Source organism: Ischnura elegans, chromosome 4 (genome assembly GCF_921293095.1).
Source record: "Ischnura elegans chromosome 4, ioIscEleg1.1, whole genome shotgun sequence".
Taxonomy (NCBI): domain Eukaryota; kingdom Metazoa; phylum Arthropoda; class Insecta; order Odonata; family Coenagrionidae; genus Ischnura; species Ischnura elegans.
Window position 1 is genome coordinate 11,641,504 of NC_060249.1, and position 72,089 is coordinate 11,713,592.

General features: G+C 37.9%; 2 protein-coding genes across 2 annotated transcripts; both read right to left on the bottom strand.

Moving 5' to 3' along the window:
• Nucleotides 1-5,749: 5,749 nt before the first annotated feature.
• LOC124158288 lies at nucleotides 5,750-6,829 on the bottom strand. Its single transcript, XM_046533472.1, has 4 exons — nucleotides 6,687-6,829; nucleotides 6,449-6,572; nucleotides 6,204-6,307; nucleotides 5,750-6,014 (listed from the first exon to the last, which is right to left on the bottom strand). Exons 1-4 carry the CDS (start codon nucleotides 6,788-6,790, stop codon nucleotides 5,915-5,917), a joined length of 432 nt encoding a protein of 143 aa, XP_046389428.1. The 5' UTR covers nucleotides 6,791-6,829; the 3' UTR covers nucleotides 5,750-5,914.
• Nucleotides 6,830-21,699: 14,870 nt separating this feature from the next.
• LOC124158289 (extracellular tyrosine-protein kinase PKDCC-like) lies at nucleotides 21,700-44,158 on the bottom strand. Its single transcript, XM_046533473.1, has 4 exons — nucleotides 43,284-44,158; nucleotides 23,783-23,896; nucleotides 22,536-23,091; nucleotides 21,700-21,827 (listed from the first exon to the last, which is right to left on the bottom strand). The coding sequence occupies exons 1-3, from the start codon at nucleotides 43,854-43,856 to the stop codon at nucleotides 22,564-22,566; spliced, it is 1,215 nt and encodes a 404-aa protein (XP_046389429.1). The 5' UTR covers nucleotides 43,857-44,158; the 3' UTR covers nucleotides 21,700-21,827; nucleotides 22,536-22,563.
• Between the last annotated feature and the right edge of the window lie 27,931 nt (nucleotides 44,159-72,089).

The window sequence follows — 72,089 nt, forward strand, 5'->3', positions numbered from 1 at the left end:
AGCTGGTGTGGCCAAAGCAAGTGGCGATGAGGGGAGGGAAAGTTTCTCGACACGTGACTTTGCCTCTGCCAATCAGCAAACAGTAGGCGTGGCCTCAGTGAGTCGCTCTCAGACGTCCGCCGAGTGAACATCGTGAATCTGCTCGTGCAGCAGTGTTGCCATACCTTACGCGTCCTCCTTGTATGTGACTAAGTATGACTTCCACCGACGCGTCGGTGCCTCATTCAGCGCGGTAGCTGACAATGTCATGGGCTTCTGTGAAAGGATTATCCCCAATGCCCTCCGAATGAGTAGGTATATTGTCTCGGCGCCGGGGCCAAAATACCTGTTGCCAAGTATGACTCACACATTTTCAGTGACAAAGTAGGGCGGCTACGTACATTTGGCAACGTTGTGTTCGCTCCTCCTCTCTCTCGGTATTATCTCTCTCTCTCTCGGTACTACCAATCAATCCCCAGTCAGCGAAGTCATCCGAGAGTGTTAGGGCTCTCACGGATGCTCACCCGCAGGCATAAAGTGAATAGAATATAGCCACTCGTTTCGTCGCATTCAATGATTAAGTTGAGGGATTGGAATCATTTAAGTCAACGTTATTTTATTTTCCATTCCAGACTTCGATTCGATCATTCCGCGTCCGCTTTTTCCGATTACCCTTCCGTCGTTTCATTTTCCTTGACGACCACCCGCGAGCCGAATTTTCGTCCATCACTTTTTCCACCCAATCATTTCCACGTGGCATTTTCCCGATGCTTTTTGTGGCTTATCGACCGGGTGACGGTGCACCCTTTTCTGCCCTTTATGGCAGACCCATGCCAAATCACCCGTTTCAACGGTCAATATGCCTCATAAGTTACCGCAGTTTGGATCTTCTTAAAATAACCCCTCCATCACGCATCAAATTTTTGTCGAATTAGCTGGCGCATCAATCCATGTCCGCCCACCATATGGCCACATCCTACCATTCTGAGAAAAAAATGGAATTTTCGTAAATATATTTTTTCACCACACACAATACCTTCATTAATAAAATTAGCAGTCTACCGTCATATTGATTTCATTTATTCTGAAATAGCGTAAGGTTGAAGATAACCCAAACTCCTTTTTTCTGTCGAATTGGCACGAATATTTTGTTGAAGCTAACAATAGCTTTATCTGCTTATTTGTTTATTTTTGAAGCTGTTAGAAATAATCCCATTAACGAAAAGACACGTGTGCGAATCGGAAAATCAATATGTACGCCTGCGCTGTGCATTAGATACAGGTATAATAATAATAGCAAACAGGGAATGGCATTTTGTACATAATTTTAACTTCGCGTCATCCAAAAATATGTGCGAAAAATCCACAGAGAAAAAACCATTCGCCTTGACCGAGATCCCCCAATTTCCGGTCGAGTGCTTTAGCCAGTTAAGCTACCGATACCCTATGGATATTTGTGGACACAGAAAGTATGAGGGTTCTGGGCGAACCCTTCGAGGGTACAACGCACCGAGGCCGGGAACCAAGCCAGTGGCTTATACGCCCGATCACCCGGGGAGGAGGAGGAGGGAAGGAAGGGAAAAGGAAAGAGGCGCCGCCGCGATAGGAGCCCGACGACGCCTCTGGTATAGGATAGGAGCGGAAGGGACGGGACGAGGGAACGACACCTCAACGCTATAGAAGCGAAGAGGGCCCAACTAATTTGTGGACACTACCGGACAAGGTGTTGCTAGACTGCTGGGCATATGATGGCACAAGCAGTCCAAATCTTGCGCACAGCGCCACAGCCGGAGAGCGATGCCCGTTCCTAAGGCCGCTCTACACGGCGAATGATTTCATTCGCATGATCATTCGGCATGATTATGCGCATGATCATTTACTATGTATGATGGAACAATTCGCGAATGAACCTTAATGCGCATGATCATTCAGTGAAAATTAGAACATGTTCTATTTTGCTCGCAAGATCCTGTGAATGATTTCGTGATCATTCAGCATGATCATTCGCATGGTCATTCACCGTGTATAGCGGCCTTTAGAACACACAGAGGTGTTCGCTCTTGATAACAATAGAACTCAATGTATTTATTAGAATTATTATATATTTAGAATTATCTCTGAATTTTTCGTACAATTTGTACGTTGCGGGTGACTCCCGTAAAAGTCATCACCGTGGCTAGTCCCGGTATACTTAAAACTATCCAAAAATATGCTTTCACTGAATTTTCATCCTTTCTATCAAAGTCACTCGTACTGAAGAACATCAGATTATGACCTCGTTACCACCCAGTGTAGCAATAAGGATACGGGACATTCTGGAGAAACAAATTGATGTATCCCCAAAATATTTCACCGGATTAGTAAAGAAGACGATAGGAGCAACGTGCCTAAATATCTTCACAATCAAATGCAGAAAGTTTTCTGGGCGGCAATTGGTTAACATAAATGGATTGCGAGCTGTTAGGTTATTTGATATTCATATTTTCAATGTAATATTTTGCATATTTTGAACCGCATCCCACTCAGGACGCCGACGGAAAAATAATTAATGAACGCCAGTAATTGATTATAAATAAATGACTAAGTTGTACCATCACCTTATTCTTGCATCGATGATTTAGGAATGGTAAACAAACGTTTGCAAATCAATTATTGAGTTGCAATATCATAGATTAGTGTTGTAAAGGAGCATAATTTTCAGAAATATATTTTTCTCCACACACAATACATTTATTAATAAAATCAGCAGTCAACCTTCATATTGATTGTATTCCTTCTGAGATAGCGTAAAATGAAAGGGAAAAGAATCAAAGATTGTTAAATGTAGCCAAAACAAAATTCCATCCAAGGTTATTTCATATTAGCTTGGTACCTATCAGACTGATATTGTCGTGTGTTATAACGATCATACTTTATTTTTAAGCATGACATAATCGGAATCGGCATCGGAATAATTCATGCCTTAACATTTAATAGCAAATAAAAGAAGGGATAAAGAAGAAAGTTTTGATTTATTTCGGACATTGGAAAGTCTTCCCTGTGATTCACGGCCGAAGCCCTTAAATATTGTTCATGATTGGAGTTTTACAAGGGACGGGGCAATCAAATGCTTTTTCATGTTTATTTCACTACCTGACCCATAAAATATTTTGTAGAATGTAGGTTATTTTTTATAGTATGTCATTTCGATGTAGATTTACGAGAGTGGATTTTAGGGCAGGACCACATACTGTTGCTGCGGATCGTGTTTTTGATGATGGATTACTTCGAGTGCCTCTGCGTTTTGCGTTTTTTTTTTTAAGATTTAGTTTTTCGAGATAATTGCAGAACGTATCACGCATTATGTCTCACGGTACTACAAACTACAATTTTTAGCATTAACTTGGAACAAAGGCCTATATTAGCGCCTTATTCTTATAAATAGACGTAGGTAGTCCAAAGAAAAGTGCAGGTATTCCATAAGTTCAAGTACTTAAGAGACAACGGAAAATCAAGGCATGGGAGATTAATAATTAAATTCAGGGTGCCATAATATATACTGACACAGACAGGCAACTTAAAATCGAATACGGCGATCAGCATGCCAAGTACCCTAATGCCAGTATTCAATACAAAACCCCAGGAAAATTGGCCCAAGCTTAAAACGTTGGCAAACTTTTATTGGCCAATTTGTTGTTTACGTCAGTGTAAAATAGCAATAAAATGACATTCCCTTTTCTAGGTAAGAGGAAAATCTTATGCCTCTTTCACGTGCACAAGACTATAATCGAAAGGGCGGTGAATGCGTGGGATGGAGCTCTTAAACGGCAATCCGTCCCCTGGGAGACGTAAAAGAGTTAGCAGAAATCGACCTTCTCCCCTACGTAATTAGCTCCAAGCGGCACGTGCATCGACTTTGAAAACGTAGATTTTAAGATCGCCTTTTCCTACACCATGGCCATGGAAACCTTGTTATATCTATCAAAGAATAATTTTTTATATATTTTTTTCTGCTTCCTCCTCTACACATGACCGAAATATCAAGAAGTTTTGAAGGAGCCTTACTTTCTAAAACAACGATGCTATTCTATCGACAGGGAATAATTAAATACATTCAGGAAGCGATATTTACCGGAAAGGGAGAGCGGCGCTACTCCTCGATAATAGATTTTCGAGACAACTATGTCTCGAAAACAGTTTTTAGTTTAGAACATAGTTTCTATCATGTATGATACATGGCACGATGTGGTGAGTACCTACGTGGATTTAATCATCTGTTTTATCTTCTTCTCCTTGATAGCATTCAATATTTTGACACATTAATTTTCCTCAGTTTTCAGGATAGATAATAATAGGTCGTCGAAGTTGTCTAACTACTTTCTCAACCCCAATGAATTGGTGCAAGCCGATTTGTTGCCACATTCCAAAATTTAATCATGCGTTTTATTTGATTGAATTGTGACTTTCAAGAGTGACTCGATGAATATCCCACCGTGCTATTGATGTTTTACACCAACGGAATAGTATCAATTGCAGCCTTATTGAGTTTTCTCCATATATAAATGATCTCCTTAGTAGTATAATTGTCATCGGCTAGTTATTGTTCCTATGGAAACAAATCAAAGTCAAGATACGTGCACTAGACAGGAATAAAATCATGGGGAACACATATCAGTAAATTTTTAAAATACCATTAAAACAACAACAATGAAATGGTTATTCGAAGCATACGCTGTCATGCATTCAAAGTCAATAACGTTTTTTGAGTTCTTCAAAACGCATGACTTTTCACTCAAACCGATTTCGCGTAACGGTGCAATGAAATAGGGTAGCATAGGATTTTTCTAATTCAAAGGCATTGTCCGTTGGGTGAAGAAGATGGTGCTATTGTATAGTAAAAATGGAACATTTAACATCTGCACGTGTCAAACTCTCCATACTTTCTGAGTCTTTCGCGATATAGGTCGAATACTGATTTCATTACTGAGGCTCAAGATTCCCTTCTATATCAGTCAAAATGTCGCCAACACTTTTCCATCTATTAGAATTCACTTAGCCGATTATTTTCGAAGCACACCACCGGCTGGGAACCACTGTTCCACACGATTTTTTTTACAATATTGATAATTTTGTATATTTTTTCTCACTTTCACTCTAAATTTTGCGCATCATTTATTTTTTCACTTCACTACGCTTAGAAAAATAGCTTTAGCCTCTGCTCGGTTCGAGCACAACCTTACGACTGACGATTGTATATATTTCTTTGTTGTTCGTGGCGAGACGGGAAAGGGGGGGGCGTAAAATATAACTATTTCTTAGTAATTGAAAACGAAAAGTTTGCGTAGTAAGTGTTTCATACATGAGTTGTAACATTCCAAGAAATTCATGCAGACAGGTATCCACTCAACGTATCTGTGCCTGCCTATTACCTTAGCATATGGCTAATGATTGGGGTCCTCTGTAGTTATTGCGCATTCCACGAAGCCGTCTGAAAAACCTCTTAGCTGTGTGACGCGCATGTGGGCTTGTGAATGAAATTTTGATTACTGACTGAACGGTTAACACGGTTCCTTTTTCTGAGTCACTATTAGGTCCTAGAAAAATAGCCTCCTTTTCTGCAAAATAGCATAATGAAGAAAAGTAATATTTAGTACAATTATGATAATACATATCGGTATTTAGATGAAAAACTCTCTTTAACCTTGCATACTAATTTAATATGCATTTTATTAATTCTTCCTGCGTATAATTTCTTTGCTGCTCACAATGATGTAGAAAATATTTTGAAAAGAATTCCATTTATTGTTTTGACGCAAATTAAAATCATGATCATGTTGTTTTAAAAGGTATACATTAGAAAAAATATACATGACTTTCACAAAAATATACATCTTCTTGAATGGAGTCTTCCATTGCAGGGAATAGCAGATTCAATACCATTTCCTCAATACCTACTTCATGGTCGTTTGTATATCCAACCGCTACGAGTTCGTGAAATGTAGTCGTCGTCCATGATATCGTTCCCCTCCATGTCGTCACGAAATTGAGAGTCTCCCCTGAGAAAAATTGATGCAGGAAATGAAAATGATAAAAATTAGTGTAAGAAAAAAGCAGAAATTATTTGAAAGCATATTTTTAAAATCCGGAAAATTTAAACTTGCTAATTGCTGGATATTAAGCGAAGAAAGATCTCAAAATATTTACATAAAACTAGGATTAATGCAGTAAAAAGCCTTATTAATTACCGGATAATGGTCTTCTGGGTTATGCCTATAGTATAAACGGTGACTTTTAGTCGCCTATATTTCCCACGCATGGACGCACATGATGTGTTTGAATTTCCGCTTTCCTGCAACGATAATGGGACATACATTTACCCGCCTCTTAACAAAAACACGCCGATACATTCAATAAGTCTGATCGTGCTCTATATTGTGATTGTTATTAAATAGAGTGAAAAAGTACTGCAATCACGAGGAAAGTTAATTACTTTTAGTCTGAAATATGTTCTTGTCTCTGACAGCTGAACTTCCATGTCCCATCCGCTCAAAAAATGAAACATTATTTTTGCTTGAAACCAGATTAGCCTCATAGTGTAGAAAAACTTCTTTTTTCTGAAAGAAAACACTGCGATTAGGAACAGGAACCATATGCTGAAGTTACGCATCATAATTTTAAAAATACATGTACAAGGATGCTTAATTCTGAGTACATGAGCGGAGACTCACATTTTGGAATTCTGAAGTTTTCTTTGTATCACTCCTGCGGCATACATCCGAATGATATGTAACATAACGTCGCAAATCATTCTTAAAATAAAAGAGATCACCATTTTGGTTCCTTTTCCACTTCTCTGCAAATATATTTGTTTTCGGCTTCCGCCTGTTATCTTCTCTCTCTAAAAGTCGGTTGCTAACGGATCGGACTAATTGTTGCCTAGGGTATTTATAGTCGCGTCGTCATTGTTGAACTTCCCTTTTCCTTTGCTATGAATACCATGAACTATTTTCATTCAACAATGGAGCGCAGCATTGGCATATATCGAAATGTAAAATAGGATATAGATTAAACGAATATATTTAATATAAATATTTAGTGTATTGTGTTCATGAAATATTTCAGCATCAGCCATTTTATTTCAACTTTAATCCAATCGTGTTGGTTTGCAATTAGTCAACCTCGTCTTTCACCATTACACCATTTCCGAAATTTTCATTAATTTATTCTTCATTACTTATTTCGGTTTGTGATAACACATATGAAACCATCAAATACTTTACTTAACGAGCCGTAGATTATTATACGTAAAAATCTTTTATATTCCGTGACAATCATTTGAATTTTATTTTCATTACTTTTACATTAATACCAACCGTTGCGTTGTTCCATATCAACTCAATGATTCATTACGTGCTCATAAAATAATACAAACGCTCTGATGATTCTATAGAACAGCACGTCCATAATTATGAAAAATGGCGTTGATGCATTCACGGATGACATGATTAAACAATGAATATAAGTACATTTTATAGGAATAAAACATGTAGTCCCTTCAAGCAAAATAACTTACTTAGCTAAGAGTAAGATGAATTTGCCATCAAATTCAATATCTTATTTGGCTATTTAGTTTCATATATTGAACATGTCACAGATTGAAATGCGACAAACCTTTGAAATTATGATAGTTCATTATTACACGAGATGGTAACATTGCAGGTCGTGTTTGCCAGGTGTGTTCTTTATACTGTAATGATCAGCTCAGTAAAAAATTTCCGCGGTATTTCTTATTTGTATACCTTATATTTTTATTATTTTATTGAAGTATAATGAGCATAACATGCGTGAAAAAATAGAATTCTTCGAGACTTTCAATTTCCTGGATAAATAGGCTGCTGATAATCCCATAGCTGGAAGACCTAGAAAAATACGAGGTTTCCTATCGAAAAATTATATTCTCCGCAATTTCTCGCTTTAAATTGTCATATTTTATCGCGAACTCATCAGTATTTAGAACTCACCAAGGCCAAGAGTTCCTTATTTTTCTGGACACCGAACTTCGTTGTTAGGAAATTCGAATGCTCACTCATAAATTTTGCATTCTCAATGGGACTGATTGTATCACAAGCATTTTATCAATCATATTGTATTACATACCTCATCTCTTTGTGTCAAAACTCCAGAATTGTACTGATCCCATCCTACTGCAGCTTTTGTAGCAGAATATCGAATTTCGCAACAATGCTTGATGCTCTAAGTTCTTCAATTTTTTCTTTTTTTCCGCGATATAGCATGTCCTAGAATATCGCATTCAATGCGCATTTTTTCATCGTATCATATTTCATCAGTAACAAGTGACGTTGCTTTAAAAATAAAACCCTTTCTCTATTCAGCATCCTTCCAGGCCGATTGTTGCTCTCACAAATACATCGGTGTAGAATTTGAGTAGTAATATGTGATTGCATCGTTGGAAGCATTCCTTAACTCTGTGGAAGAATAGAAATACTAAACTCAGTTTGGATGCAGCACTCGGCGAAAGTGTGTCATATTCGATATCTGAGAAAAATATACCAAGTGTATAATATCGTCTCAAATGCCTCAAAGCAAGCTGTGTCTGTGTACGAGAGCATTTTCCTCTAATCGGTCATACAAGGGTATTTTTTTTATGAATTTGCTCTTGATACTTCACAGTGTCAAGGTTAGCGATCCTTTAATGTAGTAAAGCACAACGTTTTGTCCCTGAGTGTGCTAATGCACTACGGGATATTTCATTTTATTTCATTGAAGGTATGCATAACTACTGAGAGAGGGGGATTTCAAGGTGCTCAGAGGCCGATGGAAACTATGGTTGGTGTGAGGGACAATCTTCTATATATTATTTCTACTGTATAGATACCTTTTTCTCAACTTATACGCAACCAAACTCTACAGATGAGGTACTTAAATGCACAGAATTTATCAGAGAACATGCGACGGCATATCTTACTTCCTAAATAATGCTATTGCTTCCTAAAATTGGTTTTTAAATAATAAAAAAAAACCAAAAACCGGTAAATATTCCTGACGTTAACGGCACACAAACTGATACATTTGTTCATTTGCAACAATATCTCGCATTCTTTTAATAACTTTTATCAAAATGCGGCTGATTCCACATTCAAGTCTCCTGTTGATACGTAAGTATGAGTCATCATGTGCGTTTAACAGAGGATAGTGTAATTACTTCCAATGTTGTGTTTAAAGAGGTCCTCTGATCTCAATTTGTACATGAACATTCCAATTTAATTTGTAAATAAGACCCTGCCTTTTTACTACATTTTAAAATTAGAAACGCGCCTATCCCTCTGTGGACCTGCATTGAAAAGAGCATCTGGGAGCGGGCGCATCACGCTCGTATCCCTTAGTCTACTTTTTCGTTTTCTACGGGGAATACGTTGGAGCGCAAATGTCTCTATCCTAGAGTCTCGATATAGATATTACTCCTGCATCCAATGGAATGTGATGGAATGGACTCCCATGAGATATCTGGCTTAATGGCGTTCTACGTGTGATATACTGTGCAAGAGAGTCATATCTTTCTATTATATTACCTCAATCGATAAAGGGGGAGTTATACGCCCTATGGCTAAAAAAATAATTTGAGTGTTAATGGGGCCGATGACTCTCTTGGATAATCCTAAACCATTTGAACCAAATTTAAATTATTGAATTATCGCATTTGTCTAGGAAATTGTACGCTTTATATTCTCTGGAATAGAACTTTGAATTCTGCATTTTATGCGCTCTGGGTCAATAAGTTTCAAGCAAAAGGAGTGGCGATTGTGGACCTCTCGTTATTTCCTCTAATATAGTATGCTATCCCAAGACCACTCGTATGGTGATCGAAAGTCGAACACCAGGAATGTCATATGATTTATGGAGGAGAGGAAACAATTCATCAGATGCTGCACATGGAGAATGTGATGAATTGCTTTTACGCTAGCTACCAGTAGATAGTTTCTATTGGGTCCTTGTTAGGATTGCAAGCATTATTTAAATATTTTACCGAACTTGATGGACTTCCCCCTTCAATGAATTATGAGGCCTACTCCTTTTAATCCTACCTGCAAATTCTATTCTCTTTCCTGCTCTCGCTCGTTTACCCTCTGAAATATTGCGAATATGTCGATCCAGATTTGACGAAAGAGCTCATCGTGGTACAAGTTTGTGAATTCAAGGCTTCTGCAATCAATTCACTTTCCGCAACCCTTTATGGATCCTAAATCTAGTGAATGTTTGTTCTCCTTTGAGATAATTCGTCTCTTGTCGATCACTCTCGATAGTGAATGTCCAGCCACTTGGAAGGGAATTCAGCCGTTGGGCTCACTTTCCTCTACCAAATCAACTTATGCTAAGAATCTTGGATGATTTCGCTTAAAAGGATTTGCTTTCCATTTTAGTTATTTCGAAGGCTGCCCCTCTGCGGGTTGGCCAGCCCTAAATCACTCTACCGTTGTTAATCTTGAGATAATTCGTGGTCAAAGGTTCAAGAGAGGGATACTCAGTTCTGCCAAATTACAACCTTCCTTTAACTTCCTTTTAACTACAAGCACTTTCAGTTTCATTGACTAGAGACTTAATTAATATTTGGCTAAGGTTTCTTACACACTGTGAACTTTATCTCATGCTTAATCTGAGCATAGATTTTGATTTTTTAATAACATTTATTAATCAATTCTGGCGCAAGTCTCTTTTAGGATATTATATAAATTTTAGCATTGTTGAACCTAAAAGAGGATGAAGTTAACATTCATGGGCTCTTTCCGCGTGTGTTAACAGAGATTCAAACCAGTTTCGCTCGCCGTCCTGCTGATGCCCTTAGATAAAGGATGGCAAGAAGCTACTTGGTCGTCTCTTATAATTAGGGGATTTTAGTTGCCAAAACCAGGAATTTTCCTCGGCCAATGCGGGAACTCGCGGAATTATGCCTTTCCACACTCTGTAGAGTGGATACCCATCTTTCCTTTTGCAATTATTTGATCTATCCACGGTTTCTATGGCTTCTCTTATCATATTTTTCTTCCTTTGCTATTATTATGGCGACGCCAAATATAATAGAATGACCGAATTCATTCCAGGCGTGCGAATCAATGGCCAATGCTTTAAACTGTACTTCGTTCGAGGACGCCAGCTGGGTAGCTGTCGAAACAGCTGTGAATCCTTTTCAGCATATCTACATCTACATCAACATACTACTCCGCAAGCCGCATAAAATGCGTGTAAAACAAAATCGCTATTCATTCATTTTTAGGTATCTGGCATATTGTTTAAGTCTGACATTGGTGAGCAAAATTCATATTTTTGATTTTTTGGTGGCATCGTGGCCTCATTCCTTCTTAATAACCTCTATGTAAGTTTTTAAAGTAGTCAATATTATTTTTCAATGTATACTTATTGTTAGACTAGCTATACTTTTGATAAGCGCAATTTATCACCGTACTCCTGTTTTCCGATGCCATAAAATTTGTGGTCATAAATATAATTTTTCAACCATTAAATTTCTTTAAATCTTTGCAGTTAATTTTCTATAACCAATTACGAAACTTATACTTATCTTCACCCAGTTAAGGCTGTTAAAATTCACAAAATGTCAGGAAAATATGAGCAACTAACTGAAATGGTGGATTCGTATCATAAATAATTTTAATTATTCTTCCGCCATGCTCATTTGCCCTTAAAATCTATTGAGTAATATATCACTGGGGTTATTTCACGTACCTCTCCTCAACTCTATGTTTTGGATGTCTTTCTATCCCCTTCAATTGAAACTATCTATTACAGAGCACCTTCGAGGAATGAACTTAAACTTTGCTGTGAGTAAAAATGCTGTGAATGGGAGAAAATAACCATAGGCCCATACCTGTTATAATTTTAAAATAATCAATAAGAAATTTTTCAGGAAACAAATTTATAAATTACCATCAAATATTTACGCCACTTTTACTATGAAATGAGATGGCTTCATGCCTATTATAACTCATACGTCTGTCGAGAAATTGAAGTGTAACGGTCAAGAACGGCCTAGCACCAAATTGGTTGTGCTCGGCACGAGAAATCGAAAGAATGAGCCCTTATCATCTGACGTCTTCTCTTTTCTTCTGGAATGCGATTACCATAGTCAGCGGGTTCGACGCTTATTCGTTTTTTACTTTCTAGTCTGTCGCTAACAGCATCACCAAAAGTTGAAGGAAACATTTTTAGCTTCATCCTCATCTTGAATATTTCGCTCACATTTAGGAAATGGTATCCGGGTGTTCAGCGAATTCTGAGTACACATCTAGAAAAGGTATATTGTCCCCTTTATCATGTGAAATTATTGGCGATGATGAATATTTTCCACATCAGAGTAACTAATCACTTTGCTTAGAATAAACTTTGATACGGATTCGAGTTGAAGGAACTTGCCTTTCTTCCTTGATGGGTAGCTATATTGCTAAAAATCTATTTGAATTGTTATAAAAGTTATTTAAGTTTTAAAATTTCATGAAATTATCCAATTATTACCTTTATTCATTTTATACGCTTAAAATGAGCCGTTTCATTATTTTATATTCCTCTTATTTTCTGAGATATGACACATTTGTTGACGTTTCAGTTTCACTACGTTGTAACAACTTGTAAACCGTTTCATGCATTGCAAAAAGACACAGCAGTTACAGTTATCTAACCAAATGAATACGTTGTGCCAAATTTAGTCGACTTTGTTATCCCGAGAGGCTAACACTAGGCCGAATCTGGGTGGAAAGACCCATGAATGAAAATGATTTTGAAAAAGTGGAAAAGTGGCTTCGCCCTTGAGTTTCAGGGATCAGTAGAGGCGATGCTTGATTATAAAATGGTCATACTATGGCGAACACTCAAGTGCGAATATGTCTAAGGCAGCAAAGGATGTGCTACGGTGGTTAAAAATCAGAGAATAAAATATGGTTGAAGGAAAAGTTCAAAAGAAACAATGCGCGGCGGAGATGAGGATTTAATGCTTGGTAGGATGTGTGCATCAATATCCAGATGCGGAGTAATGGGGAGATGCATCGACTGCCTTCTGCGCCCAGGGTGGATTCGATGAGGGTTGCGACAGATTTGGGGAAGTTTGATAATTGCGCTGGAATTGTTTCAAGAATCCCTGCTGAAATGACTGTGAAACATTATACCATACCTATGCGGTATGTCTGTAACAATGCCTAATGTCCAATTTTCCCTAAATATAAAGGTGTGTAAAGCCCAATGTCTTAAACAAAAGGGAGTTAAGTTGTCCAAATCCTAAAAATACAGCGCTCCAATGGTGAATTATCGCAAAAAAACTTGAATTTAATGCATTATATTTCTCTCGTATATGATCTTTTTACGCTTTCTGCAACATCAAAAGCCTATTCAAAGATTATAGACAAGAGTTGATGTACTCTGATCGGAAAATATATGCTACCTCTGGTTCTAATCCTTTTGTTATTTCAATGATTTCTTAGCGCGATTAACGTCCAACTTTGGTAAAGATTACCTCGTCAACTTCCTTTACTTTACGCTTTATAGGAGCAATGGTAACAAGAATTTCCATGAAAAAAATAAATACTCAGCATTTTGGTTGCTGTACAGAGATACGAACGCATTATACACTTGAACAAAACAAATTTTAAATTATTTATATCACTAATGACCCCATCTTTTGGACTGAGGCTGAAGTAACGTTCAATGTTTGAACTTTTTATAGATATTCTCATCTTTTTCATCCAATTGTGCATGCCTAATCGCATCTTCACTTCGATTACAATACTCCCTGCTCTATCGAGTGAGAAGCATGAAAAGTATTTTAATAAAATACATCTCACTATGTCTCACTTGGCTAAGTCCTTCGTCAAATTTATTAATGGGACAGCTTCTAATAGTAAAGAATGAAATTCATGTATTGTAAATTTGTCCAACAATCGCTTCGTGGTTATCAAAATGATATCAATCTTTGCGCATGATATGATTTATTAATTCTCCTAATATTATTTTTTCATGTCTAAAGAATTCTGTTATGAAATTGTAGGACTTACTAGCAATTCATTCAGTGATCTTCCACTGACTTAGTTATTAGCATACGTCCTTTTTCCTTCTTTTTTGTTCAAAAAAATTCTGATACAATAGGACTGGATGCTTTTTATTTGAAAAACGGGATCTCCAGGGAAGGGATTAAAATTGGCAAAATGATTTTGGCCTCTGAGACGATTGTACCAACCCTATAAATTTAAGGATTCTTTGATGATGGGGAACATGCATGGATTTTGTTCATCATGCTAGTTAGTCTCATTGAATAGAAAATTTTCCCACGAGTCCAAATATATAAGCCAAAACTCTCCTGGTACTCCACAAACGGCAATAAATGCTAATTTAAAATGCTCGAATTCAAAAAAATTAAAAATTATTTACTGGCATTGCCTCAGTGATCTTTTGGTTGTTCCTAAATTTATGCCCTTTGTGAAATCGTTGCTGTGCTGGCTTGGGATATTTTGGAGTGGCAGCAGTATCATCATAGTTATCATAGTCACGTTCCTCTGTTGAAAATTCTGAAAATAGTCCCAGTGGAGAGAGGTTTCAATGGGGAACATGCATGAAATTTGTTCATCATGCTAGTCAGTCTCATTGAATAGAAAATTTTCTCACGAGTCCAAATATATCAGCCAAAACTCTCCTAGTACTCCACAAACGTCAATAAATGGTAATTAAAAATGCTCAAATATCGCTTGAAGTCACGTGACCTGAAACGCCTTCTGACGTCATCGCACGGTACACCATTCACTTCGCTAAGACAGAAGAGTGGTAGAGCCTTCAATGCAAGACATCGAAGTAAAAATCTTCGTCAAGCTTTGTAGTAGTCCCTATAAGGACAAATCGACTTAAGATGGATTTAAGAAAGCAAAATACATGATTTTACTTTTGGTCGACTTCCTTATGGCGGCTGATTTTCTGAAAAACAGTGATTGCTTCGTCACTAGCGCAATGCGGGAATAAAATAAGGCAGGTAAATAATTATGCGATTAATGAAAATTATTTTACGAACGTTTTTAAATATTTATTTATTGTCCATTAAGATTTATTATATCCATTTCTAGCTGAAAATCTATCTTATGTATTTACTTAGTTACCGACCATAGATAGATACTTAGATAGTTTCACCTAATCGGCCGAAGTTGAGTTTGAAACTCTCTTAGCGAAGTAAATGGTGCACCGTGCGATGACATCAGAAGGCGTTTCTTGTTCTTCTTTATTTCGTTGGAATAAAGAAGAATAAGAACAACTACAATATAGATACCGGATTAAGAATCAGCAATGCTTGGAACCCAGTCATCCGCAATATTTCGTTATCTTCCCCCTCCAGTCCTTACTCCTCACACCTGAAATATAAAAAGGCAGCAAAAAAACTAATTCCAGCATTATTCCCTTGAAAAAGTGACCAGCAGTCGGTCGCGAAACGTCGCGGGGCAATCTCCATTACGACACGCGGCATACACCCGTATGTGAGTTATTTTTAATGATCGTGGAAAGGTAAAAACAGTATTTGATATACACAGAAATAAGTTTCAAGTACTATTTACGCTGTACTTACTCATTTTCCTGTTTTAGAACAGAAACCCACTGCAGAAACGAGACGAAATTTTAGATTTTTCGTTGACGTGCAGCGAACTTTATGGGCATCACAGCAGCAAATACTTACAATACAGTTTACCTTACCAAAAGCCACATATTTCTCGTATACTCCTAATTTTTCCCCGTGGTTTAATCGTAATCAGTATTTATTCTCATGAATAGCCACCTTCCTTTATGTATATAATGCTACAATCGGTGGACTATTTGGTACATTTCTAGGGCTATTTAAAGGTGAAATGAGTGCTACATCTTAAATTTGGTGGGCATCCGAGAAATACTGGCGATTTGATGAAACCCTAGGGTAACCCTGATTCAAGATTGTACTTACGTTGAGAAATATCTCAACGTAACAACACGAAAATTTAACTCCATTCCGTAGGTCATCAACCACTTTTTTCTCTTATTTTTGTCCTTTGGGGCACAAGCAAGAACCTTTTCCGTCGAAAAAATAGAATTACTTGAGTGGCGGGGCACTAAATACGATATATATGGTTTTCACATGTTTGTCTGTTGAATATCCATGCTGCAATACACTTATTCCTCTAACCAAATGATGTGGGTGTCCAACGTAGAACCTTCTTATTTTCATTTAATCTTTCCAAATCTCCCCAAACAATCTCCTTTATTTGTTTCAGCAATGCCTTGGCAACCCAAAATATTCACAGTGTGCATTTTGTCGTTAAAAAAGGAATTATTTTGGCCAAATTTGCATTTGAGCCTTCGTAGATCGGTTTTCTTTCCACTTTCTTAGTCTGTCATCAGTGGATACCGTGCAGTGACGTCATGCTCCGATGACGTCGTGTTTTCAAGCAGCCGACGAAGATCAATTTTTAAAGGCTCATAACTCAGCTAAAAAGCATTATTCATACGCGAAAATTTCGGCGAGTATATTTGAGGTAGAGGCCTTCTTACTCCAGTACTCTAAAAAAATTTGTGCATGTTCCCCATTATAGAGCAACTAGATGGCCACCCGGCGTTGCTCGGGAAGGATAGTACCCAGAGAAGGGGAAACATAGAACTTGGAATTCATGTTAATATTTACCTCTCAACGGGAAAATATGAAATAACGCCAGAGGAAATTCGATTTGTCGGAATGCGCCGTTATAATAACGGAAAGGTTTTTCGTGGGCCTGAGGACCTGTGAACGTAGAGGTAGCGAGAAAAGGTAGTATTGGAACTGGAAATCACCAAATCAGCCGATAAAAAAACTACGCAGAGAACGCAACCGAAAGTAGCACTACGCTTTGAGAGCATGAGATACACCTACGTAATATCTTTGATCGCAATCCATGGAGCCTTATGGAAACGCATAGTGGACAGACGAACAGACATTCTCTTTAATATATATATGTAGATGTCCCCAACTCTAATGAAATGACCCTTTTGTACCCAAATTATTTTGTAGCATAATGAATCCCTCCCTTTTTAGAATGTACAAAATCTCTTTGATGGAAATTTTGACTGGTCTATAAGGTTTGAGAATATCATGCTTACCAATCTTTATACAAGAGTGAGAACGAAAAGAAAAGTTTGGGCGCACTATATTCCGACTATCATTTCCTGAGTAATGTAGGTATAAAGGATATTGCCAAAATGCTTATTTTTATTATATGAACTCGCTTTCTAGGTTTTTACTACCGGTTTCGTCGCGGTTCGACATCATCTGGTATGAATGCAGGAAATACCAACTATTGAATATACATGGTCAATTAGGGCGGAAGGATACTGACAAAAGGTGATGGATGTTGTGTGAAGGGATAGTGACAATTAAGACACATCTATAAACCCCTTCATGTAGGCAGTGTAACGTATTTGTGGCAATCTGCATTGGCGCATTGAGGTGGAGTTGTGAGGCCAGGGGGTGGAGGATTTTTATTACGTGGGTCATTATTTGTTGTCATATTTTCGTTTTGATTGTGATTAACATGCTTAGATGCATCGTTGCACTTTCTTGGATTTTCTTTGCAATATTACTATTCAGCGCATTAATATGATGTGATATGTATTGCACTTCATGACCGAGACTGCTTAGGATAAATTAAGAGAGATATTTTGTCGAACGGATAGATATGAAAATTCCTTTTTCCCTCGAACCATAAAGGACTTTAATAAATGCCGGTCGTAATTTCGTTGGAGCGTTTCCTTTTTATGTGCATATCGCTAGTGTCCAAACACCCCCTGCCACACGCCTTTTAGGCGGCTTGCAGGGTAGTATGTAGATGTAATTTTAATTTCATGAAAAAGAAGCTTCAAGTAGCCTGGAAACTGGCCAACCCTTATGCATTAACTGATTTGACTTGAACGCTATTATTTCTCACTATATTATTCTACTGAAAACAAGAGTAATATATTGATTGATCTGAATTGTTTAGTGAAAGTAGACGAAAGGAAAATAGAAGAAAGCATGGATTTTTACAAAATCTTTTTGGACACGAAGGAGAGTAATCAGGTAAACATACACACGATAGATGCTCGGAAATCGAAGTTCATCAATCGTTGCTGCGTTCCCTTTCTCGGAACAGAAAGCATTCCCGTGGTGAGTAAATTAAAATATCTCATTAAGCATTTTAAAAATATTTTCGGACCGAATTGGATTGAAAAGTGAAATGCTCTTCCGAAGCATGTTGGAAGTCCCGTACGCAGTCATAGGTTGTTTATTTATTATTTTTATTGGATTGAAGAGAGTATAACGGCAGGTCACAGGTTTTGTCAACAAGCAGAACGAATCAAAAGAACATTTATTCATGGCTCTTAGTTCTGGAGAATTCTTCCCTCCCCCATTCAATTATTCTTCATTCCGTTTATCGTATTTGCCCCCGTAAATTGACAAGCGTGTCCACTCCCTTAAATTTCCTGATATTATTCTTTTTAATTTTGGCGGTGAACGCAGTTCATCCTATATTAAACTGCTTATATCATGAAAAAATATCACAATATTTTAACGATTAATATAAATAATTAAATTAAGATGTTACTCGTTTATCCAATTTTACCAAAAATATATTCCATCTTGTATTCCATACCTAAGCAGAAACTTATAATAAACTCAATGGTTTCAGGCTTAACTTTGTAAAAATTCATTGTAAACAATAAAAATAATTTTGTTAATATTTTAAAAATTAAAATTATACTTACTAACCAATACTTGTGAGAGGTGATAAAATTACGAAAATATTTAATTGGGGAAGTATCTGTTGCCGTTTTAATTTTTTCTACTAGAATTTCATTGTAGGTATACGCCGAGGAATGGATTATATTGGAAGTCTAGATTGCTTAATGAAATATTCTTAATGGAGAATATACCAAATTATTTAATTTGGCGTGGAAATTGACGTTTTAAATCACTGAATTCATCACTTAAATATAAGGTTGAACGGAAAAAGTGCGTCCGTCAATGTAATATCAGATAGATTTTTTTCCGGTTGATATATTTATTTACCCTATTGATATCATAATGAACTTTTTGCCACTTGAAAAATATTTCTGTCATTCGAAGCAAACCTAAACGAACAAAATTTATACGAGAATACCAACATAACTCTAGATCTCTTTTTTATATGCTGTAAAATGCTTATAATTTACCTCTGTCACAGCATGACATGAATTTTGTGTCTAAATCAATGCTTTAGATTGACCGGTTTCCAATGATTATTAATTATTTTTACCTGTGTCCGTGAGCAAGCTCCAAACTGCTAGTTTCTTTATGTAATTCAGAAATGATGTGTGATCTTATTGTTATTATTTCTCATACATTTTGTGCGTACTTTAACCTTGTAGCACAGCTTTATGATAAGGATACAGAATAAAAAAAGAGATTCCTGTCATGGAGGAAATTCATTTGATCATCTGTTGTTGCGGGAATCACATTAAGGAGCCAATATTTAACATATTAGCATTAAAAACCTTACCTTTGCAGTAACATTAAAATAAACTACTCCATAATTGGCATTTTATGTGAAGCCATTTTATACATTAAGAACTTACGGATTCGTTTGAAATTTCCAACCACAACAAAGTTTATTTTCACCGAGACAAAAGCACATTAGCTCTCAAAATCGGATGCAATGTTCACAATTAGTTTATTCCTATAGAAACAAAATTCATATGGAAAAATACGTTCACAAGTGCCATTTCCAATTAAATATTCTTGATTTTCTCATCCAAAATAATTCATTTAAGAATAAGAATCTTAAAATAGCATAATTTGAGCAGAGAAACAGCCTGGATGATAACCATCAATCCTTCTCTTCTGGGCTTATTCTCTATTAATAATGACATTAATAGTTATACTAATTATTCATTCTTTTCTGCATAAAGATTTCCGTTATTTGATAAAGTGACGGATGAGTGAATAAACCTTTTTAATTCCTCTGCGAAACCCGAAGGAGCAACTGAAATACGCAATTTGTCCTCATTTGACCAATTAACTTGTTATAATATAATTCAAGTAGGGTATAAAGTGAAAAAACTGTGTAGTTAAAAGTAAGGTATCCTCTTTGTACTTTACGTTAATAATTTTATGTAATAACAGATAAATATGGGCCGATTTTACATCTTGATGGTGCTTTACATGGTAGTCTATCTGGTCTAATATGGTGCTTTTTGGAAATTAAGACAAGATATTGTAAAAAAATACCTTTATGGAACACTGGTACAATTATTTTAAAAGAGTTCTCCATCAGGACATCTTTTTTTCCATAGAAAAAATAAAGCAAATTTTCAATTCCTTAAAAAATAGACTGCTTCTACTCTGTTTTGTCCGAAAGATTTCCACTTCCTTACTTGAAAACACACTTTTCTCCAATTTTATTCTCTGCAACGTTCGTTCATTCCATACATTTTGATGGGCCCTATGGCGAATCACCATCACTGCATTCCCTGGAATAAAAGACATTTATAACAAAATATTTAGTATGTAATTATAAAACATAGACAAAAATAATGACTTTTCTAGACGGATGACTGACGAAATGCTGAATTTTCTAAAAATAGACGAAAATAATGACTATTTTCAGTTAATATCTTTACAATATTCAAGCATTTTGTATATTTGAAAAAACGTATATATTTCACTCACACAGTTGCCCATTGGGGCGATGCATTGAGGTACAACGACATAAATAATATTAAACTAGTTTTTGGCTTTCAAGGACTTTGTGACGATTGAAATATCCGCCAGTTTCTACTATTCATTCAAGTCATTATGAAGGGATAACCTTTCTTCCCTACATGACCGCAAAAAAGTAGAAAAAAGATATTGCTTAAGAATTGGTATTACGTTAAATTAAAGGTGAAGTAAATAGTGCAGATTTATGAATCAATAATAATATATTCTCTTTCAGAAATACTAAGGAAATAATTTATTTATTTGCAGTGAAGATTGAAATAAACTTAGTATCGCAAACTAAATCGCGATCGATCTCGGAAAGCAGCTTACGTCATTCATTGACTTAAGTAATGTTTTGCATGGGATGAAAACAATTTAGGCTGATGTCATCATTACCGCTAGATAAGTAAAATTAGGGACTTCTATAGATAAAACGTCTAGTTTTGTGAGAAAATGAGAATAAGTTTGATGTTTAGTGTAATTTTAATTGAAAATTCAATAGGGTGTCTTCATTTAAATTTTATATTCTATTGTATAGTTCTGAAAGTAATTTTCACAATCGGGTATTATCAAAAGGCCTTAAATGACTATGATTTCTCCTTCGCAGGAGTATTCGGAACTTATAATCTTTGTAGGAGGACCCTATATTCCATCTGAGTTTTCGCTAATTTTTTAACTAATGGCTCCGCGACAGTGGTTGATACAAAATAATTTTGAGAAAATTTTGGACCTAGAAATTTAATATCAGCTTGCTACTTTTCCACTTGTGGCAAAATTGGTCTTGAAGAAAGTAATTTTTTCGTCCCACCCTGTTGTTCAAGTATCCGAGGGTCTGGGAGCAGGTTTCTATGAGCGATTCTTGATTGTATCGTTACATGAGGAGTAAAAAGAGATGCATATTCCCATTAATGAAAGTAGTCTATTCTGTAACGGTAACAAAGTGATCACCTTTTCATAATTACCCTTGGCAAACGGCCTTGTAGTCAGGATCTTATGTTTATATTCCTCACCGAGAAAAATGGCACCCAGAGGTTGCGAATTCAGCGATTCAATTGGTTGTACAATTCAGGCATATCACAGTTGGCAACCATCTCAACCCCTGAAAAACAATCATATCAAATATAAGTTTGGGTGAAAAGAAAACGTACAAGATAATTCCGTGGAAGAGTAGATAAAAGCGAGTGAAAATGCGGTCCTAATCACCCTCCCACTCCTTTAAGTTTTTACGACAATAATAAGATGAAGATAAATTGGTTGCAATAAGGCGTATCTTTGTTCGCTTGGTGTGAAAATTTTATTTTTTAAATTAAATTTGGCCATTAATTTGTAATAGGGGTCTCCAGCTAGGACATGAAATTTATTTGGGATGTTGCATCACTTTTTCATGATATAATTACGTCATCATTTTACGGATATATACAGCCACAATAAGCGTCACGTAGTGGAGTTATTTATTGATCATATTAAAAGTTGAACTATTCCACAAAATTGATATTTTTGAAAAACCGTCGCGAGTTTCGTTGTGCAACGGAATCTTTAGTTGAAAGAGAAGTTTTTCTTATTTTAAGATTAATAGATATTACATCGTGGCAATACTTTAAAGCAGACGGTTGTACACAAAAATGCTGCGGAGTAGTACTAATTACAACATAAATACATTTATGAAAATCATTTGGATTCAATGCCGGCTAAATAATAGTTTTTTTCCGCATCGAAGTCAAGCATTCTTGTTAATATGTGCTTATTCTAAGGATTAAAGCTTAATAATACGATTTAAATTTTTTCAACTAAGCCCGTGTTTGTTTACCATTTGAATAACTGCTCCTTATTCCTGATTAACCATCCGGAATTTCATGATCAAAACTTTCCATCTCAACGTTGGATGGCCTCTCATATACCCGGTGCACCTTCTTCTCGGGGATGAATTGGGCGACCAACTTCTGCGAAGCTTCTAATATTTGCTTCGAGTTCCACCTGGCAGTGTTGTAGGCTTCCAGCAGCTCCTGGATGTGAGGCTCCAGCGTAGAGGGGGCGGTAGGAGGCAGAAAGAGGCGAATCAAGTGACGTCCAGCACGCCACACGTTCAGCCTCTCGTTGTGACCGACGCAACGGCCTTCGATGCACGGACACGAGGGGCGCTCCAGCCAGAACGAGTCATTCTGCATCTCGGAGGGCAAGCGCAGAAGGCAGTCGTTACTGCTGACGCAGGAAGGCTCCGTGACACCGACGTCGTCGACGTCTGACAACTTGAGGGTCGTCCTGCCGACGAGAACGAACTGATGCCTCCGAAATTCGTTCATCGCCAAAGAACCGAGGGGCGAATGAGCCAGGTGGTGAAGGATTCGAGCCATCCCCAGAGACATCTGGAATCGAAACGAAACAATCACTTCAAAAAAAGATTTTTTTACTTAAAAGACAAAAAACATTGATTTAGGTGCACGGCGCAATTTTTATGGCCCTATTCTCGGGCCGCCAACTCACTTATGAGAAAGATGAGCAAAAAACGGAAAACGTACGTAAAGGGTACGGAAAAGAAGCCCCGGGTGAACTCGCAAGGCCAGACTTCTAAGAGGAAATTTCATGAATATTTAAAACATAGTTGTCTCTAGTTGTAGGAATATTTGAATATATTAGTTTCATTTTGTTCGAATCTTTGTGTTTAATTACTCTTAAGAGTATTTATTTCATGCTTATTTCATAATTATTGTATTTTAGAGCAGAATATTAACAGTAGTTAGGTTTTTTGCACTTCGTGGTTTCCCAGATAACAATCAATTATTCATGCATTCATACATTCCCTTCCATTCTCCCCCCTCCTCCTCTCTCTCTCACTATTAAAATGAAGCTCTTTAAATGGAGTATCGTCTGGGCTATCTTGCTATTTTATCGAATTATAGTATTTGACCCAACCTCCATAAATAATCCTCCTCCTACATTGTCGAATAGTAAAAAGTTGATAAGGAAAAACTAAACATAAATAATTTTAGTTTCAAGTTACTTGCAAGGAAATCTTTACATTGAAATCGACATTTGTTATCCTACCTAGCAACTTACCCTGAGTCTGTCCTCCCATGATAATTGAAGCAAACTGATTGTATCCAGAGGGTCTCCCAGCTCCGTCACCATTGCAACTGGACTGATGGCATCCGGTATGCAAGATCCTAAGACCTAGAAAAAAGAAGTAGACAGTGTGCATTACGGTAGTCCGAATACGGTTTTTTTCTGAAACTAATTTTCTCTCGGTGCATAATTTGTCACCTGGCTAAAAAATATCATGTATACTAATTATTTCCAAAATTGGAACATATTAACCACTGCCGCCCGAAGTAATGCTAAAATATTTTCTTTTCCTGGGAAGGAGAAAAAAATAGGCAGTTTGAAAAAAAGTTATTCCAAAAAATAAATTATAAAAGGAAGTGTAGTTCAACAACCTTTTGTATCCAAATTGGCGGTTAAGTTATTTTTAATTTGAATATTTTTGGCAAGATTTTAGGGTTGATAGTCGCATTGAATGATATATATTTTAAAGGCAGATGCAGTGCAAATAAATAGAAGTAAGAAGAAGCGCTCTCAGAAGATGGCAACCAAGCTAATCAGTTTAGAGCGCTCTCAGAAGATGACAACCATATTCATGTGTATACAAGCCAACGATGAAAAAACTTTTTTAATGAAAATACCTTAATCTTATGTTTTTTAGGTTGCTGAATCCAAATATGATGCTTAAAAAGTTGTATCACCCACCATTTATTCACAGTTTATAGTTAAATTTATGAATTCAACAAATATTTACAGAATTGAACAGCTTTTTTATAGTTAAAATAAAATTGAAAAAGTAGTTTTAATGAATGAAGATGATGCTGGTAGCACTGCTGATACACATGCTGACCAGCTGATGTTTAGTTTACTTTCAGCCTAACCTGACTTTCACATTTCCTGTACATCTGCTCAGTGCAATGTGTAATCGCGGTTGTAAAAACTCTGCTGACAGTTTTTGTTATATTTGTGGTCAGTTTGTTACTAAAAACACCAAAGAAACATTACAGACTTCGACTTAGTTGGGGATCTGGGCTTAACGAAAGAAAAAGCTGAACTGCTTGGCTCTAGGCTAAAAGAAAAGAACTTGCCACAAGTGAACCCTGTATTATCACACTACATTGCTATTGTAAGTAATTTAACTGTAAATACAAACAATTTTATGATGTAACACAGTGTTTCATTGATTTCCCTATATACGGTATAGGGGTATTAGACTATATAATAAAATACATATTGCTTGGAAAGTATGGGTGATACAAAAAAACTTAGGCCAGTTTTGGATTCAGCACATAAAAGTCTATAAAGATCAGCTATTATAATAAAAAAAGTTTTCAAACAAATATTTTTTGTTGGCCCTCGATAATCCATCTTACGTTCACATTTTACCTTGTTTAATATTCCTAATTACGAACCCCTGTTAGATTATACTTGTCCCGTTTCCACAAAAAAATCAGAACTGTATATTCGTTACATTAAGATTATATTTAGTACCTATTACTTCAAACCATTCATTAAAATTGCAATAAATAGCAATACCTACTTAAATTGAAGTGCTTTCGACAAGAAACCACAGAAAAAAAAGCTTTTGGAGAAACCTTCAAGCCACCTGTGACGTGAATGACCTTCTGATTCTGACAATCAGAAGATTATTCACGTCATCAGAACATCTTTAACCAGCCTTGAATAATATTATACATGGCCCGATTCCAGCTTGACTCCTTACGTAATATTCCGGTGGACTCGTGACTTGTGTTAATAACTTAAGTTTACATGTTGGACAATAAAATAATGAATTGCGCGATAATCCATAACCTATAGTGAATAACCACGCACCTGAATGCACTCAAAGTTAAGAGAGAAAGCGATGTGGGCTGCTAACTTAGAGATATCATTTGGGATCGCGCAACGTAAATTGAAGTTTTTAATTCACTAGTACCTACTGCGATGGGTGCTTTCCATTCATGCGTCCACAAGCGTTGACTCACGGAAACTCGTTATAACTCTCGATTTCCTGCGCGTTACCGTTTGTTGACTTGTGTCACAACAATCGGCGACGCACATAGAATAGAACACGAAAACCGCGACGCAAGCCGACTTGTGTCGACGTGTGTCGATGAATGGAAAGCACCTGATGGCGTCATAGTTTTTGAAAAAAAAATATTTACAGTTTTTCCTCAAACGTAAAAACTCTTCCTTATTCCTTATATAGCAAAAGAAAAAGAAAATATCCTCAATTTACTAAAATATGCGTAAAAAAATATGAGAAAGGGGATGCCGATGAATAAATTCACAAACTTTTCATTGATTGAGCACACACGCAAATCCCATCACCATTGGCAACGAAATGAATTTTCTCGATAGTGAAGTCTTGTATCCACAAGTCGCTTCTTTCAAACCCATTCTCCCGTACAACCTTTTCATTCGTTCATTGCGTCCTTCGAACAGTTTTCCTCAACGCACCCATTGAAGCGTTAACAAGGAACCGAGAATACACTTGAGAATTAATGGCCATTCATGTTCGCGCACCCCTCCATACATTCTGCGTACCAAGTTCATTCAAGAGTATTTCAATTTTCGATCGTTGCCTCACTTTAAAATGCCGTGGAAAAAAGTGGAGATGCGGAGCCGTTATTATTACGTTTAGAAAGCAGTTTTAGTTCCTTATTTTTTCCTCCTTTCGAGACTTTCAACACGAAATCCATGATTTGCTTACGAGGACACAGCGAAACATCTCTACGGGCCTATTTTGATGACGGATTACTTGCGTAAAACCATAGAGTAGCTAACTTAACTAAGTATATGCTAACTTTATGGTTTTACATAAAGTATTACCTTGAAATTTTCGATATGTTTTATGCAGAGTAAGCACGTAAAGGGTGCGAGGTAGAAATCAATGGTTCGCGAGGTTACTTTGTGGAATTGTGGCATGATAAATTAGAAAATTAAAAAAGTAAACTTTGTTGTTTTCCACTCAGTAGTTATTAAAAGACTCGACCGATTTCAACCTTTTCCGGTCCTTACAAAGAATTTTCACCTCCCGATGATGACCTGAAAACGTTGAAACCGGCCCGAAGAAATACCGTATGATAGAAAAAAAATACTTTTTAATCTGTTGTGTGAAGTAGACCCTGCTTAATATTATCCGGTTTCTACAATGCTAAATAATAGAATATGAGAAAATAATGGAAAGGTGAAATTTTCAAATTCGACACACAAGAAAATTCTGACTACGACCCACCATAAATGCCCTGAAAATTTCAAGATGATTGCATTGAGTCTTACGCAAGTATTCCGTCACCAAAAAAGACCAGCCAAGCGGAAGATACCTATTTCTGTGTGAGGTTTCCGTAGTATTCATTTGCAAACTACCCTTCAAGCCGCCTCAATGGGCGTGTGGTGAGGGATGCTAGGGCACCAGCCGTTAATGAATAAAAAGGAAGTGCTGTAACGAAGTTTCGCCTTGTATTTTTTTAAAGCCCTTCATCGTTCAGGGAAAAAACGAATTCCCACACCAATCCGTTCAGCAAAATATTTCTCTTTATTTATAGTGTCCGCGGGACCTGAAATTTTGTTTCCGTGGGCCCTGAAAGTTGGGTTCTAATATGATGCTATCCGTGTCTCTCTGAAAGATTTCCATTCTCAATTTCTCACGCAATCTAAGTCAAGAGGTTATCCAGCGTCTCCCAGCCTAATTCGTTTAAATTTTCCGCATTGTGTCGAATAGAATATACCAACTACAACAAATTCAGCCAAACTTGGGTTTTAATCGTCATTATTCTGTTTGTGCCGTATTCACTGATGGAAACTTATAGGGAAATTTTGCAGGTTTGCCTAATGACCTGAGAACAATATAGCAATACAAATTAATAAAAAATAATCTGAAACAATAAACTAGCCTAAAGTGGCCGAAAATATCCAGCAGCTCTACAGGGACCAGATTGCCCATTTACATGCGCAAAAAGAAAGATATGTAGAAGTAAAAATTAACGAAGGACTCATAACTAAGCTAAGAATCTGCTACTGGGCTCGAAGAGCATAAGACTGGAGACCAGGAAGTAAAACGTCTTATTATTCGTGTGGCTCAGAAGCTAGGACCATCGGAAAAAAGGGATCAGAAAAATATAGGTCCAAGTGATCTCGTGCTGAAGGAGGGTGCTCAAAGTAAAATGGACGGATAGGGTGAAAAACGAGGAGATGAATAGAGGAATAGGAGAAGTAAGGACACAAAGGATCAATGCACTCGAAAGAAGAACACGGGTGAATGGCAACGTAACGAGACACATCGGTTTCGTGGGAAAAATAATGGAAGTAAATATTGACGGGCAAGTCCCCAGAGGAAGAACCAGGGACAAGTACCAAAAGGACAGGTCAAAAAGGATACGGGGAAGAAAGGCCTCTGGGAAATAAATGAATTAGTTTGGAATAGGAAGAAATGGAGGGTTGTAGAATACCAACTTTAGGATTACAATACTATGGCATAAAATGTAAAAAATGTATACATGTAAAAAAAAATATTCAAGTGGCTCAACCTCATCGAATAATGAATGAAAATATTAGCTGCAAAACATGTATAAACATAAACTATATATTAGAATGGACGATATTTAACTATCAGTGGCATATTGCTCTCGTCAGGTGCGATGAATCTTGAGAGCCCAACGGAGAGAATCGAAGGCGGTAAATGAGTGAAATGGCGAGGAATATTTCATTGCTGGGGGAAATTTCCCTTGGGCAGCCGACGCGCAACGTGGTTAATTGCTCAAGGGTTACGGAGGAAGCTCAAGTGGACCAGATGGTCAGATGCTGTTCGTTTTACCATTTTCCTCCACGTAAACCCACCTCATTTGGGACAAAGAATCTCTTTTGACACGTTGCGTGCTTCCATTATCCTCCGACGCGTTTTCACGGACGAAATTCCCACGCTATCGCACTCCGACCCTGGGAGCCTCGAGGCTGTCCACTCCCCCAACTTGCGTGGTCATGTGGTGCTGTCCTACACCTCTCTCTGGGCACAGGACGTTGATCTCAAACCTTTGCCTCATCTCTGGACTAGGTCACCATGTATCACTGTGAGAGAAATGTATTGGAACGCAACACACGCCAGATAACCCCATTTAGAACTTCAATCACCTGACTCAAAAATATAGTTTTGCTCTAATGTATCATTGAAATTTAAGTCGAGTTTCGGTCATTATAATTCTAGGCCACGTACTGTTTTCACTATCTATTACTTATTGTCACAAGTAGGCTGTCGCCTAATGTTTAAAATTAAAATTAATTTATGAAGTGCCTACTTGCAGAAGGGCAAGGAAAAGGAACAACAAATGCAATCCTAACCTGATTTCAAAGCTTTTCAGTCTTCTTAGGTGTTGATGTAATTATTTATTAACGACAGCGTCATGATAGCTGCCGTCATTAAATTCCCGCATTCCGTGAATCAAAATGAGGCAAGCGAAAATTTATTCATTTTATATTTTGTGAGTTCGTTTTAAATAAAAAGTTCTAAATTATAGGTTAAAAGTTCTAAAAGTATAAGTTAAATCATAGGTATAAATATTAATAAATTGCACCACCAGTAACTGTGTATTTTGCTAAGGTGGCATATAAGTTATTATTTTTAATAATTCAGGACAAAAATGGTGTATTTTGAATGATGAGTCAGCATTTTGATAAAAAAATGTTAGAGCGTTAAAATGGAACGCTTTATACCCGAAATTGAATTTGCCAACGTTCAGAGAGAAGCAAAATCGCCCTAGAGTTCAAAGAAGGACTAGAGGTCGCATGTTTCTCTTTGTAAGCTCAGTTGCGCTGAGGGCGTGTGCTTTCTGATCTCATGTCCAGTCTCGAAGTCACGGAAGCGGAAAATGGCACCTTTCGCGGGATTTTGGCAGAGAGAGTCATGGTGGTCCAGCTAAAGAGCTTCCTGCCCGTGCAAGTCCACTTCAACGTCTCTGTGAATTAAAATAGGGAGCTCAAAAGGAATCGAAAATGCAGGGGTAGCTGGGTACGTGACGTAAAAATAGCCTGAATTCCTAATTTAAATACCAATCACGACGTCGCCACCCATTTATCCTCCTCCGTGGCGGTGATAGGTTTATGCACCAACCTTCTCATTACTAAAGCGCGTACAGAGGCTGTACCGGTAACTCAATGTGCACCTCAACCAACCAGTTTACAATACAATATTTATTACTTTGCGCATTTGTCTGCGTTCTGTGTTTATTCTGTTGTTTGTGTTAGCAGTTAATTGAAATTAAATAATGAAAATATGATTTAGAACATTTTCCTATTTAAAAAATCGCATACAGAGTATTATTTGGAAGTAATTTTTTTTAATTTTTACAATTTTTTTCATTATTATCTAATTTTAGCACGTAGCAGATGTAAATATTTTTTCTTTAATAACATCTATCCGCAAAAAACTAGAAATATTGAAAAATAAATCCCTCCATCTTATGTACCATCGTATTCGAGATATTGTCCGGTATTTATGAATGCAGGGAGATAAAAATTAGAGAAAGTGAAAATACTTCTGAGTTAATCTTTACAAGATGTTCATATATTAAATAACTTTTTTCAATAGAGATAACATGTCCATTTACCATATAGATGACGTCTAAAATCATTTGCATCTTCTTTATACGAGATATTAGTAGAAAAAATAATGAGTCTTCATAAAAAGCGCAGTCAGAGTTTCAGCTTTTTATAAGTCATCATCAAGACTCTACAGTTATCTTAACAATGATAACAACCGGCTGTATTGATCCTAAGTACTGAATATGAGCTATAAATGTATAAGTTTGGTACTCAATTCATAAGTTTTAATTGGTTGAGGACCATATTTTCATTTTGGCGTGCCTACTTCATGGTGGGTGAATAGTAAAGTGTCGAATTTAGCTATGTGCTTCGTGAAGTACTTATTTGACGCGGCTCATGCATTCTTCACTCCACGATCTTCATGCACAGGGAAGAAGCAAGGAAGAAGTTATCAGCAGAATAGCCCAGTATAAAAGAAAATTCCACCAAAAGTAAGATATACTTACAGCAGGAAAATACAGCACAGAATTAAGGGAAAAAAATGTCGAACCATTCAATTGGAGTATGCATCTCTACGCGAATTAGGCACGGACAATGACAGCCGCGATGAAATCAAGGAAGAAGGAAATTTTGTTCCGCAAATGCATGATGAGAATAAAATGGATCGTCAGATTAAGTAATGAGGAAGTTTTATGTCCTGAGAAGAGCAGGGGATAAAGCTTGGTCTTGTGAAAGCTTTTATGAGAAGTCGAAACAACCTTATAGGCCATATGATGACACATGTTTGCCTGGTGAAGATAGCCATCGAGGGACAAGTAGATGGCAAAAAATGGAAAATGGAGATCGTGAATAAAGTTAATGGAACATTTAAAGAAAGATATGAAAGAGGAGAAATACGTAGGTTTCGTCTGAAGATTTTCACAGCTTCTTTTATCTATGTTGTTGGTGGTTTTCGGGTATTGCTGTGTAGAAAACATTTTTACTCGACGTTTCACTCCTCCTACTGGGAGCGTTATCAAGAGAATGGAAGGAATTTATTCTCTTCCCGAGCTAATACCCATTCAATCTATGGGAGTGTATGAGGTTCCCTGCTGCTGCGGCAGAAGCTACGTGGGACAGAGCAAGCGTTCAATCTCCCAAAGGCTTAAGGAGCACGAAAGGGCGTTAAAATTACATCAGTGGGACGCATCAGCTGTTGCTGAACATTTTGCCTCCAGCCCTGGGTATAGAATAATGTTTGACGCTACACGGGTATTAGCGAAGACGGAAGAATACCATCCGCGTCTTATACGTGAATCCATCGAGATAGCGAAAAGACCTAATAACTTTAATAGGGAGGATGGGTATAACCTCAGCCGTATATGGAGAGGGTTCCTAGCACAATATAATGACCAACGGCTATCGCCTTAAATTCAAATCCGGCACAACAATGGGTAGCGAAAAACATATATAAGCTCGGGAAGAGAATAAATTCCTTCCATTCTCTTGATAACGCTCCCAGTAGGAGGAGTGAAACGTCGAGTAAAAATGTTTTCTACACAGCAATACCCGAAAACCACCATCAACATAGAGAGAAATACGTAGGTTTCAAAAGAATAGTTGAGATGAGAATTGAGTGAAGAGGTACGTCAAAGCGGGGTATGAATTGTTGATCAGTGACGATGATAAATTCTGCAACGCATTAATGTACATCAACGATCGATCAAAAGAACCATAACAGAATAAATTCTCGTAGATACACAAATTCCACGCTAAGTGTCCGGATAGAATCTTACAGTATTGTTATCTGGCCTGAACGCTTGAAAAGTTGGCTAGTATATGTGTGGAATATGTATCAGAAAATCGTACTGCCCAGTAGTACGGCAGTGGTAAATACCCTCCATTAGTTAATACCAAGACTTGTGGAGGGGTAGATAAGGTGGGTAGGAGTCTGCCCACTTTTCCGTAATTTCAGGAGAAATAGAAAACATGCAATATTTAAGGTGGATCTCCAATAGAATCTCCTTTCTTTCATTTGATCGAAAGGCAATCGTTTTAAAATATCGTAATTGATGAACATCTAAAAACCAACGCATATCAGATCTCAGTCAGTACTTCATACCTTAAAAGAGTAGCGTCGTGGAAGGTAGTGAACTGCCCCCCTCTTTCCCTCCCCTCCAATCAACGGCCTTAATCCGTGTATGGACTTGTGCAACTCTGTGGAGGCGTCTTGAGACAAACCCATCGACAATTGAAGTACTCTTGTTCTCCTTACATTCCAGTTTACACTTCTGCTCTACCGCCTCTCTTCCGACTCTTTCCCTTGAAGAACTTTGCAGTCATCCCTTCGTGCATTCTTCTCCTCCCGCGAAGACTTATATCAGCCTTTGGCCAAATTGCAATCAGGTATGCCGCCATAGTGTAAGTCATATACTAAAGCCGCATACTGTGAGTCATACGAGGATTTGGGGGGAATTTGAGGGGTACGCACGCAAGTGATTAAAAGCTAGACAAGATTTTTAATGCGGTATTCATTATAATAGTTTCGTGTATAATGGAGCCTCAAAATTTTTATAACTGTCATATTAAAATACAGAGAATATTTCGTACAGTAATTGCTGTATGTTGTCTTTTATAGCAATTATGAGAAGACCATCTGCCAGTCAGACCCTTGTCCCCCCAGAAAAAAAATCCAGGTTTCTCCCTTGCCGTGAGTTACTCGTGACTGAAGATTCCCTCCACGGACACAATCGAAGTAGCACCTTCTTAAACAATTGACTGGTGATAAGCGTTACGTTGACGCCAAGCAGCGAAGTATGATAGCAATGGTGGGCTCGTTATTTTATCGCACCGGTTGATTGACGTTATGTTCGGAAAAAGTTTTTGAAGACGTAACAATGTATTTTGGAATCCTCAAAGTTTTTATAGCAATGCGTTTCATTCTATTTTTTATTCAGATGTCCCAATGCAACGAACATTTAATTTTTCAAATGCCGGAAAACCAAATCTTTGTTTAAAATCTTGTAAATCTTTTCTACCCGACGAACGTGTTCCCAACTCGGAAATCTTCTCTCCTTGTTCTTTCTATGGTTTTCAAATAGGTGTGTTCCATTTCCTAGGGGGATTCTGACTAGTTATCCGTGAACAGGAAACATGAATGGAAGTTGGACGTTTCTCACGTTCATATGTACCGTGTTCGCTTTCACGCTCTCGTTGGTTGCGTCCGTATTCCCTATTCTATCCCACCAGCCATCTCTTCGCGTATTTCCGTCAACGGATCACGTCACTTGATAACGAAGATTGTGTCTAAACTCATCGTGGGGAACGTATACTTAATTCATATTTTTTTGGTAGACCCCTGAAGAAGCTAGGATTTGTCAAGCGTATTTTGGGAAGATTTTTGGATGAAAAAAATAAATTACGGGTGGAATTTCGCACTCATCGGAACACAACTTAAATATGCAGCGAGCGTATGGGATCCGGTACAGAAGGACTTAATCCGTGAACTGAATAAAATACAAATGAGAACTGCGCGATTCGTCAAAAATATAAATGGCGACCTAAAGACTTGCGACCTCAAATATATACATGCAATTCATCGAATGTATGACGTATATAATCGAAAAGTTTGGGAGGTCGCAAACTCTCCTGGTAAAAATAAAAGACGTAAAAGAGTCGCTCAAGTTTTTATTCGATTCCCATAAACCTCATGTTAAAATAAAATTAGCGTTAAAGTGCAGCATAAGTAAATAAAATGACATTTCAAAATCCAATCATATATCTTGATTGGAACTTCGATTCGAAGATTGAAATTCGGGACGAACGGTCAGAACTCGAATAGAAGAGCACAACAAGCGGGCCATTCGACTGGGTTACTCTTCAAAGTCAACCGTAGCGGAGTATGAAGCCACCGGACACATGGTCGATATCGAAAAATCAAGAGTCATCGCGAGAGAAAAACATTTTAAAGCCCGAATCCTCCGCGGAGCCATTGAAATAAAGAAGAACAATAATAATAGGGTGGTTACCTTCATCAAAGAAAACGAAAAGCATTGATTGCGATTCGTTACCCACCATCAATGTATTCATAATATACAAATTATTTGGTTTTAGAAATACCGGTTTAGATGAATGGCAATTGTCAATTTTATCCTCATTTGAAAAAAGGCCAGATTGGCGCCCATGCGATGCCACTCCAAGTGACTTCACAGGGACCTAGTTTCTATACGAGTAGATAGGAGTTTTACATCGTCTGAGATCACCAATGCATGCATGAGGCACAGAGATCAGGGAAACCTGCCTTAATAATCACCTATTAAAACTGCCTGAGGTCGGAAAGTTTCCTTCGTTTGATAAGATATTAATAATCCTTATTTAAGCCAAGCTCTAACAGCTAGCGGGGGGGGGGGGGGGGCTGCTACCTGCTTAGCATCCTGTGTCGTATCAGCGCTCAAAGCCTCGTTCCAAGGTCACCTCACTTGCGGCAGCGGGAACCAGAACGACGTCACACGGAGTTTTACCAGCATTCGTACTTAGCCGTCGCGTTTTCGCGCGCTTGAAAATTTTCACTTTTCATTTAATCGCGAAAAATAGGTATCTTCATTAAAAAACATAAAAGCGTGAAATACGTACTCCAGGAGTAATAATCTTTCGATTTAGGCAATAAAAAATAATAGGAAACCACCCTTTTATAATAGGGATGCGGATTGAGAATCAGCAGTACATGGAACCCAGTCGTCCGCAACATTTCGTCATCTTCCCCCTCCAGTCCTCACTCCTCACACCCTCCGCCCACCCCTCCCACCTGAAATATAAAAAATGCAGCAAAAACAAATCCCAGCGCCATTCCCTTGAAGAAGTGACCAGCAGTCGGTCACGAAACGTCGGGGCAATCTCCAATACGTCATGCGGCGTACACCCGTATGTCTCTCTCTTTTAATCATCCAATCATATAGTCGTACATTTTTCATGTATCTTCTTTTCATGTATATATTTCAACTGTAGGTATAGATACCTTTTTCTCAACTTATACGCAACCAAACTCTACAAATGAGGTACCAAAATGCACAGAATTTATCAGAGAACATGCGACGGCATATCTTACTTCCTAAATTGCTATTGTTTCCTAAAATTGCTTTTTAAAAATAAAAAAAACAAAAACCGGTAAATATTCCTGACGTTAACGGCGCACAAACTGATACATTTGTTCATTTGCAACAATATCTCGTATTCTTTAAATAACTTTTATCAAAATGCGGCTGATTCCACATTTAAGTCTCCTGTTCATACGTTAGTATGAGTCATCATGTGCGTTTAACAGAGGATAGTGTAATTACTTCCAAAGTTGTGTTTAAAGAGGTCCTCTGACCTCAATTTGTACATAATAATTCCAATTGAATTTGTACATAAGGCCCTGCCTTTTTTCTACATTTTAAAATTAGAAACGCGTTTGTGGACCTGCAATGAAAAGAGTGGGGGAAGCCCGCTGGGTGCGTTCGCAGCACGCTCGTTTGCCATATTTCTTTAGCGAGGCTGACTAGACTTACTTGCCAAACTTCGGTCGTGAAGTTGGCCACAAGTCGAAAATCGCGACGTCTCGGCCAAGGGAAATTCAAGTACGCTCAGTGCAGGGCCCCAAAGTGGATCGGAGTTCGGCCATTGTCTCCTCCGTCCCACTAAGTATGAGATCCGACGTAATGACCCTTGGGTGGTTTTAGATCGAGAGATCGTGCTTGGCTGTTCTCGAGACGCGACGATCGCACGTATATGCGGACACACACGTCGTTCCTTATGGTGTGAAAAACCAGTGGTTAGCCCGGCAGTATTAATCAAATACACCAAAATTCTATAACAAACATTTTTTTTTCCTTTCTCTTAACCTCAATTTTTAACTTTGATAATACCATTTTTCCGAACTGACGGCGGCTAGGTGGAACATATAAACTAGCCAATGAGAAGCGCTGCCCCTTCCACCTCTCCGTTCCCCTCCATCCCCTTCCCATTTCCCCTCCGCTCCCCTCCATCCGGCCGACCGGCGTTGCCAGCCTTGGGAATAACGGTACTTTTGTAGGCGGCAGAACGAGCGCTGTACGATCTCATAAGATTCGGCTTGGCAACACTGCTAGCTGGAGAGCGATGTGCACTGCACGGAGGTCGGAGAGAGACTGCGGGCTCTTCCACACTTTCTCCTGTCGCTCTCCTGTGATTGGCTAGAAGAGTGGGTGGGTTTCGAGCACGTTCAAGGTCACCCGCCGTCAGTTCAGAAAAATGGTATAGTGTTTTGGATTGGAGGTCGATATGAATTAAATAAAAAATTATTGGCCAACGTTTCGGCGTATGTTTTTACCTTCACAAATATATTTTACATACTTGATGAACAGTGAACGATGTTTTAAACACACGTGCGGTAGATGCATTAATTTGTTAATTTTAGCCTGAAAGTTACCAAAATTACTTCAGCTGACGTGAGTAGAGTCGAAGTAAGTCTCTAAAATACAAAATTAGCGTAAATAAATATTTCCTCTCACAGGAATACAATTTTCATGAATGACTCATAATGCCTGGCGGATTGGTAAATTGCCTGATGCAAAACTACCAGTAGACTTAAATAGCAATACTTGTGATAATTATGAATAAATTAATTGATAATAGGGGAATGAGGGGCAAGAGTACGCAACTAAAAACAGTTATTAAAATTATGCTTCCATGTTCCAACAATAATTTTTATTTTAACGCAATTTGTTCGCAGTTACATTTACTACAATACTTATCTTCCATTGCTGTATAAAAAATAAAGAACTGCCGTTATTCAATTCAATAAAATGTAAGAGAAAAACAAATAGGAAACTTGCTCCTCGTGTGGGGCTAGAGTCCGAATCACAGTTTTCGCACGTGAACTTTCCCTTTCCGGAATATGTGGTGCAAGGTTCTTTCCTCCATGTTTTACATTCATTACACACTATCCAATCAACAATTGTTGGATCTGAGCACAATTTTTTACAAAGTCCACAGTGATAATCAGTTTTTCCGGTGAAGTTAATGCCCATTTTGACGTACATTAACCGCCGCTTATCATCGCAACCCTTGTACCTACTTATTTTTAGGTATCTTCATGTATAGTTTCTGGGTGTAGGGGAAACTCGTAAGAATTTCCGAGTTTTGCCTTGAGTTTATACTCCGCTTATGCGCATGCAACGCTTTTGGATGTGAGCTAATGCTCTCAGAAGAGGCATGTGGCTATATTATGCATATCTGTGAATTAAACTGACCTAAAATGCTGAAATCAAGCAATATCTACGCAGAGAAAATTCACCAATTTCTATACAACATGCACGAACGTACGGATTCTCAATTGTTCCTCCTCAGTGTAGCTATCATCAAAACTTGTTGTCCGAATTCTTTCCGATCGGTTTCTCTCCTAACCCGGTAGCGCCTAAATTACAAAGTTTCTACGATTTTTGTGTTAATCTTGTATCTAGATATCAATGAAATTCTGAGTCATTAGGTGCAAAATGTATTCTTTTACCACTAATAGTACACCACCATATGCTACCACCAAAATGTTTAGCATCAAAACATCCCAAATATTAGGCTCACATAAAATAACCATAATTTATATGAGATATACATGTTATAGCAATCACAATTACATAAAAAACTTTGTATTAACAGCACATAAGGCGTACGTACAGAAAATCGAAATGCCTGCTCTAAAACTTCCGTTTTTTTTGGGCTAGTTGATAATTCTCAATTTTCAAACGACTCTAAAAACGTTAATTAACAACTTTAAAATAGCAAACTTTCCGTAAACATGTTATTTAAAATATTCTTATTAATTTTAAACTCTCAAAAACCCTAATAAATTACGATAAATGACCAAAACGTTACGTTTAGCATTGCACTACCAGCTGGTACCATTTGGCACCGTTAGGCGTTAACGGGCTTAAGTTCCACATTTTTTAAAAATTCATTTATCAAAAATGTATACGTGATATTTATTACAGAAATTATAAGGTATATATTAAGCAATGGCATAAAGTGGGGGAGGAGTCAGCGCCCGCGGGGCAAGAGTCCTCATGCGGACACTTGCCCCATGACTCTTGCCCCAACGGCACGTGCAACACCTAATCCGCAATAGCACAACCACATGGTGAGCTGCACAATTGCTAACTGCATGAATTTTCGAGGCAAAGAATGAATTAAAGGATCGCTAGACAAACATGTTAGTCAAATAAATGCCTAAAGCATAGATAAAAATTGCGCGGTCCTAAAATTTAGATAAAAGTCGCGTGAAAACGAAACATAAGAAAAACTCACGTTCTGTCGTTCGTTGTCTTACTCTGAAAGCACGCCTCTTCTAAATTCGGTCACGTGAATGAAACTGATTGATTACAAGTGGTATTATCCCGACGTTTAGGGAAATATTTCGGAAAAGGAATCTTGCCCCATGCGGACTCTGGCCCCTCACTACCCTAAGCGCTAGAAGAAGAATCATGCCATTCATCATGGAATTCACTTCAGCGTTGAATTTTTTAAATTGATGACGTGAAATTCTATGGAATACTTGGAGCGTCTGTATTATATTATGAGAACATATTGAATTATAATTATCATTACATAAATTGTTACAAGTCGACCAGAAAGCCGGGTGGTAACATAAAGTCAGGAAAAACATTAAGACAAAAATATAAAATGTAAAGTACCAGCTTGTTTGATAGGATACATCACACACAAAAATATACATTAACCAAAATAAAAAACAGAATACTAAGTACAGAAAAATTAAAAATCCCTCAAAATCCATTTTTACACAATAATACACAATATTTTCACTTCTATCGATTTCGAATAGCACGACATATACCAGATTGTAATGTAAAGTAAGCTCTACCTCAGTTATGAAATATTTTCAAATCTGTTATCAGAGACCAAAATAAGTAATGATGAACAAATTTATGACACTTTCGGAAATGGTGAAAAGAAGAGATTAATTCATTTCAAACCATGAGGGCAAAACTATAATGACTGATGTTCAAATATTTCATGACGCAATACACTAGTTATTTAAATTAAATTTATTCGTTTAATCTCTATTATATTTTTCATAACAATACAGTATATACCAATGCTGTGCTACATTGTTGAATGAAAATAGTTTATGGTATTCATAGCAATGGAAAAGGGAAGTTCAACAACATGCACATTATCTGTCGCGTTTATGTTTACCACAACCAGCCAGTTTACAATGCAATGAGATTTTTGCGCATATGTTTATGTTGTTTGGGGTAGTGTGGGTTAGCGTTAACAGAAGCTTACATACTAAACAGTTGATTATACACAAATGAAATAGGACTTGTAAAGTATACATTTTATTTTATTATTTTTGGAGATTTTTTTTGGTAATTTATGATTACTTATTTTTACATTTTTATCGTTTTGTAATTATTATATTTTTTTTTGTTTGGATCTTTTCAATTGTTTTAATTTTCTCTCTTTTTTTTTTAAACATTTTATCTTTTTTTTCCTCCAAAAACACATTGATTGTTACAATTTATTTCAAAGTAACAATAAACATAGCTAATCTAGAAGGAAGAAAGACATAGGATAGACTCATAGAAGAGTAATTTGCAAAGGCAGTGTATATGTGGTGGGAACGTTTGGATTGTAGTTCCAAATGTCTGTAAGCAGTGTATTATTAGTCTCCCCGAGCCTGGATTTAAAATTTTTAACTAAATAATTGATGAAATCGTTGATTGATGGTATTCGTAGAGCACAGCGAACGTCTTTCATTGACGACGCGACTATAAATACCCTTGGCTACAATTAGTCCGATCAGTTAGCAACCGTCTTTTAGAGAGATAAGATTACGGGCGGAAGCTGAAAACAAATAAATTTGCAAATAAGTGGAAAAGGCACCGAAATGGTGATCTCTTTCATTTTAAGAATGATTTGCGACGTTATGTTACATATCATTCGGATGCATGCCGCAGGAGTGATACAAATAAAACTTGAGGATTCCAAAATGTGAGTCTCCGCTCATGTACTCAGAATTAAGCATCCTTGTACAAGTATTTTTTAAATTATGATGCGTAACTTCAGCATATGGTTCCTGTTCATAATCGCAGCGTTTTCTTTCAGAAAAAAATAAGTTTTTCTACCATATTAGGCTAATCTGGTTCCAAGCCAAAATAATGTTCCATTTTTTTAGCGTATGGAACATGGAAGTTCACCTGGCGGAGTAAATAACATATTTCGGACTAAAACTAATTACCTTTCCTCATGAATGCTGTACTTTTTCACTATATTTAATAGCAATCACAATATAGAGATTCGTCTAATTTACGTAATGTATTGTTGAGGTATGTGTTAGTCGGCGGGGTAATGTCTGTTGCTTTATATTTGCTGGAAAACGCAAACACATCTCATAAGTCTACGCACGGAAAATTCAGGCGGCTAAAAGTCGAAGTTTATTCTATAACCTTGACCCAGAAAACCATAATCCGGTAATTAATTATCCTTCCTAATTATAATTCCAAACCTTTTGCACAGGGGCGGATCCAGATTGAAAACAAATTACTGCAATTACTGTAGAAAATATTCTCGTTACGTTTATATGAAAGTAATTAATGTTTAATTAAGTAATTGATGCTCCGTAGTACGCAATATAAAATAAACGTAATGATAACTGTAACAATATTTTCTCTCGTTTCTCATACTCATCTTTCTCATTCTGGTTTCACGTACCAATTTTCTTCAGACAAAACACTGAATTTCCTGATGACATGGTGGGGAGTAGTGCCATGGACGAACACTACGTATCACGAACCCGTAGCGGATGGATATATCAAAGGCCGTGAATTATTATTGAAATATCTTGCATTGCATCTATGGATTCCTGAATTGATATCATAAATTTTCACTGTGATGTGTACATTTTTGAATATAATGTATTTTCTATTCAATATATTATATTTGAAAATGACAAGCCTATGATTTTAAATGGCATCAGTATTTTCTCCAAATATTTTAAACATCAGAGCTGGTAGCAAATAAGTTCCATTACGGGAGAATAAATAAAACACAGGTAAGATTAGTATTTCATGTTCACGATCTTTCCCTTCCAACTGCAGAAATTATTCCTTTGTCAGTTTTTTCTACAATTTCTACTTTTAATTCTGTAGAGTCTATGCGAAGGAGTTTTGAAGGATTACAAGCTTATTAAAAGCATTTATCACCTCAAAGCCGTTCTTATTTTTCAACGTGGGACCTTATAGTATGAAAAAACAGTTATGAGGGAGTGAAGTAAGTGCTGTATTACGTTAATAATGTAGGATTTGTAATGATTTTGTTGATTGCCACCTTTTAAAAATCTCCTTAGATTTCAAACTAGTTTTAATCAGTACCACCGATTTACTGACGGACGACATGTCCGGCAAAAACTGGAGATTACTTTACCATTGGGCTATATCATTTTGGGATAATTCGAAGATTTTGGGCGCCCTAATGCATGCTTTGAAGAGCACCTAATTGAGTCAGTAAATGAATCGAATGATGGGGTTTAAACAAAAAAAGTTTTTTTTTTTCATTAAAGGCAGTATTCATAATGACATTTGAATCTTTTTGTAAGGTCATGAACTCAGACTGAAAAAAATAAGTGTGAATATTGTATCATCAAGGCGAAAAACTTAGTCTTTAAATTAAATTTGACCAAATAATGGGCTTCAAACCATTAACTGTGCTTTGATAACGACTTTTCACCCATTAAAACCTTACATTGTTTTTGGCACGAGTTATAGATAATGCTTTAGTTTGTTAGTGGCGGAAAGGTGTCGAAGAGGCGTGCTAGGCACACCGTTTCTACAAGTTACCACGAAGTGAATATTAGGTATTATCCGGCGAAAATTGACAACTTGTTTTGGTATTACTGATTTGAAATTTTGCAAAAATCAATAAATAACTTCCAATTGAAATGACGAATCCATATTCTTCTTATTGATGGCCACGGGGTGACCCAAACAAGAACGAGCCGATTATGAAGCATTGAGGTAGGGCGACGACTAGCGCTAAAGGTGTGATGAAGAATTTCTTAAGAGAGCGTGACCGGAAAAGGCCATGGTTAGGAGCCTTAGATCGTAGAAGAAAAAAAGGGATGGGATGCATAGGGGAGTGGGCGAATTAAACCCAAGGGCGCGAAGGAAATGGCGGTCACAAAATTTGTGGGAAAAAATGATTGGCACTACAAAATACAGTGCCGGTCACTATAGGCCAACATAAACACGTTTTCCAGCTTGATTGATTGCAAACCTCGACTAAAAGGATTTATTATCCAAAAATTCATTCAGCCTTTACCAAAAAATTAAATATTAAAAAAATGTCTGTGGCGTATACATATGTGTACATTTAAAAGTTTTACTTGTGATTAAAAAAAATATCTTAAAGTTCAACTTTCATACACTCCTCTTGTGAATACTGTCGGCGTGCCGCAAAGAAGAAAGGGGCGATTAGAAACATTAAGGAAGAGCGAAAACAATTGGATAGATATGCGATAAGGAAATGTTAAAGAAGAGAGAGTGATTTCTTTATACGTTCATTCTTTCGAAACCAGCGGCATTAAACGACATTAAAAATACCGATAGCAAAATGGTGCATAACTGAACGCTTGTTATTTATATTGTCAATGTGAGATATTCCAATAGTCAATATTTTTCAGCCTATATCGGTATCGATACCAGAAAATAAATGATATTTTTAGCAAGATCTTTTGTAAAAAATATACATTTCGGCGAAATTGCCCCTGTTCGAATTTAGTTCGTGCTTTCGCACAATTGAACGCCATAATAAGAAATTAATACAGTCCTAACCTGCGTAATTACATGCTCCGTGTAAATCGGACATATATAGCCCAAGTGACGCCCAGAATCCGTTTTCACCGCTGAAGAATTTGTGCGCGGTGAGCCTATGGAAGATCACACTACAAAACCTGGTGATCGAGTTGATTTCTTACCTGTACAATATTTTCGTGCTTCAGTTGTCGGAGCAGCACCATTTCCCGGAGGATTTTGACCGCGACCCTCCTGTAGCAGGAAGACGAGGACCCTCCAGCCCTCTGACACTCACGAAAGTCGAGACCGTTGAGATTGACAGTCTTGATGGCAACGTCTCGACCCCTCACTTTGGCCCTGTACACCGCTTTCGTCCATCCTCCGGCAATGAACGCGAGGTCCGAAGCCGAACGCACCGCGGAGCACTCGAGGACCTTGACGACGGCGAATTCGCCTCCTTCGGCGGGCAAGCCTTCGTCATCTCCGCGGCCGCTCACGTTGCTCGCGCCGGTGAAAATCCCTCTCGGGAGTTGGGGCATCGGGACGCCGGCAGTCCCGCGGCCGATCTCCCTCTGGGAGGTGTCGCGAGGATTGTGACTGACGTGGTTAGGAATCGGTTGCACGTGGAGCCTATCGATGAACTCGCAGGATTCTTTGAAAGCTGCCTCTTCCCTCCCAGGATCGAACCCGGGCCAGAGGAGTAATGTGACGGCAATTCCAACGAGGAAAGCGTGCGACACGATGAAGAAACACATAACTGTTGAGCACAGGGAGCAATAGTAAGGCACTGCCGATTATACAAGAATTATTGCGCTTCTCTCGGGAAGCGTGATGGAGGAGTAGGCTATGACATTTCCTCTTCGTTTGTTGACGGCACCAAACGCGAAGTTTTTGCGAATATCGCTCCGTTCGGGAAGTGTAATGAAGGATAAAGCTATTGTGGTTCAACTTATCTTGGTGACGGCACCAGACTCGTAAGTTATTGCGACAACTACCCCAGTCCAACTAAAGCGATTGAGTCAGGATCCGTGCGAGACGGCAATGAAGAGTTTCAACGTCAGGAGAGAGTTCAGGATCAACTGAATGTTGTGGCCACGTTATCCGAGCACCCCATCACCCCTCCACCCTCCTTGATACTCCTTTCCCCTTACGCGCCGCGCATGCGCAATGCAGGTGAGGGGGTTTCATTTTCAAGATTTTCAACTGAACTCCATGAGGGGAATCACTGCCTCCTGGGATTGAGTTACCTACGCTCGTAGTTATTGTGCCGAATGGTACTTTTTCTAAGATAAAACCTCTGCTTTACACTATAGGTAACATAAATGTAATATACAGGGTGGAAGAAATTAGTTCACCAAATTTTAACCCTGGATAGCTGATGCCAGCAAGAACCAAAATTACCGATTATGTTTAGGCAGAACACGTACCATTTGTAAACTTCAGGAACGTTTAGCTAAGCGCTCCAATTAGCCAAGCGTTTGCCCTGTTGCCGGATGCTCTGGATAAGGAAAAAAGTAAAGAAAGGCAAAGAAATATGCAAAGCAAAGCATTCGAAGTCATGTATTGTCTTGATCACCCAGCAACAGGGCAAACTCACGGCCAATAGAAGGGATTGCACTACCAATTATTATGCTTGATTTATAAAGCAATGGGTGTAAGAAAGCTTCTCACCAAATTTTACCATTGAGCGCTGAATAATTTCGCCCCTAGAAGAGTTTGAAGTTTCAACTTGACTTACAGTACAATGCTTAGTACCTGACTTACAGTGCCAAATATCGCTTAACTAATTCAACATTTGAACGTGAAATCCGTAATTATAATTGGTTTTTGATGAGATACAATTTGAAACGTTCCAAAAATTATTACAAATATTTATGTGGAGTTTCAATCCGGTAGAAATATTAGTTTCAAAAATATGGTTATCTTTGTACCTGACTCACAGTGCAAAGAATCAATTAACTAATTCAAAATTTGGCGTGGAAACCGTGATTTTATTAGGATATTTATGAGACACATTTTATAACGTTCATAAAATTGATACATATATTCATGTGGAGTTTCAGTTCCGTAAAAATAGTAGTTTCAAAAATATGGAATGCTTTGTACCTGACTTACAGTGCCAAGCATCTCCTAACAAATTCAACATTTTGGCGTGGAAAACGTTGTTATATTCGGATTTTGATGGGTGACGTTTTGAAACGTTCAGAAAATTAATTCGAATATTTGTGTGGATGTTCCGTTCTACAGAATTCATGGTTTCAAAAATATATCATGCTTTGTACCTGAAACACAGTGCCAATTATAACTTTTCAAAATCAGCATTTTTGCGTGGAAAACGTTATTATATTTGGATTTTGACGAATGACGTTTTAAAGCGTTCAGAAAGTTAATACAAATATTTGTGCGGAGTTTAAGTTCTTCAGAATCAATAGTTTCAAAATTATACTATGTTTTTACCTGACTTACAGTGCGATGAATCACTTAACTAATTCAAAATTTGGGCGTGAAAACCATAAATCTATTTTTATATTGATATGAGACGTGTTAAAACGTTTAGAAAATTACTACAAATATATTACTGTGGAGCTTTAAATCGGTACATATTGTAGTTTCAAAAATATGGTGTTCTTTGTACCTGACATACAGTGACAAGAATAACTTAACAAATTCAACATTTTGGCATGGAAAACGTTGTTGTATTCGGATTTTAATGAGAGACGTTTAAAACGTTCAGAAAAGTAATGATAATATTTGTGTTGAGTTTCAGTTCTGCAGATATGTTCTGCAAATATATACTATGTTTTGTAACTGAATTACAGATCCAAGAATCACTTAACTAATAAAACATTTGGGCGTGAAATCCGTATTTCCTAATCGGAATTTGAAAGGAGACAATTTAAAACGTTTAGAAAATTATTACAAATATTTGTTTGGAGTGTGAGTTCCAGAGAGTAAATAGTTTCAAAAATATCCCATGCTTTATACCTGACACACTGTGCCAACAATGACTTATCAAAACAAAAATTTGGGCGTGGAAAACGTTTTTATATTCGGATTTTGATGAGACATATTTGGAAACGTTCAATATATTAACACAAATATTTGTGTGGAGTGACAGTTCTGCCGAATTAATTACTTCAAATATATAATGTTTTCTTCCTGATTTATAGTGCCAAGAATCACTTAATTAATTTAACATTTTGGCGTGGAATCCGTAATTCTAATCGGATCTTGATTAGAGATTTTTGAAAACATTCAGAAAAATATTACAAATATTCATTTAGAGTTTTAGTTCGGAAAAATAAGAAGTTTCAAAAATATGGTATGCTTTGTTTCTGACTTACAGTGCCAAGAATCACTTAACAAATTCACCATTTTGGCGTGGAACCGTAATTGTTATCGGATTTTTAATTGGAGGCATTTTAAAACGTTCAGAATATTAATACAAATATTTATGTGGAGATTCACTTCGGAGGAATTGATAGTTTCAATAATATACTATGCTCTGTACCTCACACACAGAGCCAAGATTGACTTTTAAAAACTAACAATTGGACGTAGAAAACGTTATTATATTCGAATTTTGATGAGAGACGTTTTAAAACGTTCAGAAAGTTAATACAAATATTTGTGCGGAGTTTCAGTTTTTCAGAATTAATAGTTTCAAAAATATACTATGTTTTGTACCTGACATACAGTGCTAAGAATCACTTAACTAATTCAACATTTTGCCGTGGATTCCGTAATTGTTATCGTATTTTGATGAAAAGCAATATGAAACGTTTAGAAAAATATTACAAATATTTGTGTGGAGTTTAAATTTGGTAGAGATAGTAGTTTCAAAAATATGGTATGCTTTGTACCTTACTTACAATGCCAAGAATCACTTATCAAATTCAACATTTTGGCGTTGAAAACGTTTTTATATTCGGAATTTGATGGCAGACATTTTAAAACGTTTAGAAAATTAATACAAATATTTTTGTGGAGTTTCAATTTTGCAGAAGTAATAGTTTTAAAAATATACTATGTTTTGTACCAGACTTACAGTGCCAAGAACCACTTAACTAATTCACATTTTTTCGTGGAATGCGTAATTATATTCGGATTTTGATGAATGGCGCTTTTAAACGTTCAGAAAACTAACACAAATATTTATTACGGGGTTCCCATTCTGCACAGTTAATAGTTTCAAAAATATACTATGTTTTGTACCTGAGTTACAGTGCCAAGAATCACTTAACTTATTCAACATTTTGGCGTGGAATCCGTAATTGTAATCCGATTTGATGGGAGGCGATTTAAAACGTTCAGAAAATTAATAGAATTTTTTGTTTGGAGTTCCTTCTGCACAATTAATAGTTTCAAAAATATACAATGTTTTGTTCCTGATTTACAGTGCCAAGGATCACTTAACAAATTCAACATTATTTAGATTCCGTAATTCTAATCGAATTTTTATGGGAAACTTTTTACAACGTTCAGAAAAATATTACAAATATTTGTGTGGAGTTTTAATTTGGTAGAAATAGTAGTTTCCAAAATATGGTATGCTTTGTGCTGTGGCATCCCACCCGTGGCTCGCCCGGATACCAAATAGAACGGGGGGGAGATGTGTCACAAAAACGAAAGAAAATATATAAATCCGCGTTGATCCCTCCCGCATGGGACCTACGGGACAAACCTATGTCACTCTCTACGATTTATTTACATAAATTAAAATTATTCACCTTCTTTGGAAATAATTGCGGGTGGGGTGTTCCCGATTCGACCTGATGTGTAACTTTCGGACGCTTATGCACTCTTCCACATCGCATTCACGGAAAGAAAAATGACCGGGGTGAAAGGAATATTGAGGGTTTTTTTTCTTCTCAAGATAACCCGTGAAGGAGTTAAAACAAAAACACTTACTCAACACTTTCAGTGAAACAAAATATAATTCAAACAATAAAGCTGCATGTAACAAAACAAAAAAGAAACCCTATTATAAACTAGTGATGTATGAGTTGGTGAAATCAATTCATGACACATCAATGATAAAAAAACACAACAATATAACTTGATTTTCAAGATGAAATAATTGAAATAGGAAATGATAACAACAAAATATAGTTCGGTTGTGAACACGTAAATAATAATACACTTTTTAATGATTTCTTGATAGGGGAGGTAAATGAAAGTCCATCCCAACGAGTGTTAATTTTACTTTGGTGATTAATTTCACTTTCACTGAGTAACGGGTGCGTTTCGTGACTGTCTGTCTTGACACTGGGCAGAAGACAAGAGGGGGCTTTCGGGGGAGGGAATAGTTGCGATCTTACTTGACCGTTGTCCGTGGTAAGACCAGGTTGGATCCAGCAAACTCTCGTTCCATTTACTGCACACTCCTCTTTCTCCCTTGTTGGAGGAAGCTGCATCCGGAAAGGAGGGAATGCGTCTTCTTCAGCTGGTCCTTGCTCCTTCGGACAGGGGGGGTCTCTCATTTCAGACCAATCAGTCGCGTGATTTGTTAGGCCCCTCGTCTTCTCTGCCGTGTCGCACCCAAATTCGGGCATGGGCTCCGCCCGACACTCACTTCAGAGTTGTTCTTTACTTCCACGCACACAACCTTTTTATAATCCCCATCTTGGGGTGGGGTAACGCACAAAAAAGGGAGGAGGAACACGTTATTCACGGGAAAAACCTGAGTTACCGTCCTCCCAAACACACTCACACAACACTCATAATCTTACATATCCGACATTCATCCCTAATTACGCATTCACACTTTCCTCCACGGGCCGTGGTCTGTGGGGGGAGGGGGTGGGAAAGTTTAGCGGAACGGAGCGGGTAGGGAATGAATGCGCTGATTGAATGGGACCTCGTTATGGTGTCTGAACCATTACATTGCCCCCCCCCCCCTAAACTGTGGATACCGTTCTTGAGGAGACGGATCCGCTGTTTAATAACTAACAACAAAAAAACGTACATCCATCCGCCCTGGATTGGATCGGAAATTAAAATTTTGCCCTTGTGAAACAAAAAATAAAATCACCACTTTTTCTCATGGTATACTTTTAAATTACCAAAATTTTATATTCCAATTTATTTTCCCTCTTGATCAGATAAGTGACACGAGTTTGGTCCCTCATGTCTGGTAATGCTGAAGGGACCGGTATACAAGTGAAAGAATTTGTGAAATAAATTTTGTTTAGAATCAGATGACCTAGGGTCTTCAAGAGGACTTTTTCTCCCACCCTGAACTGATGTCCTTTTGCCCTCTGTTGATCCTTTACTTTATTCACTAATGCGTGAGGAATGAGATATGACTTTTGCTCAAATGGTGTTTCATCACTTAATTTTATTCGGTGAACAAAATTCTCTGCCAAACCTGGTGAAAGTGAGAAAGCTCCACGGTTTTCGTTTAGTAACATCTGAAGTTCGTTTTTCTCTTTGGCTGTTAATTGACTGTTCTGGGAAACAGATTCCCTAACGTCATTGAATTCATCGTTATTACGGTCCATGTTTGGCTTGCACTGTCCTCCGTCTCCTACTACCTCAAACGACCCTTCTTCAATCGCGGAAACTTCGCTTCCGATATCTATTAGAGCTAATACAGATTCTCCCAAACATTTGACTTTTATTTGAGGACATTCTCTCCGTGGGAGAGTCACGTCTCCCTCCGCCATGAGGTCATCAAAAGGATTTCCCTCCAACGCTACTGCGGCTATTACCTTAACTGTCTCTCTCTCCTCGGGATCCGAGTCGGCGAGACAATTCCACTCGGACCCTTTGAGTTTTCCGTCTCAGGACTACGTACTTGGCTCGCTGTTGGGGCACAATGCCCGTTTCCTGGTTCACGCCAGGGGATAGTGAATTATCCACCTGGTCCCTTCTTATCTCCATCATGCAATTATGTTCGGGCCTAGTGACCCCTCTCCATTGACTGTTTCTCTGCCACTCTCTACGATTTGCGTTCGCCCCTGCTGACCATTGTGTGGTATTTACACACGGTGGCCTTTCCCTTTGGGGCGGCCTAGCGTTTTGCCCCTCCTCTACACTCTCTTCATTACATTCCAAAATAATGACTAACTTCTCTAAATCCAACGGCTCCGCAATTTTTAAGAGGTTCCTTTCCCAGGGAGAGAATTGGCGTTAGAGAAAGAAATTAAGTTCCTCATCACATATTGGTGGGTCACAAGACCTGGCTGATGCAATTTTCCTCATCGGCATATTTTGAATTTGATGGAAGACGTTTTAAAACGTTCAGAAAATTAATTCAAATATTTGTGTGGAGTATCAGTTAAGCAGAATTAATATTTTCAAAAATATACCATGCTTTGTACCTGACACAGAGTGCCGGATAATTGTTATCGGATTTTTAATTGGAGGCGTTTAAAAAAGTTCAGAATATTTATACAAATATTTATGTGGAGATTCACTTCGGAGGAATTGATAGTTTCAATAATATACTATGCTTTGTACCTCACACACAGAGCCAAGAATGACTTTTCAAAACCAAAATTTGGGCGTGGAAAATGTTATTATATTCGGATTTTGATTAGAGACGTTTGAAAACGTTAAAAATATTAATACAAATATTTGTGTGGAGTTACAGTTCTGCAGAAATAACAATTTCAAAACTATACTAAGTTTTCTTCCTAATTAACAGTGCCAAGAATCACTCAACTAATTTAACATTATGGCGTGGAATCCGTAATTCTAATCGGACTTTTATGAGAGACATTTTACAACGTTCAAAAAATTATAACAAATTTTCATTTGGAGTTTCATTTCCGTAAAAATAGTTGTTTCAAAAATATGGTATGCTTTGTACATGACTTACATTGCCAAGACTTACTTAACTAATTCAACATTTCGGCGTGGAAACTGTAATTATGTTCGGATTTTGATGTAAGACGTTTTAAAACGTTCAGAAAATTAATTCAAATATTTGTGAGGAGTTTTAATTCGGTAAAATAGTAGTTTCAAAAATGTGGCATGCTTTGTACCTGACTTACAGTGCCAAGAATCACTTAGTAAATTAAACATTTTGGCGTGGAAACCGTAATTATATTCGAATTTATATAGAAGACGTTTTAAAACGTTCAGAAAACTAATAAAAATATTAATGCGGGGTTTCAGGTCGGAAGAAATGATACTTTCAAAAATATACCATGCTTTGTACCTGACACACAGTGTCAAGAATGACTTTTCAAAACCAACATTTTGGCGTGGAAAACTTTATGATACTCGGATTTTAATGAGAGACGTTTTAAAACGTTTAGAAAATAAATATAAATATTTGTGTGGAGTTTCACTCCTGATGAATTAATCGTTTATAAAATATACTATGTTTGGTACCTGAGTTACAGTGCTAAGAATCACTTAACTAATTAAACATTTTGGCGTGGAATCCGTTATTCTAATCGGATTTTGATGGAAGGCCATTTAAAACGTTCAGAAGAAAAATAAAAATATTTGTGTTGCGTTTCAGTTCGGCATACTTAATAGCTCTAAAAATATACCATGCTTTGTATCTTAACTTCAGTGCCAAGAATCACTTAACTAATTCAACATTTTGGTGTGGAAACCGTAATTCTTATCGGATATTGATGGGGGACAATTAAAAACGTTCAAAAATATATAACAAATATTCATGTTGAGTTTCAGTTCCGTAAAAATAGTAGTTAAAAAAATATGGTACGCTTTGTTTCTGACTTACAGTGCCAAGAATCACTGAACAAATTAAACATTTTGGCGTGGAAACCGTAATTACATCCGTAATTACATCGGATATTGATGGGAGTCGTGAAAAACCTTCATATAATTAATACAAATATTTGTGGAGTAGTAGTTCGGTGGAAGTAATAGTTTCCAAAATATACTATGATTTGTACCTGACACAAAACGCCTAGAATGACTTTTCCAAACCAACATTTGGTTGTAGAATCCGTGTTTCTAATCGAATTTTGATAGGAGACGTTTTAAAAGGTTTAGAAAAGTAATGCAAATATTTTTGTTGAGTATCAGTTCGGCTGAATTAAAAGTTTCAAAAATATACTAGTATTTGTACCTAACACTGTGCCAAGAATAATTTCCAAAAATCATTATTTGAGCGAAAAATCCGTTTTTGTAATCGCACATTGAAAGGAGACGTTTTGAAACGTTCAAAAAAATCAATTCAAATATTTTTGTGGAGTATCAGTTCGACAGAAATAATAGTTCCAAAAATATACTATGCTCTTTACCTGACACAATGTGCCATAAATTACTTTTCAAAATCAGCATTTTGTTGTAGAATCCGTTATTCTAATCGAATTTAGATAAGGAACAATTTAAAACGTTCAAAAAATTAATTTTAATAATTATGTTAAGTATCAGGTTGGAAGAATAAGATGTTTCAAAAATATCCTTTTATTTTTACCTTCCACTCAGTTCCAATAATGACTTCTCAAAACAAACATTTGGGCGTAAAATCCGTATTTCCATTCGGATTTTAATAGGAGACGTTTTAAAACGCTTTGAATATTAATTCAAATATTTGTGTTGTGTATGACTTTCGCAGATTTAATTGTCTCAAAAATATACTATTATTTGTACCTTACACAAAGTGCCTATAATGACTATTCCTAACCAACTTTTGGGCGTAGAATCCTTTTTTCAAATTGCATTTTGATGAGAGATGTTTTAAAACATTCAGAAAATTAATACAAATATTTGTGTTGAGTATCAGGTTGGCAGAATTAATAGTTTCAAATATATACTATGAATTGTACCTGATACATTGCCAAAAATAACTTCTGATAATCATCATTTGAGCGAAAAATCCGTTTTTGTAATCGCACATTGAAAGGAGGCGTTTTAAAACGTTCGAAAACTTAATTCAAATATTTGTTTGGAGTATCAGTTCGGCAGAAACTATAGTTTCAAAAATATACTATGCTCTTTACCTGACACAAAGTGCCAAAAATTACTTTTCAAAACCAGCATTTTGGCGTTCAATCGGATTTTCATGAGAGACATTTTAAAACGTTCAGAAAAATAATTACAATGATTATGTTTAGTATTTTTATTTAGGTTGGCAGAATAAAAGGTTTCAAAAATATACTTTTATTTATACCTTACACTCAGTGCCCAAAATGTCTTTTAAAAACCAACATTTGAACGTAGATTCCGTAATTCAAATCGGATTTTAATGTGAGACGTTTCAAAACGTTCAAAACATTAATTCAATTATTTAGGTTGAGTATCAGTTTGGCCGAAATAATAGTTTCAAAAATATACTATGCTCTTTACCTGACACAAAGTGCAAAAAATTACTTTTTAAAACCAGCGTTTGGTCGTAGAATCCGTTAATCTAATCCGATTTTGATGGGAGACGTTTTAAAACGTTCAAATAATTAATTTCATTAATTATGTTAAGTATCAGGTTGTCAGAGTAAAAGGTTTAAAAATATACTTTTATTTGTAGCTTACACTCACAATCAGTGCCAAGAATTACTTATCAAAACCAACATTTGGTTGTAGAATCCGTGTTTCTAATCGGATTTTGATGGGAGACGTTTTAAAAGGTTTAGAAAATTAATGCAAATATTTTTGTTGAGCATCAGTTCGGCTGAATTAAAGGTTTCAAAAATATACTAGTATTTGTACCTGACACTGTGCCACGAATAACTTCTCAAAATCAACATTTGGGAGTAGAATCCGATATTCTAATCGTATATTGGAGGGAGACGTTTTCAATGGTTCGGAAAATTAATTCAAATGTTTTTGTTGAATATCAGTTCGGCTGAATTCAAGATTTCAAAAATTTACTATGCTTTTTACCTGACTCACTATGCCCAAAATGACTTTAAAAACGAACATTTGAGCGTTGATTCCGTAATTCTAATTGGATTTTAATGAGATACGTTTCAAAACGTTCGCAAATTTAAATAATAGTTTATGTGGAGTATCAGTTTGGCAGGTTTAATAGTTACAAATATACAATGCTCTGTACCTGACACAAAGTGCAAAAAATGACTTTTCGAAATCGGCCTTTGGGCGTAGAATCCGATATTCTAATCATATTTTGATTTGAGACATTTTTAAAAGGTTAGAAAATTAATTCAAATATTTTTGTGGAGTATCAGTTCGCCTGAATTAAAGATTTCAAAAATTTACTATGCTTTTTAACTGACTCACTATGCCCAAAATGACTTTTAATAACCGATATTTGAGCGTAGATTCCGTTATTCTAATCGGATTTTCATTAAGGACGTCTTAAAACGTTTAGAAAATTAATTTCAATAATTATGTTAAGTATTAGGTTGGCAGAATGAAAGGTTTCAAAAATATACTATTATTTGTACCTTACACTCAGTGCAAAGAATTACTTCTCAAAAGCAACATTTGGGCGTAGAATCCGTATTTCAAATCGGATTTAGATGGGTGATGTTTTAAAACGCTTTGAAAATTAATACAAATATTTGTGTTGAGTATTACTTCCGCAGAAACAACAGTTTGAAAAATATACTATGCTCTGTACCCGACACAGAGTGCTAAAAATGACTTTTCAATATTCATTCACTCACCCTCTACTCTTCGCAAATTGCTCCCTCCCCCCTGCAATAACAACTCGTGGCCGGTATGAAGGGGGTGGGGAAACGACGTATTCGACAACACCGAAACCAGGAAATCTCCCAAAACAAGGCATCATCACCTGCAAACTCCAGCGAGAATTTAGAACTCGACTTATTCCCGGAGTGTGATTTTGCAGGAAGATTTCACGAGTGTTTTATTAGCTGCATGGTCCCAACATTTAAACAGCTAAGTCTGCCATCCTCTTCGGAGAATTCCTTAGATTTTGTTTTTTAATCTCTTTAAATGTGCTTTGAGGAGTAGTATCAATATGTTTTAAAAATATCAGGTCGATTTTTCAACATTTAGAGGTCGCTCAAGAGTCCTACACCCAATAACGATTAATTTCATCAAATCGACGAAGTGACATTATTTCCAAGGCGAAAATGAAACGTTACATTCCTTCTGACCCAAAATTCACTCGGTTCTTAGAGCCAAAGAACCATTTGGGAGGAGTTATTTATTTTCGCACTCCCCTCTTTGACTTACCTGCTTTCAAATAGTCATCCAAATTCATTCAGGATCCGGTATGGAGAAAAATATAATATGTAGCAGATCATCATGGCTATCACACTCAACGTTTTTATGGTATGGTTGTCCATGAATTTTGCATATCATGCTACGATGTAGCCGCATGCAAAGCTTATAAATTGAATTTAAATACACTTATTTCAAGTAGGGAAATTCCAGCCAGACAGCTAACAGTTTAAGATCTTCATTTCCCTGCCTCCCTTCCTAAAATTTTATTGAATCCACTTCTGGGTTTTTTAAATAGCTATCAGTAGTAATGCGCCCTTTATTGTAGACCGATCTGATGTTGTATTTTCTCTGAACAAATACTTTTGGAAAAGAATGAGGATACAAGACTAGCAAGGTATAAATTTCGCCATAGCTTGAATTAAATAGCTGCAGGCAGTCGCCAAAGCTGAGGAAGAACGAGTATCCCCTTGCAGCTATCTTCTTTTTTCCTCATGAAAACGTTACGAATTACTTTTTTCAATGTGGTATGTTATTTCTGTTCAAAAAACTCTCGTTTTTTCTCATAATTTAATAATTTGGTGACTAACTGAAGATTATTATTATTATTATAGTATTCTACCGATTAAGGTAGGTTTCCATGGAGTATTCGAGAAGCGATCTGGGAGCCTCCCTTTCCTTCCAGCACTGCCTTCTTTAATTCACTGTAAGGCCTACTCTCTTTCAATCTATCTAAAAAACCTATTTTTTTCCTTCCCCTCCCTCGTTTACCTAACATCCTACCCTCCAACACCATTTTCAGCATCCCCTCCCCGCTAAGCACTAACTCCATCCAAACCTTCTGTCTCCTGCGTATCTCATCTAAAAGCTGCCTCCCCTCGCCAACCATATCCAGCACTTGGTCGTTCCTTTTCCTCTCCGTCCATTTCACCCTCTCCATTCTTCTCCATACCCACATCTCGAATGCCTCGAGTCTTCTCTCGTCTTCTTTCCTCAGTGTCCACGTTTCCGCACCGTAGAGAGCTACACTCCAAATCAAACTCTTCACCAGCCTTTTCTTTAAACTCTTACACAACGATCCTCTCAGAAGCTCCTTCCTGTTCATGAACGCCTCCTTCGCTAACGCTATTCTCTTCCTGATGTCCTTACTACTGTATCCGTTTTCCTCTAACGTACTGCCTAAATAGTTGAATTGCTCAACCTGCTCAAGTTTTTCACCACCCACCTTTATCTTGAGTCTCACATTACTCGCTCGTGATGCTTTACAAAACCGCATAACCTTAGTTTTCCTGTGATTAATCCTCATCCCATACTCCTCGCAACGTTCGTATAACGCATTACTAGAGCCTGAAGCCCCCTCGCTGACTGGCTGATCAACGCTTGGTCATCCGCGAATCTCATTGATTTGAACATCATTCCTCCCACTTTTATCCCAGCTTCTAACTCATCCCACGCTTCCCTTACCATCTCTTCAGCGTACACGTTAAAGAGCAGCGGCGATAGAGGACAGCCTTGCCTCACACCTCGGCCAATGCTTGCCCACCCAGATTCTCCGTCCGCTATCCTCACTTGCGCAGTCTGGGCCATATACAGATTACGAATCAGTCGTCTATCCCTCCAATCTACACCCATTCTCTTGAGAATATCCATTAGCTTCACCCAGTTCACCCTATCAAACGCTTTCTCAAAATCCACGAAACACGCATATACGTCCTGGTCATATTCTAGCCTCCTCTCCACGAGGGACCTCATTATTGCTATTGCATCACGAGCTGACTTCCCTTTTCTGAAACCAAACTGATCTTCGCCCAAATATTCGTTTGCCCTCGCCTCCATTCGTCTGTTCAATATCCTCAGTACCACTTTCGCCGCATGCGATATTAGGCTGATAGTCCTATAATCTCCGCATTCCACAGCTTTCTTCTTCTTCGGAAGCGGAATTAAAACCGTCTTCACGAAATCTTCCGGCCAACATCCCTCTTCGTAGATCCTGCGCACTAGTTCAAAAAACCTATTCTTACCTTCCTTCCCTAGATTCTTCAGAAGCTCACACGGGATATTGTCCACGCCTACTGCTTTCCTAGCCTTCATATCACGAAGTGCTCTCTCTATTTCCGAATCTAATATCCCCGGCCCAAGATTGTCCTCCTCCACTGCACTTTCCTCCTCTAGAGTCAATCTCTCTGGTCTGTTCATTCCGTCATACAGGTCCTCCACGTATTCCTTCCACCTACCCTGTACCTCTGCTCGCTCGGTTAGCATCCTCCCATCCTTAGCCTTAATTTTAGACATGGTTTGTCCTCTTTTGCCGCCCTATAGCGACTTAACTTTGGCGTACAACGCGCCTACTTCTCTATCTTTCTGGAACTTTTCCATTTCCTCGCACTGTCCTCTCCACCAAGCCTCCCTTGCCCTCTTAGTTTCACGTCGTAATCGATTATTCAATTCCCTATACATTCTTTTGCCCTGTTCTGTGTCCACGTTCTTCCACTTCCTTCTCTCCTCCATTTCTTTTACCATTGCCTCCGTTATCCACGGCTTCTTTATCCTTCTACTGTCCACGTAGCCAATTGACTTCTCCGCCGCTTTGACTATTCCCGTTTTAATATTATCCCATCTTTCCTCAACAGTCTTGGTGTTTGTGTAATATTTCAAACCCTGCCGCGTGAACGGCGGTGAAACATACAACACCTAGTACCATGAGCCTCGGTATAATTGCCCTGAGAATTAAAGAACCTGGATAGCGTAGTGGTCTGCGCAGTGGCCCGGAAAGCCAAAGGTCCGTGGTTCGATTCCCGGTCCAGGGGAATTTTTTCTCATGGCAATTCTTGTAAGTCTTGGTGTTGTCAATGTCCCGCATGCTAATGTCCACTAGTTCCTGATATTCTCTCCTCATGCTCCCTTTCAGGGCTTCTACGTTCCATTTCTTCGTCTTCCTAACTCTTATAAGTCTTCTGAATCTTACGTTGCATTTCATGAGCACTAGATTGTGGTCCGAATCCGCATCCGCTGCAGGGAAGCTGCGCGAGTTTTTCACACTATTCCTGAACCTCTGTCTTACCATAATGTAGTCTATTTGATATCTCCCCGCATCCCCTGGACTTTTCCACGTGTACCTTCGCCCTTTATGATGATTGAACCACGTGTTTGGGATGAATAATTTGTTTTTCCTACAAAATTCTGCTGCTTTCTCTCCCCTGTCGTTCCGTTTTCCTAGACCAAAATCTCCTATTTCGTTTCCATCCCTGCCTTCCCCGACTGAGGCGTTCCAGTCCCCCATTACTACCAGATTTTTCGTACCCGGTGTGTCTCTAATTATTTCCTCGAGCTGTTCATACACCTCATCTACTTCTTCCTCCCTATGATTGATAGTGGGCATGTAAACTTGGACCACCACAAGGTTGGTGGGCCGCGCCTCAATTTCTACCGCCAGAATCCTATCGCTTACCTGGTCTATACCTACCACACGCTTACCCATCTTCCCGTTTAGTACTAAAGCTACCCCCCGCTGGCTTTCTTCCCCTCCACTATATATAACCCTATACCCATCACTCCAAAAGTCCCCCCCATCCCTCCACCTCACCTCGCATAATCCTAAGATGTCTATCCTCCCTTTATCCATTTCCCTTTTGATATTTTCTAATTTCCCCGCCCTCATCATAGTCCTCACATTCCACGTCCCTACATTTACAGCCGACTTCTTCTTCTCCATCTTCTTGGTCTTCTTTTCTTCTTTCTTCATTGCTGCTGCTGCTGCTGATGGTGATGATGATAAGTCTCTGCAAGGATTTCGCATGTTGGCGACCCCGAGGACCTTGCCGACCTCGCTGCCGTTCCCGACACCCGCCCTTTGCGGACGGGTCCCGGGCGATGAGATTCCGAGGCTCATTTGGTTGTACTCCATGTGTTCAGGGAAGAGATAGTTGGTAGGGTTTCCCACTTCCATTCCAACAGTGTTTTTTACGTGACACCATCACGTGGACTACCTTTCGTCTGGCTCCTACCCTTCGACCTATCTGGCATGGGTGGCCCTACCGGGAATAATTTAGAATTAATCCCGCCAGTGCAGCTCTAGGGGTCATAGGAACACGCAAGCCTTTCCACCGCGACAAGGTTGTAGCCCAAGGGAAAGGTAACTGAAGATAGAAAGGATAAAATATTAGTATATTTAAAAAAATGGAGCCATGACACCAATAAAAGTATTAAGAAATCGTATGCATTATTATCACTAATTATACTCAATTACTACGTCTTATCACGGCATAAAAATATTTGCAATCTCGCAGACTGATTAATTACGCGCAGCGGAGGAATTACGTATTGATTTAAAATTAGTGCGTTGGTAATGCAAGAAGGCGACCAATTTATATAAATTATAATTAAGACCAGTCTTAATTACTAGTCTTCGAAAATTATCGAACGCGATGGACTTTAAATAGGTACTATTGAGTTTTTAGTGCCCAACATTCAAAGTAAATCAAGAAGTGGAGGTGTTGATGCTTCCTACTTGTAGTTTCATCTCTTGCAACACGTATAATTCATGTATATGCTTATAAGCGGTTAAAAAGTGAAAAGGTGAGCATTTCACAGTCCTCCTCTTCTTACCCTTTCTGCGGGCCACACTTCACGCACTGCAACACTGCCTCGAAATGCAATGAAAATTGGCTTATCCAGACGAATGTCACGGAAAGCGCGTGATTATCTTCTACGTGATGAGCACCCAGTCAGCCGTAGCGGAGCCGATTGAGGGCCTTGGTTCATGTAATTCATGTCGAAATTACTGAGGCTCAGCTGTTTTTTATAATGAAAAGGGACACAAGGGATCCCAAAACTTTAAAATGGATATAAGAGGCAATTTTGTATATGAACCTTGCAAATAATTTGCTCTTCCTGAATATGATTTTTAAATGGAACGAAAATTTTATAAATATGTTATTTTTAGTTTATTATCATGTGGATGTATATTATATCAACCACTAAGTCTGAAAACTGCGATTAAATATTTTGGATTGTCTCACTCTAAATCATGAAAATAGAGCAAATATCCCATAAAAATACCCCTTTCAGAAGTTTGAAAATTGCGCCAATTTACGTCTCTGTAACAACATGACATGGCCTCCAAAAGTACATTGTAGTAACTTTAGGTGCTTTTTTATATTTATCGCCAAATTCCTCCCGCAAAAATCAGAAAATAAAACATTAGGAAACAAAATTTGTGTCCTCCTACAATCGTCCCAACATACGACGAATCTAGATGCAGAAATATTTGGACCCCTTAAATTTTCAAACTTTATCACTTTGGCGAGCGAGTCCATTGAAATATTAACGCGATCTTCCCATTGGTATCGCGTATCCAATAAGTAATCCCTTTCAATCGGCAGTCGGCCCCGAATTCGTTCTTTCGAGCGGCAGAAGAGCAATTCGTTTTGAGGTGGTGGTCGGAGTGAGGTCACGGTCTGCCGCACGCGACCTCTCCGTGAAGGAAAACGTGCACGGTGCCAACTCCCGCCCTGTGACACAGTCGGCCTTGCGCACTCCACACACGAAATCGCATTCCGATCGTCATTTGTCGCCACCCACTCTCTCTCTCCGATTTTCCCTCTCGATATTTATTTGAACGCTCTCTCTCTCTCTGTCTCTTATCGTCATGATTTCATTGCGAACATTAGTGGATTTCTAGAGGCTTTGTAAACTTTTATTCAGAGATCGAAGATGTTTTGTGAATCTGAATACCTATCTGCACACAGGGGTTTTCTTGAGGTTCCCAATGGACTCGCTGGGTTGACTACACACACGGTGTTTTCTAGGATTTATAAAAGCATACATGAATGTAAATTGATACATAAAAAAGGGTTCGTAAAGGTTTTTCAAAGGCCTTCAACTAAGCAGTAATACGGGGTTTTCAAACGCTGTAAAAATCCTTTATAAGTTTTCCTCTTGAAAACGTAACCCATACCTCTTATTGGCACATTATTTTCGTCAAGTTTGACCCCCAAATTATTTTACTGCCGATGTTTAATGAGGTTTTGAAATATTAAGGGAACGGTATTTTTCCTTTTTAAAACATCCGCTGAGAACCCTTATAAAATTCTTAGCATCACAAGCATCAATTAAGACATGCAAAATGTGTAGAAATTTCTCCCCGTGAAATTAAAATTTGACCAAACATCAAACAGACAATCGTTCACTTCTAAACAGGGAAATTAATGCAAGATATGCGCAATGAAGAAAATTTCCTTCGCCCACCGCCACTCAAAATCAGTCATGCATCACATAAAAACAAATATTTCATATTTTCTCCTGGCTCGAACTTAATGGTGCATTTACATTTCCTCCATTTATTATGACCACTTAATAAATCGAAGAAGATGCAACGCAAACAAGCAAACACCATCTCACTCATCCTTAATCACACTCACACTTCTAGTAGTCAGATTGTCTCTTCCTCAAGAACTTCAATCCTTCTATCCTTCTGCACGCCAACACAATTCTTTCACGCAACTCACCAATTCTCGCCATTTCCTATTGTTTAACCACGCTTCTTTATTATTGACTCCAGTGTCACGTAGTAACAGATTTTTCATCGATTGTTAAGTACTGTGGTTTTGGTATGGGCAATAGATTTGTTATTTTACACCCCGTAGATAGGGCAGTATGAGAATTCGCCATTACGTTATAAAAATGTAATGGGAATTCCGCCCGGAGACCATGTTGGAAATAAATGAAATGTGCTCCAAATGTGATATAACTCAAGCGTCATTCCCGCAGAGTAAGTAAATATACTGAGTCCTTGTCCTGCCTGAACCAAGGTGGTTTCCACGGGGTAGTATTTATCAGGGGAGTGCTCGGCAAGGTGTAATGATTGTAGATTATTTACTCTTATGCAAAGTACTTAGCTATCACTGCGTCATATTTAAGGTTAATTTTTATTAATTCCGCGCTTTTTTATTCTCCATTTGTTAGATTCTTGTATGTTTATGTTCTGCATCATTGTATAGTTATGGTCGGTTTCTTCTAAGGAGTAAAAGAAATAGTATCTTCGTTCTTTGAAAGCAGAAGTTGTGTAGTTGTGTCTTTATTACACTAAAACTTTCCATGTATGTGCAGCAACAATTTGCCCAGCTATTAAAATATCCTGCAACGACGCAATACAACGCCAGCACATAATGATTACTGATACTTTTCGTATTCACAATAATTAGCATCTTTTTCTGTCTACGTAAGTAATTCTTGCAAACTACCTTGGATGTTTCTTACGAAGTTATGATTTTTGCGTCCGCTAAATTTGCGGGGACGATCATTGCTGTTTCTTGGTTCTAGAATGTACCTCTAACACATTTGGCGGTATTCACCATCGCATTCAAATCCTTTTTATTTTTGTGTATCTAATTTTCACTCGGAAAGGAATCGAGAATCGCAGATTTTATAACTTTTGCTAATCCTCCGACGGGGGAGGCAAACCCAAAAATGGGACCCTGTTTCCTCAACTAACATCACACATTCCCATCTAAACTGGGATTGATAAGTGCTCTTGCCTTTTTCATCAGACATCACGTCTGGAATATACCTCTATACATCAGACATCAGACATCACTTCTGGAATATACCTCTATCACATTTGGCAGACGCATTTTCCACGCAGAAGTTCCAGTTTGAGTTTAGTCCTGAATTTTTATTTGATGAGGAACGTAGAGATAAAAATCGGATGATTTCACTTCAGTTTAATTTTCTTCGGATGAACTGGTGAAGAAAATTTTTGATACTATTTTCCCATACAAGAATTGACGATGTCGACTCAACGCTCTCCGACGATTCCCTTTTTTTCCTCAGTTGTCGAGTTTCTTTAGGACTCAATCCAGCAGCCATCATCTTTAGTTTCGTCCGCTGGACTCTCAACATACTACTTCATTGGGGGAACCTTATGCTCCCTCTTGCACTTAGACGCAAAAATATCGCATAATTTCAAATGTTCTTTCAAAAGTGCTTGAGTTTTGTACTTCAGCAAAAACCCTACTTTTGGACTATTCGCATTTTCCGTAAGTTTTAGTACTTCCTGTTGTACCGCTAAATCCATTTAGTCACACACATAATGGAAGGGAAGCGTCACCATAGTTCGCACACCTTTATAGCCACTCGAGAGGCCTTTTCATGGACCGTAGGCTCCTTTCCTGCGTTCTCGGATCTAAAACTATTTCATCACTTCTCTAAAAGTTGGTAACATCGATTTGGTTAACCCCGAGGAGGCGCCTAATAAGGGACAAGTCGTCTCACTAAGCTTCCTTTATTACCTTCTACCATCTTCCGATTTATATTATCAAAGATAAACGACCTCCTAGCAGCATACGCGGGATGCATTTTGCTGTATTGGAGGCGTGGGAGGGGTAGAAGCGAGCGGGGAGGGGAGGGGATCGGCCTGCGGCTGTTGTATCCGCGACGCTGCGTGGGCGTTGGAATATTTTCTTCGCGGACGCGGACTCAAATTAGGAATTTTGTGGCTAAAGGGTGGCAGATACGTCAAAATGCATGAAATTTTTGCTCTAAAGAGCAGTAACTCGGCAAAAGCTGTAGGAAATGACCATTAAATACTATATTTTTCGAATTTCGACCTTCCCCCCCCTAAAATGCATTTGAGCGAGGGTCAGGGGTTCACCTAGAGGTCTCAAAATTTTCAGGCCTTATTTTTGATCGGTCCCACAACTTTTTTTCACTGGGCCAGATGGATTTGAAAAAAATCGATTTTTCCGATCCGCCCTAACGTACAGGTAATGAGATAAAGCGTCTCGCCTCCCATACCAGATCTTCAACTCCTGCTGGATCCATACTTTCTTGGCTACTTTCACTGCTTGCTTAGCAGCAGGTGACTACAAGCGACATCTAATGTTGACATATCTGGGTGCAACTCCAAAGGATAGGCATTGGGTGTTGAAAAAAATATTCAATCCCGCTATCCGGAACTTGACGAACAACTTGAAAAATAACTTCGCCTGGTGTGCCCTATTGGCATTACAGATGTATTCAACGGTGTTTGGCGAGACGTTGTGGAACATATTGCAGTTATAAATGAAAGTGAAAAAACTTTGTGAATGTCCACAGTATTTATTCAAGTACGATGCGTTTCAGTGAATCATCGCTATCATCAGATACAAATGCATGGTTTACGTCAAGATTTTTCAAGATTAAAATGATTTAAATTTTACCTGGTGAATAATACGTGTTGATGAATTCCTCTCGGTCTCTCAACCAGGTAAATTCAGTCGTATTGACTGTCATTTTGGAAGAAGACTTGCCTTCCAAAATTATGCACCTCACTACATCTCATGTACTTGCAATTGAGTTTGTGAGCTTGAGTTTTAGATTGCTCATCACCCTAGGATGGGAACTGAAATATATTTATGTTCATGTGCATGTTTATTTATACAATAATAAAATATGAAGTTATTTGTAGAAGTAAATAGCTTTATGATATATGTATGTATAACATGCAAAAAGGAACAAAATTTAGGTTGAATTAAAACAAAAGATACCTAGTGCTGAAATAACATAGGGTCAAACTATTTCTGTAATTATGCAACAAAAATTAACTTACCAAAGCAGATATTCACCTCAGTTGACTTTGCCTTCTCAAATTTTCTCATCACCATGAGCCACTTTACTCCCAAACCAAAGTCTCATTATGGATGTTACCACAGTCTATACACTTGCATCGTCCCATGTAATCTTTGCCTGTGTCTTGAAGTACGCCAAGCCCAGCACCCCTTGTAGTGAGTGACGAGAAAGTGTGTATGCTATTTTATTAAAATACTTTGTTGTTCCAATATTTATTGATGTTTTATCTGTATCTTTGACAGAGGGGGATGGAGCTGTTGAGACCGACTGAAGATTGGGGGCCAGCTCATCTTCGAGAGAAAGTGACAATCAAGGACGTTTATCTGGAAAGTAAATTCAATTGTGTGGAGTATGATAACGCTGCCTGTGAATTTGACATCATCGATTCTCGGGAGGAACATATTTAATTTGCTATTTTGTGCAAGATGTGATTTTTTAATCAGTGACTGTGATTTTTTAGGAATACTTTTTAAAGACTGTCATCTGTGTATGTATTTTTAAAGAATTTTTTAATTTTTTAATAAGAACCCATATTATTATTAATAGAAATTTTTATGCTACAGGAGACCATTTCATGACATTTAAACAATCATTATAGATCCCATGCAATCCCCATGCAATGCAAAGAATATTCAATGTATTGACAAGGGATTGCATGATATCTTACATATGATTTAGATACTAACCTATGTCCTCCTTGGGATACACCTCACAGAAATATTGGAGGGCTGTTAAAAAAAATATGTTGACTGACGTCGTGAAACAAAGCATGCTTCATTTGAAAGTTAAAAACTGGGTCTCATATATAAAGTGCCTCACACAAAATGAATTTGCTCAAGATGGTTTTCTATGTCACAGGACTTGGCCTCAAAAAGAGCTCTCACTTATATCAAGCATTATTCCTGATTTACCTAACTTCAAAATCAGTCAGTACATCCCTCTGGCTCATGTCACCATTTTAAGAACGCAGTGGCGAAGCGTGACTTAGGCAATCAGTGAAGCTTGGTCATCAACATGCTTGGCAAGTAGTGGCCTTTTCCCAGTGTCCCCTTTCTTTCGTGAAATTTAACCTGCGTTGATAAGACAACTTTTAAAAATCGGGAGGTCAATGCCGGGTGCCCCAAAGCCCAAGACAACCTTGGCAAGCCTGGGGTCTTTCAGCGCCTTCTCTTTTCCTTGAACCCTGCAAATATGTGAACTGTAAGATGCCCTGCAGTGGTTAAATCCTGTCTTTCGTTCTTCTCACAGTCATAAATGCTCTCAATACCGTGATTATCCAGGTACATTAGGGACGGAGACCCTATCTCGCCCCCTTTTCTGTTTAGTTTTCATATTTTACGCTGCGTACTGCACTGCTTTGTACTCTTTTTTGCCCCTCAAGGCCCTGTGACTCTCTGTTATCCTTCACGATTCAAACAGTCCTCATAGTTTTGAACAGCCCTTATATGCACAGTGTAACACATTGAAAATAAATTGTTTAATGGTAATAGCCCTTGATAAGACCTCAAAATTTTTTCCCTCCAAGGATATCTACCCTAGGCGACTTCACCGTAGCTGTGTATTTGAAACTATCAGCTCAATTCCCTATTTCATGAAGTGCATGCAACATGTATTGAAGGCATGTTTTAATGCATCATAAAATATGAAATATGTATAGTAGACGAAGCAATTTGTTTGCCTCCAATATACCCACTGTAACTCACTTGTGATCATTCCACGATGGGTTTTTGATAATTTCATGCATGTTCATATCAGGGTAACAAAGCTGCAAGTGTATTGTTCACTCATCATTCTTAGTATTTACATATCCATACAAAATGTGTGACACCTGGGGGCATAAAATCAAAAAGTTGGAAAGGTGTGAATGATGATGCTTGAGCACACGAGCTTATTCAATCTCCCCTCATCACAGTTATGCAAATATCCAACCCCGACATATTCATCACCACCGATATCATTACTATTTTATTGTAAGATAGGAGATAAAACCCCTTTCATTATTAAAAATCTTGCCATTATTCCTTTACTGCTGCACTGGGCCTTCAGCTGCTGAAAATCACTCGAATCACTCGAATGGCATTACATATTGGTTGCAGTGCCGTATCAATGTCTGTCTATCTAATGGATTACTCCGCAGGGTCATAAGGGTGGCCAACACAAAAATGAGTTTTTTGAAGGTTATCTACCTCATGGACAGGAGTTTAATCATCATCATCATCTTAATTTTTATATGTTTTTTCTTTACCTTTCCTTCGTTAGTTACTATTTTCCTAGTTAGTTATGTAATCAATCAAAAGCTGTTGAGAAGCAATAACGCAAAAATTTTATAGAAATAAGCTTTGTGAGGGCTTATAAAGGAATGGGCTTATATACGTGTTGTTGGTAGGAAATTTGATTCTTCATATACCAGGAGTCTATGCATGTTGATGTTGAAATAGTCCTATTTATTGAAAATGTGATTAGTGCAAAGGCCCAGAGAAACATTTTCCTGGTGCTAAGTAAACCATGAGTGTAAATCGCTCGAGCATGAATCAATCAATCCCTGGCTTCCATGAATGGCATATTTATGTGGCTATGTGATACACGGCCTTCGTCAGAGATAAGCAGCTTAGTGTTATTTTTTTAACATCACTTTATAACTATTTTTTATCACTTTATAGTTGAATAGATACCTCTGGTACTTGGAAAATGATAATTTTAAAAAATGAATCAAGTGATATAAAGCAGTTCTATCATTTTTTACCTGGTGATACCACTTTATTGTCTAAAAAAAGAAATTGTTGTGCCATCAATCTTTGAAAACTGCTTTGGCACACTGCTATGAAAAACATCAACAGGCCAAAGTGAGGTCAGTAACTGTTATTTTAAATATGGTAATATGTTTTTCATTGTTATCACTTGTCAGTAATTAGGGGTGAGATCAATTTGACATCACTTTTTTATCATTTTTAGAGCTATTTAATTTTAATATCCATAGTGATAAGTATTTATAGCATAACACTTTCGTATAATAATAAGGGATATAGAAAGAAAAGGCATAGGTAATATGAAATAGATATCTTTTATCCTTCAAAGTGACTTACGATACTGCTTGGGTTGTGGTACATTGCACATCACATATCCACAAATTCAGGATGCATGGAAACCAATATTGTGGGTGACATGTTGCATTTTATTTGAATCATTATCAGTGGAAGATAGATTCTTAAGAGTTCTATACTGTTCATTATTTTATGCAAACAGATTCCTTGTCATCAGAGTGTTTTTAAAAATTATGTTCATCCAAATATGACTCAAAAATGGAAGCATTTATTGCTTGAAATATTGACTTAGTTTGTCTCCGTGAAACTCTATATGAACTGCTGCATTGTGGCTCAAGTTTACTTGGAATTTCATTCAAAGATGAAATCTTTGGGTGTATATATGGAACATTTGGTCAATGGAAAAATAATAATAGGTAACTAAAAATGATACGTAAAGTGTTCATGAAATGGTATCTCAACTTTTTATCTAATATGTATCATAGTGCGAAATGGGACAGCTGTTTTTTAATAAGGAGTGAATTTGTTCACAAAGATGATCCATACGATACTTTTGGATCATGGATTTGTATATTTATGGAAAGTGCATTTGACAATATCAGTCCTTTGTGCCTTTATGCTGAAAATGACTTATGTCAAGTGGAAACAACAGTTATTTTATTTATTTATGTATGTTTTTCTAATAAAATACAAAATTTTAACTCATAAGAGCATGCTCTAATGAATACACATTGTGTTTCCTTTTCTTGAACTAAATTAAAACTTCTTGTCGGGTGAACGTTGTAGCGTAGTATCCAGAAGGAAGAAGTCAATGTCACTCACATAAAAATACAGTGCACAGCCTAATCCAATTATATTTCTCCACCAAAGACAAGATAACCACAATTGCTGGCCTCAGTGGTGGAGGGGTAAAGTCCTGGCCTGCCAAATCTGAGGTCATGGGTTCAATTCCCGCCTGGGTAGGTTGTCCCTATTAGGGCATGGTAGTGTGTGATGGTCGTCGTTAACACCTCAAGTGTGGCATGACGTGATATCACGTCATGGTGCGGTATCCCCTGGTGGTGATGGCGTGATATCACGTCATGCGTTTGTGAATGCCGTTTCAAGCAACCTTTCCTGGGAGGATCTGGAGAAACTTTTTCTTTTATCTTAAGGTAAGCCAATTTCCATTCATTTTCCCCTGTTTTGCATCCTATTATTTTTATTTATTTCTGTTAATGTGGCAGTTTGACAAATTTTATTTGAGTTTTATTTTACAAATTATATGTATTTACTATCTGGAACTTAATTAGGAGTGTTTAAATATTTTATATTCCATTTTTAGAATGTTTAGCAAGAATATAAATATTTTTTTCCATCTTGCCTTTTTTTTCTTCATGCGAGCATAGTATTTTTTGAACCTTTACTGTCTGATGTTAATAAGTTTTATTCCATTTATACATGAAGTACTGTGATTAGTTAAACTTTAATGTAAATTTGAAACTGCCATTACATTTTATTTATGCAACGTAACATGTCTCTAACTTTTGCACACTTCTTTTGTTTGTCAGTGACTAAACTCCTAAGCAGTGACGAGGATCTACAAGCGGCAATATTTCGAGAGTGAAGAAATTTATGTATGGAAAAAGTGTAAGGTGAGGTGGGGTAAGTGCGACTGCGGGGTAAGTGCGACCCCCCTTCAGGAAAATCGTATTTCCGTTCTCGAAGCAGGTGGCAGTCGTGCAACATATTCTACACATAGTAATGAAACCAGAGCCAACGACTTTGTAATACTTATCCCTTAATTTCTCGTTCCACATGCTTAGGAAATATACCCGTCCGTTCATCTCGTAGTCTTAGTTGGTGGTGAGGAGACGCTATACCGTAGTTCCCTCTGAATCAATGCATCGGAGGTGTTAGGTAAGAACTATATCTTGTTTTCTCTTCTTCATGGATTGGTTTTCCTTGCTTTACTTTAAATTTTGGAACTCGGGTCATTATATTTAGTTTAGATGGGGGTCGCACTTTCCCCGTCGTAACCATCCATTCCTACCTTCCGGGGCAAGTGCGACCCCGTTGCCTGGGGTAAGTGCGACCCCCTGTCGCACTTACCCCAGGCTACGAGGTTGAAGTATGGATTGAATTTTTAGTTTCTGACTAACAGTTCTTGCGTTAAACTTTTAGTTTCTGTCTGGCAGTTCTTGCGTTAAACTTTCTTAAATAAATGTTGCAAAACACCGAAGTTTATAAAACTAGGTCTTTTAATTAGAGTCCTCTCATCAACTATTATTTTGAAGGTTTATCTGATAAAGATAGCTTACTTCAGTTTGTTGATTGATTATGATAGGGCATTGGATATCATGTCTTCTGACGAGGAGGATGTAGACGACATGGTATTAATGCCTGAAACAAGATAGCATGAGTCGAAAAAGCTTAACAAATTCGGTGACTAACATTCACAGTGAAGATTGGATTCTGGCTAGATTCAGCAGCAAAAAGTCAGTTGCTCACTATGTAGGGAAAAGTCTGGAGATTAATGAATAAGGTGATGCCGTGGTTTTCTTTTTGAGGATATTTTTTGGAACTGAATTAAGTTTCACCTGTCCACGGAATGAGGATTCCAGCGAAATACCTAGGGAAGATCTCTTCTTATTCTTCTTCCTAGCGTTTGTCCCGCGCTATTGCAGGGTCCGCTGTTCTGCAAAGTCTTCTCCACTTGGCTCGATCCAGGGCTTCTACTGGCGTGGCTTTGATGGTCTTCATGTCCGCCTTAATTTTGTCGAGCCAGCGCATCTTTGGTCGTCCTCGTGGTCGGCGTCCTTCAGTACTCAGCCGCATTGCTGTTTTGGCCACGGAGTTCTCATCACTACGCACCACATGCCCACACCACCGTAATCGAGCCTCCCGCATCTTGTCTGTGATCGGTGCAACTCCCATTCTTTTCCGAATGTCTTCATTCCTGATGTGATCCAGGCGGGAGATGCCTAGGATCCATCGCAGCATCCTCATTTCCATGACATGCATGGCCTGTTCTTGATTTGCTGTGGCTGGCCAACATTCTGCTCCATATAGGGCCACTGGGCAGACAACGGTCTTGTATACTTTGGCCCTGAATCGTTATGGCATTCGACGGTCGCACAATACGCCAGTCACTTGGCGCCATTTCAGCCATGTTGCATTAATTCGAGCTCGTGTGTTGACAGTTGTGCTTCCATCGTTGCTGATGACAGAGCCCAAATATTTAAACTTCTCGACCTTTTCAATGTCCTCGCCGTCGATGCTTATCGTGCCATCGGTTTGAGGTCCACACTCCATGTACTCAGTCTTCTTGGTGTTTAATCGCAACCCATAGTTGTCGAGTCGTACCTTCCATAGTTGAGTTCGCTGCTGTAATTCGGGTCTGGTGGTGCTGGCAAGGAAGACATCATCGGCGAACAGTAGTGACCAAGGATGTGATTCTTGGAGACAGGCCGTAAGTAAGTCCATGCGCAGGATGAAAAGGAGCGGAGAGAGGGCCGATCCTTGGTGGACGCCAACAGTGATTGGGAAAGGCGGTGATATTCCTGATGGGCAACGGACGGAGCTGGTGACGTTGGTGTAGAGAAGCTTCACCCATGACACATAGACTTCAGGGACGTCGTGAGATCTGAGGGCATGCCAGATAAGGTCGTGTGGCACGCGATCGAAGGCCTTCTCCAGATCAAGGAAAGACATATGCAATGGCTTGTTCTTCTCTCGGTGCCTCTCCAAGATCAGCCTATCTGCGTGTATTGCGTCTGTTGAGCCACTCCCCTATACAAATCCACACTGGTTGGGTGTGATGTGAACAATGTGTCTGAGCCTAGCATCAATCACTCTTTCGAATATTTTCATGGCGTGGCATAAAAGCCGGATCGGGCGGTAGTTGGAGCATTCTGCGACGTCGCCTTTACCCTTCCAGATGGGCACAGACACAGGGAAGATGTTGTGAAAATATTACCGAAGCCCTCTGTCGGCCGTCGAGGAAAGTTAACGTTTTGCCTATCTTTCTCGGGGTAAAACTTAAAATAAACAAATAAATATTCAATGTTCAATTGGTTGAAGACCATGAGTTTTTCTTCATTTTGCTTTTTTATACATATTAATAACGTAAATTACATTAGAGAAGAAATTCTTTGTTCATTACAATCTAGTTTGTATTCAGATTTGTTGTCATGTGCAAGATTTATAATTTTTTTATTTTTTATTATATATTCAGCTTTTATGCACACTAGATATTTTAAATACACTTTTGAATTAATGTTT

What these genes read in the sequence shown, in the direction of transcription:
- LOC124158289 (XM_046533473.1), bottom strand. Translation starts at nt 43,856, where the DNA reads ATGTGTTTCTTCATCGTGTCGCACGCTTTCCTCGTTGGAATTGCCGTC. An exon ending in AGCACGAAAATATTGTACAG is followed by an intron (nt 23,897 to 43,283) that starts GTAAGAAATCAA and finishes TCTTTTTTCTAG; the next exon opens with GTCTTAGGATCTTGCATACC. An exon ending in CATGGGAGGACAGACTCAGG is followed by an intron (nt 23,092 to 23,782) that starts GTAAGTTGCTAG and finishes TTTCGATTCCAG; the next exon opens with ATGTCTCTGGGGATGGCTCG.
- LOC124158288 (XM_046533472.1), bottom strand. Translation starts at nt 6,790, where the DNA reads ATGGTGATCTCTTTTATTTTAAGAATGATTTGCGACGTTATGTTACAT. An exon ending in AAACTTCAGAATTCCAAAAT is followed by an intron (nt 6,573 to 6,686) that starts GTGAGTCTCCGC and finishes GTTTTCTTTCAG; the next exon opens with AAAAAAGAAGTTTTTCTACA. An exon ending in GAACATATTTCAGACTAAAA is followed by an intron (nt 6,308 to 6,448) that starts GTAATTAACTTT and finishes TTATCGTTGCAG; the next exon opens with GAAAGCGGAAATTCAAACAC.